Here is a 72,089-nt window from a genome sequence, read left to right as displayed (position 1 = left end):
TGCAAAGAATACTTGTTTGTAGCAAAGAAAACGAAGGTAGAACGAATCGGCGAAAACATTTAATAGGGAATTGCATATGATGAAAACTTTTCAGTCGATATTTGTGGAGGTATCTTTGCATTGAACTCGAGTGCGAATACGGGTAAAATTAATATGTCCTGAATTGCAACAAATATAAATAGTTTATTATTTATATCATTAATATTTGCCAATGTCTTTTAAGCAGTACACAATTATTGTTAGAGTATCATAATTCACGATCATATACATGAAAATATCCCTTCGAACGTGTGTCAATTCAGTTCTTTTTATATACATAAATTCCAGATGCAGAACAATGTAACCACTTTACTCTGCTATTACAAATAATGTCACCGTGCTCTTCATTAATAAAAAGATAATTAAAAAAAGAGAACAAGTCGTAAAGAGAATCGAACCTGGGACCACTTTTAGCCCAATCAAGAACCATAACCACTACACCACGCCCTTTCCTTCCGTTGTAACAACATTTTTTAAATTTTCTGTCCCTCCAATATTGTAACTGTCGTTGGGTATACATGTAGTTGAACTGTTATTTTAGTTTTGAATTGCTTTCTTGTAGTATAACAACTACCTTCGAGAAATAATTTCCGAAGTGAAGAAGAAAAACGAGTATATTGGTAGTTGTGATAATGCGAGTTATTTCTTCTAGCTTATTATTGTGATAGACATTATTAATGAAAAATATCTAGAGGATTGAACATTGCAGGAGGATGTTCTCTTCCTGTGATACTGCAACAGACGAGATGCTTGTTCACTCACAGTCTCGTGTCCAGAACAGCCTGCATCTACATTTCACATTAATCAGCTTCTTCTACCTCTTGACTAACACTGTTAAATGTGATGAGATTTTATGAATACAATTTTACGCCTGTTTACGCATAACGTTTCGCACATTTGGCAGTTCGCAAACGGTGTAATTATTAGTGTTACCTAACGCAAAACCAAATACATTTCATAAGACAGTTCGTACTACGCGTACCTTCGTTTCTTTGTTACAAACAAGCATTCTTTGCACATTACATGTAAGAGGAGAGTTGTATCTACAGTACATTTCACATTGAAAGCTTGTAGGGTAGTGGTTACCATTAAGGATTATTAATCTGACTGTCGTGGGTTCAAACCCCTCCACTGGCAGAAAATTTTGTAAGTTTTAAAAATATCTCATTATGTTCATTGTTCACGCCGTGTGAAATGGAATGATTCAATTTGGAATTAATGATGGGGGAGGGGAAATATTAAATTATAAAATCTCTATTTCAACGAACCGAGAAGTGGAAAAAACTGAATAAATACTAAATTAAATTCCTGTTTTTAGTGATACAATCGCAGGTAAAATCAAAGATCTTACATGGAAGATTTCATCTTGCTCTGTACTCAGCCAAATGGCGTTTCACGCCGATTTAATACATTCTCCAATACATTTCAAAATGTTATTAAATGTTTCGTGTCGATAATTTGATAAATGCATCAATTCTTGACGCCGAGACGATATTTTTTGCAACTACCTCTTCACTCCTCTCGTCTCCAGTCCCTTCCGTTCTTCTCTTCTCCTTCTCCTTCTCCTCTCCAATCCTCCTCCTCTGCTTTTATCTCATAACGCCTTCCCTACTTTTCTCGCATCTTGTCTCCATCCCACTCTTCTCCACACCTCTTATCTCCTCTCCTGTCTTCGATTTACGACTCCACTGCACTCTTCTCCTATACTTTTCGTTCTTCTCTTTTTCTCTCTTTTACTCTACTCTCCACTCCCCTCTTCTCGTCTCCTCCTCTCCTCTTCTCTACAAACTCCTCTTCTCTCATCTTGTTTTCCTCCTCGTATCTCCTCTTGCTCTATTTTCCTCATCTCTCCTCGAATCTTTTCCTTTCTCCTCATTACTTCTCCTACCCATTTCTGTCCTCTATTTTCTTTCCTCCTTTACTTTTCCTCTTTCCCTTTCTCTCTTCTCCTCTCTTTTGTCTCCTTCCGTTTCCTTTCTCCTCTTTTCATTGTGTAGACTCATAAGAAATGAAGTACTACAAAATCGATTTTCTTTCTTTCAGAAAATATTTCTCATTTGCAACAAATGTAATACAGATATTTCTTTCTAGTTTTATATAATAATACTCAGATTTATTTCTTGTGTATTTCATAAATATCTATTGTGCATGTGGCAACCCTGAAATTCAGCCTAACTCTACACGCAACCCACCAACGCCTTATGTAAATTGGGTTGCCTAGTTTAAAATGTTGTTGTCCTAAAACCTTTGAGAGACACTGTACATCAGAAAGCAAGATTCCTGCATCCAAATCCCTAGCCACCAAGAATATGTAAACATTTATCCTAGAAATCGTTGTCGGCAATTAGTTTGTTATAATAGACTGTTTGCTTATTAAAAAAATATAATGTGCTTGTCTCGTACTGAAGGTATTTCTTGCACACTCTCCTCCTGATACGGGGCATGAGCCCCTTAGCAAAAACACAGTAATTCATGCTGTTAACCGCGTTCGCCCTGGCAAGGGGCGAGTTTGTTGTAATAGAGTTAAACAGTAAAATCGATAATATTTTTTAAACATTTTCAGACGAATAACAAATAAATAGATAATCTGATTAAAAAATACACCCCCTCCCTCCAAATGACGGGCTTTGGAGCTAATGCTTTCACACGTCCTATATCTTATTTATTGTTATTAGTAGGGCTCGGAAGTTGAGGAAAAATCCTTTTTTTTTTCCTAATGTCCGAAGACGAGGCTCAACATAATATATGTTCATTTTTGGTCATTGTAGGTTATAAAAAGGTGGGTTTTATTTGTCCTTTTTGCCGTTTTCGGCGATATTTGGCTTATTGGTCCTTTTTTAGCCTTTTGTTTTAGATCTTAAGGGCTTTTTTTTTTTTTGCAACTTCACCTTCATTCGACTACGTTTTTACTGCCCATTTTCAATTCGAATCATCATCAGTTCATCACCTCTTAAACACCCTTTCTGTAGTAAAGAAATAAAAAAAGAAAGAAATATTTGAACCATCCCTGAAACGAGAGAAAAACATTTTTGGACGAATGAAGCAGGTACGGTACAAGGTCCTTTAACCGTAACTTGTCTGGAAGGTCGCGCTGTCAGTGGCAACTTTCTCTTGTTTTGAAGATTTCAGCACGGTGTATACGATCAGACAGCCTGCAAAGATGTCAAGTCAGATAACTGAAGTTATTAATTAATTTGGATCACATTTATACGTTCCTTTTTTCAGTTTTTAGGTCCATTTTTTATATTCTTAGGTTTCCTTATAGGTCTTTCTTTGGCAATTTATAGGTCTTCAACTTCCGAGCGGTATAATCCCAGTAGCATGATTCTGAGATATCAACAGAGAATGTAGAGCCAATAAAATCTCTAATAAATCACAACTGTGCTATCATTTCTGTTATAGTTCCTGTGATGTCGGAAAAGAATGCAGACTCGAATTTTGAGTCCTACAAGGGATAGGTATATATATTATATATACATGTACAGTCGTGGGAAGAAATACTTTCCCCATGAGACTACTGATATTAAGGCTATGTGGGGAAGTATTTTTTACATGACTGTACAATACTTAAGACATATCTGTTGTTACTACGATATTATTACACTGTGTAAAGAAAAAATAGCATCCCTGTATTCTAAAATACGATTGTTGAAATGTTTTGGATTTGCTTTTATTTATTTTTCCTCAACAACATGAAATCGATTCATTGAAGCATTTGTCTGGTATTAGTGTATCGTGGAGTGTTATTCTTTTGTTTGTCTAGTGATTGAAATTTCCGCTAAAGGGCTTTGTAATCAATCAACGCGGTCCTATTGGCGGGAGTTCAAATGCGCTTGTTACTAGTGGAGCTCGTGATGTGTTGTATTTTGCAAACTGTGTTTATAATTGACAGTTTGCTTACGTTATTGTTATTTGGGAGTGTTATGGTAGTTAGTGTTCATTTAGCACAAGTTTTCTAGAAAAAACATGGCTAGAAAGTGTGACATTACCCCACGTAAGCAAGGAACGTTCCTTGCTTACATAGGATGGCCACTGTTAGAGATAGGCCCTAATAAACATCTTCATGGGCATAAATCTACACAGTTAGCCGTTACCTGAAAAGCAAGAACAACACGGAAAATTATCAACGAGAAATCATTGAGGGAGAAAGAAAAAGATATCTCAAGTGGATTTTCAGATAAAGAACATGACACTGAAGAACAGAGGAATGAGTTTACATCAAATTGCAATTAGACTTCAAAACGAGGTAGGGTGTAATGTCCCGACTAAAGAAACAGGGTATTTCTCAAAAAGTTTCATGTAATAATCGCAGACTAACTGAAGCACATAAGAAAGCTACGCATGAATTTGTCAGATGTTACAGTTTATGGAATGGTACAGACTCGGAACACGTGATATATATTTTTCAGACAAAAAAACTATTTAAATTGCTTGGGAATGAGAGCTCCAAGAAATTGTGAATGTGAAAGGGAGAAGAACTTTAAAATTCTTGTATTTCAGAGACTCAAAAGTGTTGTGGCAGTGTTATGATATGGGTGTGTTTTTTCTGGGAAAGGCATTGGCAGCATGCATATCTGTACAAGTACTGTTAACACTGACGAATATCTGCAAATCCTGAACTGGAAAGTTCTACAAATTGTACAAGATCAAGTAATTCTTGAGCTTTCCTAGCAGTGAATATTGAAGAAGTTTTCTCAGGCAATCAGCCAGGTGATTTCCGGATAGGCTTCCGATTGAAGATGAGAGTGACGTTAGCTCTCAACAGCTCAGAAGCGTATCTGGAAATCACCTGGCTGATTGCTCGAGAAAACTTCTTCAATGTACAAGATCATTCTTCTGGGAAGAATTTGCATTATCTTATTTTTTAGATGATAATGCGACCTGTCACCGTGCCCACCTGGTGAATAATGGTTTCGAGATATGAATACTCAAAGACATTGGTAGCCACCCAACTCTCCAAACATGAACCCCACAGGGAGCTTATGGGCTATTATGTGCAAAAGACTAGATAGCCAGACCTACAAGCCAAAACACGAACTCATGGAAGCAATTGTATATGCCTGGTTTTATGAAATTTACTCTTTTGTTATATTGTCAAAATCTCATTCGTACATGCGTCGAAGGTTGGATCCACTTAGGAAGACCAGAAATGGCCACACTTAGTATAGTCTATGGATTTACATACTGTAATCACAAATGGGCATATCGTGATACATGTACAGCCTTTTGTCAGTCTATATAATTGCAAAATTGTTTTTATGTGTGTACGTTACACAAGCATTACTTTAAATTTGTTATTAGTTCTGCAAAGTGTTCCACACGGACGTCCGCAGGATTTTTTCCAGGGTGGGGAAACGAGGTATTTTTTGTTTCCTGGTGGTGGAAGGAAGTATATTTTTTCCCATAATAATGATGTCTCCTCAAAATACACTGCTTCAGTCTGAAATTATCATGTTCCTTCAACACCCTTATAATAATTAATGTAAATTACTGTGACTGAAATTTAATTGTGTGAAACAAACTTTTTAGAAGAACATTCATTTTCCAGGGGTGAGCGTGCCCCACCTTGGCCCGCCTTCCGGACGTCCATAATGCTCCATATACTTAACGGTGGCTTAAATAATAAATATATATTAAAGAGATGTAGTATTTTAATTAAAAGTTAGGAAAAAATCGTCAAGTTGAATGTAATCAATAAAAAACTGAAAACTGCAAGAGCGAAATGACGAAAACTAAAAATAATGAAGTGATGCTATATTTTTTTACAAAGTGTATTTCGAGTTGTACAATGAAATTGATTGATGTACTGTGTTATCCTATCTACTACATTTTACTTGTGTCACTTTTGAATATCTATATCTTATTCACTATTATTATTGACAAGCTATTCTATTTGAGCAAAATTTTTAAACAAAATGTAAGTAACTCTCTTAAAATCTTTGAAACATTATCCTTGCGTGGAAATGAAACCAGCACCATCTGTCTATTCGTTACACATTCATTTCGACGATTTGTCATTATCGAAACTGTATTTCCATGTACCAATATTGGAAATTCAAGGTCACTTAATGTCCAACACATCTACATCAAACGGGAACTGCAATCCTGTCTCCATCATGTTGTGACGTCATCACAATCAATACACGCTATTCAGACTTTCAGAATGAGATTATCATTGTCTCCCTTTGGAATAGGTCGCCCAATCAACTAACAATGGGCCAAATAACAATACTCTATCTCATGAAACAGCTTGTTGTTAATCATGTGGTCGGAAAAAAAAAGATGTTACGTGTAACGGCTTAGGGCTGTTGTAATAACATTTAATAGAACACGTGTGCGTGATAACATGAAGAGGAAAAGTACAGATAATGGTCAAATTTAGCTTTCCTCCTTTACACTTCAAAACACACACACAACTTTATAAATTTCTATACTTCCTGCTTCAAGGATCTTTACATATAAACTCATAAGAATTTTTAACTTAACCTATATCAATAAGTGTGTTGATTTACCCCTGCAAACATACAACATACAATCCGTGGTGGAGTTGTTAGCACAGCGCTCTATGACGTCAGGGGTCCCGGTTTCGAATCCCGACCTGAACTGGGTGGTCTTTGTTACTGTCCTGTCATCAATTTCATCACATCATCACTCATCCTCATCATCGCGATCAGCCGAAAGTGGCAGAAAAACGACGCTAAATAACAAAAATAGAAAATCATAACATGCACCGTTATATTATTGGCCTTTGGTTTCTCGAATGTTCACATTTCTAGTAATATCTGTTTACGATATATATTATAGACCACAATAATATCTACTTGCAAATCAATGCCAGCGGTCTCGAAAGCAAAAAAGCAGCGGCTGTGGGGGGACTCGATGCTGTTACCACGTGTCTTCCTATGAAACGCAGGGCCTCCCGATGGCGCAGTGGTAGCGTCGTCGCCTTGTAATCAAGGGGTCCCGGGTTCGATACCCGGTGGAGGCACAAGTGGTTCGGATCCCACTTTAAACTGTAGGTCCAGTCCCGATTAGCTTTACTGTGCATAAAGTGGACTTAAAACACCAAATCAACCAACCTATGAAACGCGCTTGGCAGGCTCTTGCCCCCAAAGAGTTGTTACGCCACGTAGTTTAGTATTGACAGACAGACGAATCAGGACATTAATTATCTCCATATACTAGGAACTAGTCTTTTAGTACACGACCTTATATCTAATAGTTTCCGAACAATTTTGAATCAAAAATACCGTCACTCTTTGTTTAGTCGCATCCTGCAAGCTCAAGACTGGGTAAAACATTCTGTCGAACATTATGCATGACGTCATAGGTCACGTGAACCAGCAGGTATGAAGTAGGGCTATTACTACTCACCTTTCAATTCCGCATTGCAACAATTACGGTGGTTATGACGACAGAGAGCCAACGCCTTTCTCTTCTCTTCCGTAGTTTCACCCACCTCTGTAGCCACCATAGAACGTTGGTCAAATTGCAATGTTTCCCGTAGACTTTGGGACGGAGGGGGTGTTGAGGAGAGGGGGGGTTAGGGGGCTGCTTCCAAGTCCAGGATCCGACCGCAGGGCTCAGGGCGGCCATTAGTGTCTGCGGCCCGTTCTTTTGGGGTCAGCACGTACACTCCGTTAATTTGTAAACCGCGTTTTCCAGATCGGAAATGAAGCCTTTTATCAGCATCGATTTCGTCCGGTTTCTCCTCGGCCAAGAGAGAGAGAGAGAGAGAGAAAATGTGAGAGATAGAGAAGAGGAGTTGGATTGGTTGTCGTTCTACGAAAGAGTCATATAGTCCACACAGGATACGCAAATGATGACTAAAATTCTGATTTAAAGAACTTGTTTCACGAATAAAATATGGATCACACATCAAATGCATACCGTGTGGAAATTTTTCCATGTCGAACAGTTCATGAATACTGATCCTCGTATGGTTCAAGTCCTGATTCGAAAGACACTTTAAAAGAATCAGTTGCCCACCAATAGCGTCCGTTTTGGGAACTGACATTACTTGTCATCAAGTCCACGTGGAGTATATGAGACGTTGCCAATTCAGTTTCTTTAGAGATTTCGTAACGTGAGGTTACGGTTACCTTTGCCAGGTTGTGTTGTGCTTTTCTTATATACAATGTGGAGACCTTGTGAGTGTAACGTTGTCGCAGTTCGTGTTGGATGTCTTAAACACTGCAGATAAAAGGGACAACAGCGTTTCTAAGAAAAACAGATGCTGTCTCGAAACCAGATACGCATCCGTCAGCTTCCTCTCGAGTTATGTCAAAGATACCGAACTACGTTCGAATCAGGACTTGAACTTTACCTCTTAACATAATTATTCAGAACGGTTAAACAGGTTGAAGACTATTAGTGCGCTGTGCTAACCACTTCACCACGGAGGTCGGCCGTTGTATGTTAAGCCTCGGCTGGATGTTGAAAGAAATCCAAATTTCGCGGGTGTCGTTAGTTCCGTTCTAACAACAGTACCAAGGGAACACGAGGGAGGCGCTGACGTCGCTTTCAAGAAATTCTTCTTTTTCCCAGTCATAAATTTCCCATATTCTTACCATCGTTACCCAGTTTCAGCAACCCGACCTCGCTGCTTTTACGATCTGGCAGGGAGAGGGGGAGAATGAATGGTCGTTCCCACTGGCCATTGACAGATGTGCCGAAACCCTAAAGAATAACGGTTTTCCTTTCCTTAATTGAAAAAACCTTACACATCGTCCTTTGAGATTACCAGCCTATGCACTGTGAAGCTGCATGTTTCTTCTTGTTTCCGTCGGTACATTAATTTCGTTACAGTAAAATGGCCAACTAACATAGATATGTAGTAAAATACCTAAAATATAAATTCTCTGCTTTGGAATCAGGATTCTGTTGTTACTGTTCTCGTGCAAGAAGCTACACTTTGTGTTATCAGGGCCTCTCCGATGGCGTAGTGGTGACGTCATCGCCTTGTAATCAAGGGACCCCGGATTCAATACTCGGTGGAGACGTAGTGGCTCCAGTGGCGTAGCAGCCACCCCCGCAATCCCCGCAACGCGTGGGGGGGGGGTGTAGGAGCCCCACAATGCGCTCTTGAATTTTTTATATAATCGCAGAAATTTCACATATAGTGTCGCTTATAAAAAAAACGATTTACGAAACAGAAATCTGGTTCCCAGTAACATCATATACGACGTCTGCGATAACAAGCAGTGACGTATTATCTCAGCCAGAGGGGCCCCAGTAACTTGTCATATGGGTCCCCCTCCGAAATGCAGAATTAACTTACTTGCTCGCAGATGTCCATCGATAGGAAAATATCCCTCATCTCATACCTTTGTATCTACGCAGTTTGTCGTAAACGTAGTGTAGCGTGTCAATTGTCTACAGTTATGAATCCAGTAGAAATATTCAGTTGCTCAACCAGTCTATCCTTATTTTACAATAAACATCAAAATTGTTAATTCGTAACATTTTTGTTTTACACGTGATATTTAAAATGTAACTTCCCACCTAATATTTTCAAGGCGGGTCCCAATTCTTTTCATATTGAAATAAGAGCTGAAATGAATTTTCCATATTGTCTACACTTGTTACGTTTTACTTCAAAGGGGCCGAAAACCTCAGTTAAAGGTGGGACCCATAGCAAAATTATCCCTTTGCTGTAAAGACCATTATCCCATCCTCTGCCACGCAGGGTATACAACGTATGAGTTAAATGTGACCATTATTTTGTGTAATTTTGTAAGTTCATTTTTCTTACAATTTGGCATTTTGTGGACATTTCTGTCGAACTAGTTCTTATTTTCCAACGTGTTACGATTTTTTGATCTGCAGTGTTCGAAGGGAAAATTCCTCGCTGCAAATTTCCTTGTTCGCGTTGGGGATAGAAAAAAAGGAAAATTCGAGCACTGATGGTCTAGTTATTAATAAAAAGGTTTTTGTTTCATGAAACAGTATTTAAGAAAGTATGATCACTGGTCTATCGAAAAAAGAATGGCAGCATTAAAATTATGAATAATGATGTTGAGGTCTACTAACCTGTGGCAACCTTCTTTTATTTTGTTGGGGGAGGGGGGGGGGAGGTTTCAGTCCATCCAAGCTGCATTTCATGGAGTTACAAATTTTCAGTGAATAGAGTTCCTTCGCAGCTTTATTATCTATCACTCAAGACTGGAGTCCGCAGTTATTTCTTCGTAGCAGATTGAAATTTACCTTGCGATAGGTTACTACCGACAATCTAGATATCCGGTTCAACCCCCTTTACTGAAGGATAAGTTCGTTGCTTGAGTATATTACTCACTCAGTATTAGAAGGCTAATATGAGCGACTCTTACGTTGAATCTTGGCCTGGAGGAACCAGGAGATGGTTTAGGGGCTGAAGGCACATTCACCTCAAAGTCCAAAAGAGGAGTGTTTAGTATCTTTTTACAATTCCACCAAAACAGTATTTTTTTAATATCTGTGTAATATATGTAACATCATTTAAAAAAATATTTCAAGCAAGAATACAAAGCATCAGGAACAAAATATATGGCAGCGGGAAGCTTCCCCCTCCTCCAAAAGTGATTCCTGGCTGTGTCCCTGCGTTGAATTAGAGAAAATATTTCCAGATTCTTCTTCCAGTTATTTTTCAGAGATTCAGACCATCCTGATTTAGTTTCAAGAAGGTACTACAGTGATATAAGTCGATAACAAAAAAATGGGAAGGCATAATATTTGAGGCAAAAGTTGATTTCTTGTACAACGAAGGGGGGAGGACAGATAACTATCTAACTATTGTACCTCCGTCCCACTCTGGCATCATAATTTTTTTTTGACACTAAGGGGGCCCCTCAATATTTTACTTGCGGGGGGGGGGGGCAAAGATCTGCGCTACCCCACTGAGTGGATGGGATCCCACTTTAAACTATACGTCCAGTCCCGATTTGCCTTTCTGTGCATAAATTGGTCTTAAAACAAGTTTAACAAAAAAACGTTTTGCTATCAGTTCACAATCATAATTGGCTGTGCTCTAATAGTTGGAGATATTGATAGATGCACGTAAAGAGTGAGGTATTTGCAAAATTTCCGGCAACTACTCTTGAAGCATCGATATATTATAAATTGTACATATATAGTCTCCCCACAATAACCAAATATTAGCAAGCAGATGGAGCACTTCCCCTTCCCTTTCAAATACCATTCTGTACATAACCGCCGAACTCGCGACCTTTATTACTCAAGATTAGTCTGTCCGATACCCGGTGGAGGAAAATGGCACAGTGGTTCGGATCCCACTTTCAACTGTAGGTCCAGTCCCGATTAGACTTCCTGTGCATAAAGTGGACTTCAAAAAACAAATCAATCAATCAATCAAGATTAGTCAAAAGCAGGCACATATCAAGAAATATATTTCGGGGGGAACCAAGTCTCAGAAATAATAATAATATAAATGATGAAATTAAAGTATTCACACTAGATTAATGACATTAATTAAATATGTAAATTAATTAATAATGTATTATTATTATTATTTGAATAGGCAAAAAGACGGTGTAAGAACAGGGATATAACAACACATATTCTTTATCTAGCTTAGGTGTAGTTAATATCGCAAAAAAATGAAATGAGAAATGAATGTCAAATAGATCAAGGATCGAATATTTATTGAATATGAATATGGTCCTATTAAATACACACACATGGCATTTAGACGATTAAGAACGTGTTATTTATGGAATCATGTCAGCCAAGACACATTTTCACCTCACTCAAGGTCAAGGATTATATGAATTCAATTGAAATTGTACCAATATCTACAATTGAATGTGAATGCGGGTTCCGTGTCATGAATCTAACCTTTACTGAACAGAGGCAGATTAAATATTTGGTTGAATCATAGAATACATTGCCGTAAATCCATTTCAGTGTTGGTGTTTTATTTTCATTTCGTTTGAGCTCAAATTACCATTTTAATCCTTCGTTTTAAAAGTAATTCAAACACAAAAATGGTTATTGGGGGTCATTTTGAGTTTTTTCGACTTTATTTCTACCTTCATTTGAATTTTTTATTTTCTAAAAATTTCGGGGGGGCTGTAGCTCCTTTAGCACCCCCTCTGCGTATGGCAATGCCCTCTGGATCTCCCTCCCCTAAATAGTCCTCGGCTCAAAAGTGACAGAAAAGCCAAGGTGAATTCCTTTTTGTAATCTCTAATTCTCCGAAATTATTCTTTTTGGAATGAAAAATAGAGATTAAAGTTGATTTCCAAAAAAAAGAAGAAGAAGAAGTATTGAAGGACAATAACAGGGAAGTTTTCCCTTTGTAAAGTCGGCTGGGCGTCTCACTGGTCTGCTGGAAACTAAGATTAGGTTCCTGGGCGTGTTTTGTGAGGTCGGATTTTTGCGGCCTTCTCTCTTCATAAAGCGGCTCTGGGGTTCACCCATTCTCAAATAAACAGGTACCATTGAAGGACGACACCCCAAGGGGCGGGGGAGGCTAAAGGAGGCTGGAGCGTGATGCTTAAAACCAAAGGATAGAGAATGAAAGTGAAAATAAAGATTGATTGATTGATTGATTTGTGGTTTTAAGTCCACTTTATGCACAGAAAGGCTAATCGGGAGTGGACCTACAGTTTAAAGTGGCATCCGAACCACTGTGCCATGTGCCTCCAGTGGGAATAAAGAGGCAAAACAGACTAAAAGAGAGGAAAAGGAAGAGGAAAACCAACCAAAACAGACTATAATAACAGAGGAAGGGGTCGATTGAGAGAAATGAAGATAAACATTTCTCACGATGGAGTGAGAAAAGGAACAAAGAAAAGAAACAGTACAGAACGATAAAGAGATAAAGGAAGGAAGAGAAACAGAAAGAGAGGCATACAGAGAAATCTATAGAAAGAGAGAATGAGAAACAGAAGCAAAAGGTAGAAAGCGAAATAGAGAACGAGCAAATGGAGGGAGAGAGAGAAAGAGAAGGGCAAGAAATGAAGGAAGCTCTATATCTGAAGAGACCTAATCATGAAAAAGATACTATGGTTTTACACACACAGAGATAAAAGAGTTATAAATAAAAGTTAGTTTTCTGTATTACAAGTTCTAGACTCTCCCAAGTATCATTCCAGCTCAAATGAGGCGGAAAAAAAGTCGCCCTAGTTTCGAGTGTAAGTGAAATTTTAAAATTTTACTCGCTAAACTGCTGGAAAAGGAACACAATTCAATTGTATTCAAATATTATGCATTACTAAGGAGGGATTCCCAGGTAGCTTAAAAGTAACACCTTGTAATCAGAGGGCCCCGGGTTCAATAGCCGGTGAAGACACGTCTCTTCCGAAGGAGTGGTTTGGATCCCACTTGTAACTAAATATTAAGATTTCACCAGATTTCTGACTGTGATGCACCGCAAGGTCATAAGTCCTATAGGCTCGAATGTCAGTTAATGAATGAATGCTTCCATAGTTAATGTTACCAATGTCAAGTCACTGTTCAAATTAAAGGGGATTCCAGGTAAGTGTCTCCTGTCTCATTTTCCCCAGCCTCTACATCTTCCAACCAGTAACATAAATTTTCCCCTTCGTAAATTTTCTGTTATTTTTGTGTAATTTGTCTTTTAATTTTTAGGTTCACTTAACGCCGACACGTCAGTCAGAATTGTCAATTTTTACATAATCTTACATTAATTTTTGTATTAAGTCCTATGTTATGCACAGATAGGCTAATTGGGATTGGACCTACAGTTTAAAGTGGGACCCTAATCCGGGAACCCTTGATTACAAGGTGATAACGTTACCACTATGCGATCAGGGAGATCATTAATTTCAGATGAAATTCATGGTTTGGAAATAAATTTATTAAAATTTTGTTACTCCACACCAAACTCACACAGAGCATTGTCGTCCTATTAAATTTTGCGCTTTACGTTTTATAATAATAATATGATGATGATGAACGTTAATTTAAATGTTTATTTTATTATTTACTTTGAGCCTCAATAAATTAAAATAAGTCAGTTCTTGGGTCTCAGCGCGGCGCAAAATTTAGTATAAGTATAATTATTGTATTAGGTAAAAACAAAAGTCAAAATGCGAAAATGGGAATCTCTGAACCACCCTCTTCCATCCTACATTTTCTTCAATTCCCATAATGATGCATATAACCTAGATATGTAAAAAAAATCGGAGAGCATCACAGAGTAAGTCAACGAAGTAACTGGCTTTCTTGTTTCGGATCAGACTTGTACGAACTAGTGATGGGTCGTTCGTGAACGAGTCGTTCAAAAGTAACGACTCTCTCTTGTGAGCGGTGAACGACTCGTTCACCAGAATTGAACGACACGTTCAAAGAGTCGCATGTGTGCCACGACTCCTCCGCCCGCCAAGCAACTATTATTCCCTCTCCTTTCCACGAATTTTGCGAGGAAGGCGCATGCGCAAGTGTATACTCGCCTGGCGGCCGGAATTTTTTAAAGAAAGCAAGTCGATTCTGCGGGCAGCAAATGGGGACTGGAGAGGAGAGGGAGGGGGGTCCTCTCTGTTCCTTTTCCCTACCCCTAGTTGAGTAAAGCTGGCTGAAACGTGCCGTGTACGATGAGAGGGGAAGGAGCATGCTCGCGAGTCGACTCTTTCCTTCGTTCAAAGAGTCGTGGCACACTTTAGCGACTCTTTGAACGAAGGAAAGAGTCGACTCGCGAGTGTTGTTTGCAGAGAGAGAGCGCGCAACCCCAGCCCATGACGGGCAGCGAAGAACAGCCAACAAATTTGTCCTGTAGTTTCAAGTTCGGCCAAACCATTAGCGCTAAAATTACAAGAAATTAAATGTTAGTAAAAATATTAGGGGAGTCTTGTAAAAATTTTGGGAAGGTGTTAGGCACAGACCTCTTGATTACAATATTCCGATTAGCCTATTTTGAGTTGTTATTGTTTAAGTCCACTTTATGTGCAGATAGGATAGTCGGGACTGGACCTACAGTTTAAAGTGGGATCCGAACCTCCACTTTGTATTGAACACGGTACCCCTTGATTACCGGCGACGTTATCACTACGCCATCGGAGAGACCCGATTAGCCTATTGGAGCATAAAAGTGTACTTATAACAATTTTTGCCAAGCAGACCATTTTAATACATGACAGCGTTAACCACTATGCTATTAGGGTGAATCAGAAAAGGGGGGCAGTAATTTATAATTTGCAACACAAAATACTTAGTTTGGAAAGCGATTGTTACTTTTAATTATTTTCTAAAGCGCCGGCCTCCATGGTGGAGTGGTTAGTACACCTCATTACTCATCTTGATCTTCGCGATTACCCAAAAAAGTGACAGAAAAGCGAAGTAAAATAAACCAAATCAATCAACCAATCATTATTTTCAAAAGCAAGATCAAAGACAATAAACACCTTTTGTTTTCTGTTACTCCAAATCCAAAAATGACGTAATACAAGCAGCAAGCACAAGTTCAAATGATAAACCTTTAGTGAAAATAACAAACATGTATTAAAACAAAAATTATAACTTACAATTTTTTATATTCAGTTAAGAATTACCTAATAGAACAAACCACATGATAATGAATTAATTATAAGTGAACTCGTGAAATGAAGGTATTTTTATATTTGAATACTACATTATGTTCTGTTTTTCTGATTTTTTTAATAAAGAACCTGAGAGACAAACACACGCTCACACACGCAGTTATACACAATTTCTTATAATCCGATCTATAATGGATATTCAATTTGTTATAACATTAATTTAATATACTTTGTGTAATACAAGGAACAAATTTGAAATTATGCGGGGAACGGTGGGGATTTCCCCTCTAACGATCATATCATGCAATTTCCCAATACAATCGCTCTCTCTTTCTCTCTGTATGTATGTGTACATACATATACTTACATATTATACACGTGAGATTAGAAGATTAAAATTTAAATCACATTGGAATGATAACGTTATTAGAGACGAATCACAAATTTGCACCAATAGAAACACAGCATTATATACAAAATAAAAGTAAAACACAAATGAAAAGCAAAGATAAATATGAAAATTCAGTGCGCAAAATCATTGCAAAACAAAAATGCAATCAATAAAATTAATATTGACAAAATTAACTCAAGTATTCTATAATGTATGCCGGCGTGGTTAGCACATCAAGGGTCTCGAGAAATATAGTTTAAGGGATGTAAGGGATGATCCTTCCACGTAGTACACCCAATTGTCAACCTCACTTCCACATAGTACACCCTGGACTGCATTTTGCAGACTAACGAGGCTCTGGCGTCTATACCTACGGCCCGTATAATTTTCGTAGGAATGTGTGTGTGTGTTGTCCTGTGTTTTGTCCTTATGTGTGCTGAGTGCCTTTACAGCCTTAGCTTTTAACCGGTCAGATTATTTTAATATTTTAGTTACTACAGGACATTACAGTTATGTTATTTTAGTTCTGGTAAGGGGCTGGATCCCGTATAAAGTGAAGGGTGCAAAATAGCCTAAGTGACGCACACAAAATTTTAAATTCATATTCAATCATAGCCTTTAGTATAAAACAGAGATGTGATGGGGAGGGCCGGCCCCCGTGGCGGAGTGGTTAGCACATCGCGGCACGAGGGCAGGGAGTCCTGAGGCCGATATTCGGTGGAAACACATAGCGGCTCGGGATACCACTTTTGCCCAGGCTTTGCTCTTCTGCCACTTTGGCTAATCGCGAACATGAAAATCAGTGATGATATAATGAAATTGATGAAGTGACACTCAATTCCGAGATTCCTCTTAGCGCACTGTTCTAACCACTCCTCCACGGAGGCGACAGAAATTGTTGGAAGTGAATCAGTTTCACAAGTAGCAGGACATTACAAAATCGCAATGAAAACAGGGCCAACCCTTCCAAAGTTGGTGAGATGATGAGAGACACTCTGTGTAAAATGTACTGTCCGAGAATCTCGTCTCATTGGAGTAACGATACCGATTTATGCTTTGAAATCGATAAGCGAACAAGACCAGACAGGTGTTTTTAACTTGAAATCAAATCGCGAACAAGATATGCATTCTCATTCACGAGTTGAAACGATGTGCCAAGTCATCTTGTCTCACCACGATACTCGATCGAGTTGCTCTTCCGCTTCGTGCACATGTAAACCTTTTAAGTTACACATTCAATTTTATTTATCCAAGAAAACAAATCTGTTAACATGAGAATGAACAGAAGAAATAAGCTACTAGTTATTTTCCCATTAAGGAACAAAAAAATTTTAAAATGCTATAATTTCTTATAAATTAGCATGGAGTAATTATATTTTATAATTTATTAATTCAATTTTAATATTTTAACTGCCTAACACGCTTTGTTGTATTTTATGCATCTTTTATACCTAATTACTTAGTATTGACAGCGAGGATGAATGAATTTTATGTACAGATAAGCTAATCGGGACTGGATCTACAGTTTAAAGTGGGATCCACTAGGTATCGTTACAAGGCAACGACGGAGGATGGATGGTGATTAGAGTAATTGACAAGAGGTTAAATACAGATTACCACTCATCTCTGGGCGGGGGTTCGAACCCGGAACTTTCGGTGTCAATAGGCTTACTTTGAGGAGGGCGACACCACTTATCTGTCACTCCAAGATTATTTCAAGCTGGCCAACATAGAAACCAAGAAACAAAGAACATGCATCATGGAGTATGTTTTATTTATGTTATTCAGCCATCCTTTCATTCCTTGTTAAATCCTGGTACGGAAATCGCTTCCTGTCTCGGATTCGATCCTCGGTGGAGGCACCTTGCCCAGTGATTTAGACCCCAGTTTAAAATGTAGCTTCAATCCCGATTAGACTATCTGAGCATAAAGTGAACTTTAAACATTGTCTGACAAAATCGTTTTCATATGACGTGAAATATTTCATTAACATTAAGGTGTAAATATTTTACTAATGAAAACAGCATTAAAGAATAAATATAGAAGTTTAATCATAAATCTCATGGTACATGATACTGCAAAAAAGCTTTTATTGAATGACTGCAGAATTAGGAACAACTACGTAAGATGGACATGGGTCATGTTCATGAGTGATATAAACAGCTGTTGGCCATCTGCGGTGAGCCTACGTGTTAAGGTGTTTTACTAGTAGAAAGCAACATTAAAAAAAGTACATACGTATAATTTGGCCCGCTTTATAGAAATTCGATCATACATTATGATATTGGCAGAAACTTATATTGAATAACTGTAGAACAACAAAAAGCTATGGACATGGACGATGTTCAAGAGCGATATATATTTCTTAAACACAGCTGTTAGCCATCCGCGGAAAGCGAGCGGGTGGATCCTACTTTAAACTGTAGATCCAGTCTGCTGGCGAGACTGCCGCACCCGCGCCTTGTGTAAGAGAGCTCGCGACTCGCGAGCGAACGATGAGTGAAGAGAAGAGTCGCTAAGGCGAGCGAGTCGTTAAGGTGCTTAATGACTCTTCGTGCCGACTCGCGAGTCGTGAACGATGAGGGAGGAGAAGAGTCGCTAAGGCGAGCGAGTCGTTAAGGTGCTTAATGACTCTTCGTGCCGACTCGCGAGTCGTGAACGAATGATGGGGAAAGAGTCGTGGGACTGTGCTGTGACTCTTCGTGCTGTTTCAAGAGTCGTGAACGAGCGATGCTCGTGGAAATGCAAGCATGTGTCGCAGCGCAGATCTGGAGTGCATTTTGTTGCGATATTAAAACCAGTGATCGAATGCAAAAAAGGAAGAATATGTAATGCACGTTATTACTAATAAAAGGTTGATATAATTATATAGCATTTCTGTGTATGCTATCGTACTGCATAATTTGCATTATCCGCAGTATGAAATGTAAACTGAAACAAGATACAAATATAGAAAATCTCACTCATGAGACAGAGTAATGAAAACAAGTATGTGCAATAAATTTTGTTTGTGTGTGTGTGTTTACTGTTTACACATATATGTATATCCACACAATACAGAATCGTATTTGTATTTTTCTTATTTTATGCCGCTTTTCTTCAAATTTCAAGTAATCGCGACGATGAGGATGATGCGTGATGATATAGATGAAGGGACACTCGTAAAGAATATCCTTGCCCAGACCGGGACTAGAACCCGGGAACTTCTGTGGCAAGATCAAATGTCGATTACTTCAGAATCTTGGCCATCTAGTCGGCTACACGCACACACACATGCACAAAAATGCAATACAATTTATTAATCTTGAAGGACGTACGTTGTGTTCGTTTACTTAAATACAATCATCTGCTTCAACACCTCCTACCCCCTTCCCCCTCTTCAGGCATGTGTTTCGAGAAAAAGAAGCTTGGCGACTCTTTTGAACGACTCATTTGAACGACTCTTCTCAGTGACCGAGCGCTCATGAGTCGACTCGCACAAATGAACGGCTTGAACCCATCACTAGTACGAACCGACGTAATTTGTGTAAACTAAGTGAAGGCGATTCACTTCCTCGACTTCCAAGACTGTCTGTCTTGTATTTTGAAAGTAGCCACCCACTGAAGGAATGAATGCACTTCCCTGAGTTTCCAAGGTCTTTGCGCGGACAAAACATAAACCAGATGTCAAAGCAAGATAAGTTTACAAATTGCGGTGTGAAACCATCCCCCTCCCCCTCCTCCGCTCCGAGCGGCACATGACCGGTGCCGCAGATGGGAGAATACACATTCAGAGGGTTGCTTGCCCAGAAGCGACAGCAGCGTCATAAGCGGAAAATCCTCGAACTTTCAGAAGGCGTGGGAACTAAATACTTGTCTTTTTTTTAATAAAATTATGTAATTTCTGTTGAAGATATTGTACAAACGCTTGGAATTATCTATATAAATTCACGACACTAAGATGCACAATATTGAACTTAAATGCTAAAATGGTTTAAAACTCTTCAAACGCCCCATTTGAAGCTGCTTTCAGATACAATTAATGCTGAATTTCCAATTTTTTGTACGCCAAACTAGAATCCCAAATTGATTTTTTTATCATTACATCACTCCGTGTATCCTTATAGAAAAGCCTTGCAGAGTATCATCGAAATTGGAAGCATATTATAGGAGATTTTGTCAATAGAAGGAGAAGCAGTTTTCAGCTGTTGAGAGAAACATCCAGCCGAGGCTTAACAGGGGTGAATCAACACACTTTGATATACGCTAAATTAAAAATTCTTATGAGTTTATAAGTAAAGATCCTGAATCAGGAAGTATAGAAATTTATAAAGTTGTGTGTGTGTTTTGAAGTGTAAAGGAGAAAAGCTAAATTTGACCATTATGTGTACTTTTCCTCTTCATATTATCACGCACACGTGTTCTATTAAATGTTATTACAACAGCCCTAAGCGTAACATCTTGCATTTTGTGAACATACTTAGCTGTGCAGTCTAAAACAAATACGGAGATGGAAACACGAATTAAACTTTCCTTTACGTAATATACCAATATGGCGGTCATCTTAAACTCGAACGCCTTTACTTCTTTAAAATTCAGTCGGAGTAATATGTATGTGTAACTTTAATGAATAAGTTTATTCATTCAGATCAGAAAGTCTAATTGAAATATACGATAAAATGCTTGCAAAGGAAGGTATGTTCCTAACAGAGATAAATAAAATGCCATAAATTGGGATCAATCTAAATTACATTGGTATGTAACAGGTTAAGTTTCTAACTGAGATAAAGGTAAACTATTCTTTAGTTCGACCGTGTTCGTTCTTAAGTGAGATAAACATGTATAATTGCCCCGCAGTTTAAATTAAATCATGCAAAGGAAGTAAATTGTAAAATATTTTTTATGTATAATTGAAATACACTTTAGCTCAACTGTCATAAATTTGAATAATGCAATTTTAGTATTAGTATTATATAATTTGTTTAATTTAGGAAATTCGACAATTTTTTTCCCTACGATTCTCTGAGTTTCTCTAAAAGTTCACTGACACACCCCTTCAAACAGAAATCCACGAGATCTATTTATACAAGGGTCCCATACTCCAGGCTAACTTAGAATCGGGTAAAACTGTTTCACTTGTCCCTACGTTTAAGGGTCATGATGGATACCACTCTGGTGGCAGAGTGACGAAACTATTACCTTTTGTTAGAGTAAAAACATCGTCGATCAGGCCACATGTGAAGAAAACATCATCCTCCTAGCATCATAGTAGTTAACGCTATGTTGAAGTTAATCATTCCAATGTGTTTCTCGTGACATTCTAGCCCATTTAGATTTCACACCCACATTTTCTATTACAGAAAGAAATCTCCCCCAAGATGGCGCCATATTGTTTACACACCCTGACAAGTTTTCCTCTTTCGTATCGCAACGTTTCACACGTGTTTACCTGTGGGTTTGGACCGTTGTTTATATACTCAAGTACCACCTCCATGCTCAAAAGTTATGTTAAAATTATATTCAGATCAGGTTATGCCAATTACGCGCACATAGATGTTTTTGTAGCTTTTGTTGTTCCATTTATACGAAACTCTGTACATTTATCTTATGTTAACTAGCATATTACGGAATTTTCAAGTTGTTCACTGTGCATTGTGTAAGGAAATGACACTCCATATAATTTCACCGCGTAAGCGATTGGCTATTCTTGCAGTTGTCATTCCTTGGAGTTCACAGCGTACGGTGAGCAAGTAATAATATCTTATTTTCCAAATTATATTTTCCAACACCGAACGCACCCTATTTCTCCTCCTGTTGTTCGTTCCTGCAGGAAATATGTTTATCCGTAGATGAGACCCAGAATTCAAAACAACACTTCGACTTTTACTAAATAATGTTCATAAGCCAAATCTAAAGCATTGGCTTAAAGTAAAAGCACAAATCAACCATATGTGTCTGCTCTTTCTAGGAATATACAAGAAAGGATAATGTAACGTATGGTGAAAAATTGCACAAAAAGAAAACGCTGTGGTCAAGGGCAAAAATGCACAGATGTATTTCGGGTGCTGGTTGGTATACAAGGGTGGTATCTGAACATCAATGAACAAACACATTCACACCGAGTCTGCTGGCCTTGCGACAATTTTGGGGCACTTTCTGCATAGATGGAGCAAATGTTGATGGATCAACATCGCGCAAGCACCTGCGGATCCGTTGGATGAGGGTTGCAACGATTCGTGGTTGATAATTATTGGCATACACCATCCGCTTTAAATTTGCCCAGAAATCTTCAATGGACCGCAGTTGGGGAACATTAGGGGAATTCTGTTCTTTGGATATGTAAGGGATACCTAAGTGCTCCATGGCCGCAAGACTTTGTGCAGCGTAATGGCAGCTGGCTAAATCTGGCCAAAAAACAACATTGTCCCCACGATGGTATTCATTGATAAACTGCTTCACTTTAGGCAAACAGAACTTTACATACCAATCGGCGTTGAGTGCAAGGCCAGCCTTGAAAAACTGAGGTTTCGACGGTCCTTTCTCACTCATGGCAAGCCATAGCAACACCTTCTGTGGGAATTTGGTTTTGGCAGCAAAACGCACTGGATCGGGCACGGCAGCAGTTCCAGGATCATAGTAGGTTTTCGGCTGCCACTCATTGCCATCTAGGTTGAAATAAGTCTCATCGTCCATGATACAAATCACGTCATTTGTTGCAGTGAACGTTTTTGTCACAAGGGTTCGTAAACGCTGTTTCTGGACAACAACTTGTTGCTCCGTCACTTTTGGCAAGTTTTTCATTTATTTCTCCGTATCCCCATCTTCTGTAATGCTTTCTTCACTGTGTTTTTATCACACTGAAACCTCCTACCAAGCTCACGGTAGGATTTTGCCACCTTACCTGCAGTAACACGTCGCAGTTGTTGCAACACACTGGGTTCATTTAATTTCGACTTCCGTCCACTGCCCGGCTTTCTTTCCACCTTGATTCCCTTCTCCAATTGTGACACAATATTATAAACCGTACGACGGGAAAATCCTACACGTTGAAAATGTTTCACAAGCTCGGACTTTCGAACATCACGATTCTCTGTCCAATATTGCACGATCAATTTCCGACGGTCGTCTTCTTTCAGCTCCATACTGACTTGTTTTTACAACAACCTTCTCTTGCTCTTCACACTACATAACTGGTAGACGTACAATCCAACACAGCTCAAATGGTGTGTCAGTGTTCAATATTGCCAGTTCCTCAGGGTTGCAAACTTTGTGCAATTTTTTTTCACCATACGTTACTTGATGTGTTATGAATTTCCGTTAAAAAATACTCCTTCGCTTTCCGTCTTGAAAGATGAAATATATTGGTCAAATTTGAGAGCTGATTATTAGGGAACGGATATTAAGGTGCAGCACCTTTACAAATATATAGCTGTTTCCATACCGGTCGTTTGAAATATATATTCTAGGACATGAAATCAAGTAAAATAAACACACTTTGTTGCAACCTTTGCACCTTTTCATGAGATTAGCACATTTGTCCCCTTTTACCCCCTCTTCGATGCTTCAGCACCTTCTTCCTTCCTTTTCTTTCATGTTTTGTTAAAAGATTGGACAGAAAAATAAATGATTTTCACTTTTCTTGAGCAACTACATAATATACTATGGTCTCGTATTGTAGAGCAGAACGAGATGGTATAATACATATAATAATTGCAGCCCCAATAGTTCCCAACATAATGTAGCAAAACCCGCGAGAGAAAATACAAACTTCAACAAAACCTATTCGGCAGATACTCAGTTCTCTATGCGGTTCGCGATCATTATATACAAAAGGCGCAGAAAAAGAGTATTGAATAAAGGCATTTTATCACCACCTTTTTTGCACCTATTTGAAAGCATTTTCAAAACCTTTTTTTTCCCTTTCCTGAACCCAATTTTGCACCTTTCTCTATTGATTATGATTGGGAGTAAGGAGTCCCCGGTTGGAATCCATGATAAGGAATTATTTTTGACTGTCCTCCTGCAATTGTTACTACAGTTAAAATAAGCAGAAAGGGGATACATAATACTAAAATACATTCGAGTGCAATAGCCAACGGCAAAGGTTATAACAGTATGTAAATTGTTCGGTTTGTTTGAGTTGGTGTTTCAAGTTAACTGTATGCACAGATAGGCTAATCGGGATTGGGCCTACAGTTTAAAGTGAGTACCTTCACCGGGTATCGAACTACAACCTTAGTGACAATGAAGTTCGACCACTCACAAATATACGAGTGCGTTGAGAAAGAAGGAGAACACATGCATATGCTGAACATATTTTATTCAGCAGGCTACATGGAACAAAGGAAAATATAAATTTCCGCTGTAATGCGCAATGTATGGTGTCCACACAAAATAAAACATTCTCGTCCATCTACACGTGACATTGAAGTTCGACCACTGTTAGAGGGGATCCTGTTTACCATGGTGTGACGCCGCCCCGTCGGCGAATAACTGTGGCAATGCGTCGGGGCATGCTGTGGACGAGTCGTTCAAGGTATTCCACATCGATGCGGTGCCATTCCCCCTGCAGGCAGGCGATAAGAGCAGCCACTGTCGTGGGTCCCCTCTGTTGCACACGTCGCTTAAGAACACGCCACACATTCTTAATGGGCGAGAGGTCGAGACTCGATGGTGGCCATGGCAGAGTTCGCACGTGATGGCGAGTCAACCATTCTCTTGTCAGCCGCGCTGTATGAGGCCTGGCATTGTCGTGTTGAAAGATGAGACGCCGCCTGTGGAACAGGTGCCTTCGCACTGTGGGAAGATGCCGCTCCAGTATGCGTGTATAGGCGTGTGCATTCACAATGCCCTCACAGACGTGTAGTGGGCCAAACCCAAATGCCGTCATGCATCCCCATACCATCACTGACGCAGGTTTCTGTACCCGACGTGCATGACATTTTGCTTCATTCTGTTCCTCCTTCCGACAAATGACTGTTTTCCGTATTTTCCCGTACACAACATTGAAAATGGATTCGTCCGTCCACAAAACCCTGTTCCACTGCCGAAATGTCCATCCCCGGTACATTCGTGCCCACCGTAGTCGATTGCCTTTGTTCAACATGGAAAGGAAGGGTTTACGTTTCGCCTTGTACACTCGGTAACCGCATCGCTGTAGGTAACGGCGAATGGTTCTGGTTGACACTTCAATGTGAAAGCGTTCTCGAGTCCACAGTCGTAATTCGGCCACAGAAACATGATTGTTGGTCTGGATATAGCGCCTAAATGTCCGTAGGTCACGCACGCTCAGCAGGCGTTTTCGACCGGGGGCCTTACCTGGCTCTGTAGTACCCGTATTTTGGTGGTGTTTGATGATGCAGTGGACGGTTGACTTGGGGTAAGTTCGGTTGGCGCCCTCTTTCCCGTTCACTGAGTCCATACCGTTGCAACTCCACCACTCTTCTCCTCACGGCGTTGTCAATAGGTTTGCCCCTGGCCATGGTGATCATGCACTGCGGTTCCTCGGTGCGCAGCACGCGCTTATATACGGCGGACTCCCTTATCGTGTCCGTGACGTCATGCTTCCGTCGAATGCACCACTAATCTGGAATTTTTCCGTATGGGTCTGGTGCCTGGTCGAAGTTCAATGTCACGCGTATTGTTCCCCGTTTTCGTTCTTTACGTGACCTTGGGTGCAACATGCTGGGATCACGATTCTTGCCTGCTCACACGCCTCCTCTTACACACATGCGTCACTTCTGCGGGTCACCCATTCCACCGCCTATGCCTCTGTGCATTTAATCACGTATTCCTTTCTGGTCGAACTTCATTGTCACCAAGGTTGTAGTAGGCAATGAGCCCATCACAATGTTCATTCATTCTGTTTTTCACAGCGTGGGATTCAAGCATTGAAACGAAAAGTAGGACTAAGCAGAACACAAGTACAATTCCATTTCACATGAAATGAAGAAGAGAAGAAGGAAACGAGCATAGCGATGTACAGTCACCGGCAATAAAAACGGGGTACCTAGATGCTGAAATACTCGCTTCCCTGCGTGGCGTTATGTATGTTGCCCAACTCTACGGTGAAGATGGAACTTGCCATTGCACATTTACTATTGCTGTTCGATCATCACCATTAAGTTAGACAACACACACACGCCATGCAGGGAAGCGCGTAGGGTCAAGTCCTGTAAATCGGCCAGTCTTGTAAAATGGCCAGAAATTCTATTTCGTACTGCTGTGCTTCGACGACGGAAGAGACATCTGTTCAGGTACTACCGAACTGTTATTGAGATTTATGGCGACCATCCTGTGGCAGTGAATGTTGAGCCCCGTGCTTTGTTCAGCCGTACGCGTGTTTTAATGAAACAACTGTGTCTGAAGGTGAGTAAAGAACAGCTATATTTTGTTTTTGGTGATTTGTATCCTTACGTAGCATTAGTGTTAGATGGGTGTTGCAAACGGGAGCGTCCTGTGTCGGTAACATGTGCTCATTGTACTATACAAAGACACTGTGTGAAGGCAACAGGTGATGCCATCTATGAGCCACAAACTGAACTGTGTATTGTTACACAGTCTTCTTGCATAATGGCCACGCTTCTGGTACTGACGCTTACAGACCACATAAGGAAGATGTCAGAGAAGAAAGTGGATAAATTAAAGAAAAAGAGTAACAGAAAGCAGAGACTGATCGAAAAAGTTACCCAACAAAAATAAGAAGATGGAGATAACGATTCACAGTGCATTGTAACAGGTTTTACAGCGATGATCATGGAGGTGAAATATGGGTTTCTTGTACTCACTGTGAGAACTGCTGTCACGAGGAATGTGGACATTTTCGTGTGTAAAGACTGTAGTACTCATTGAGGACATCACATGTAACACCTTGGCCATATTGAAGGACTGTTTTGTAAAATGGCCAATTTACTGTTTTTGTGAAAACGTTAATATTAGTGTGTGTAGAAAAAGTTCAACATAAACAATTTTTCCTGATTTATTATTTACTTACGATTATAGTTCACCATTGTATTGTTGTAAGAAAATTTACGTGGTCGTATTACAGGACTTGACCCTATTTCAGTATCTAGGTACCCCGTTTTTATTGCCGGTGACTGTACAATTTACCTACTGCGGATGATTGCGCGAATTGCGTGGCCAGAACAAATGTTACTGAAACCTACTCCAAGAATCTCTGTCAGATTTTTGCGTTTATCTTGAGTAGATTCCGTCCGATGAGCTCAGCAACATTAATGTTTAAGCCTAAGCTGTTACGAGCTATTGGAGGAAAATTGGAAATTTTCTCATCGTCATCAAAGAGATGTAGTAATACTAGCAGAAATAAAAGCAAGTAGGTTAGGTCCATCCCGACGATATACATGTCCTTGCCCATCTACCTCTCCACAACATTTGGGAGGTTCTTATCTTAAAGATGAGCTATTTCATCTTACTCAGCATTTTTTCCGTCAAAGCATCCTTAATTTCCCCTTCTCCCCATCCCATCTGCGACGAAAGAGATGTCGCAGAATACTGAAGAGTGTCCCCTCAGCCGGAGGGACAGAGGACGGAATGTTAGTAAAGATCCGACAAAGAGAGAAGTCCACACGTCCCTTGGGGCCACTCTGATGGTCGTAACATTTTAATTCCCCCGATCTGGTCACATTCTCTGCCGATTTATGATCACGATCAATCAGGATCCCTACCCTTAGGAGCTAAGACGCTGTTTCGCCCCCCAAAAAGGGCTGCAATTTTCAAAGGCGGGCATCCCCCTCAGCTTGAATAAGCCAATAAAAGATCGAAGGGGGGATGAACGAAGGATCGTTCCCGTCACGCACAGCGCCCCCTTCGGTTGCGAGCATTTGCTTTAATTTACTGTGACCAGAAAGCGAATCTGGAATTCAATTACCCTGCAAGGGGTGGAATGGGGCAAATAAAATTAGCCCATAAAATGATACGGGAGCGATAAAACCTGGCGGCAGCGTTTGACAACTTACTTAGGAAAATGGTGCAATAAGAAGAAGGGGGAGAAGTGCTTTTATACATTGAAATCTGAGTCTCTCAATATGCAATTTCCAAAGTACCAGTGTCATAGTGACAGAAAGAGGGATGGAAACTACAAAACTTTCTCTTTTAAAGAAACGGCAAGTAAAAGTAAATGGTTACAAATTGGAGAAATACAATATGATAATGCTTTCATCAGGATTATCTGTGAAACCATTACAGCTGGACAAGCCCAGGGACCTGGCAACCCGTTTGGAATTTACCCGTTAAAAATAGGCAATAGTTAGGCTGCATACTCCCATAAACTAACTGTATCTCTTACTATACCGTGGTATTCTTGTAGCTTAGGAGCTGTGGGTAAAAATACAAGTACACTATCGTCTGCTCTATTCGCTTTCCCTGACGTGGTGAGCTCGTTGGTGAGGAGTGTCAAGTGAACTCTTGCCTCCTACGGTTATTATGCTGATGTAGCGGAAACTGATCATTCTTGGGCAGAAAAGTGGTGACTCCTCCTGGCTACTGTCGCGTGAATACGGTATGATTCTAAGATATATATTTTTGGTAAGGAAATTTAAAAATTAATCCTTACTGGAGTATTACATGGGACCACTTGCGTGACAATAATCGTAGACACATGTATGTAAAATATCCGTCTTGGTAGTTTCAGACCACAATAATTGGTATTGTTAAGAAACACTAAACTACATTTGAACATGGAGATGATGAATATCTTTTCCTAGGTTTCAATTTCACTGCGTCTTTAACCTCACGAGCTATATTTGAGGGCTCACTATCACAGACAAATTACGTTTGTATGTGTACTACTGGGCTTCAAGAGTATACCGATCGTTTTGCCTGTTCGAGCGTTATTCGCTCGAACGAATTCCGTACGCTATCTAGCGTTGTCCGTGTGAACTATTTGGCGCTCGAGCGAAATGTTCTCCTTGAAGCACTGTAATCCTTACGGACGCTGCAGTTGAATTCTTGCTCATATCTGAACGTGTTTGAATTTATCATAGATAGATTAGTCGTGAACCGATCCTACAGTTTAAAGTTGGGTCCGAACCACTGTGCGATGTGCCTCCACCAGGTATCGAACCCGGGACCCCTCGATTACAAGGCGACGACGTTACCACTACACCATCGGGGAGGCCTCATATCTTAACGACCCTCACACAAATAATCCCTAATTTCTAAATGTGTGTGCAATATTAGTTATGACAAACCTCCTCAATTCTGTATTAATATTTTTTGTAGTTAGAGTCGCATTCATTGCCCTTTGTGATAATCGTGACGTTGAAGCTTAGAATGATCAAATGATATTGATGGAGGGAGACGAACAAAGAGCATATTCAGACCGAGACTCAACCAGTTAACGCGCTCAGTCATTGGGATGGCTTCATAATTATTTTACTCTGTTACGCAATATACATTTTTACAAAAGTTCACCTATCCCCCTCTCCCCTAAATAATAAACACAATACTTACTCTAAATATGCATGTGTTCAGTGTGAATCTGCATGCAATCCATTCCCTTCTCACTCGTTCATTGTTCGAGTCCTCTAGAGTCACCATTTGCTCAGAGGACTTCGTTCGCTTGCTTCACACACTCCTGGGACAGAGTATACAATTCCAGTTTCAAGGAAGACATTACGTACAAAATAATTTCTTATTACGTCATGAGGACGTAAGACAAACCTTAACGGATATACAATAGAAATTTGTGACTATGCATACCATACATGCATAAGGACACAGCAATGAAAACTATTATAGGTTTTATTTGTGTTTTTGTTATTTGCTTCGCCTTTCTGCGACTATCTGCAAATTGCGACTATGAGGATTTTGCGATTTGCTGAAACTTACGAAGGGGCATCAAGAAACGAACAGCCAGTGCAGAATCGAACTCAGAACCTTCAGTGGCACAATTATGCGCTCAGTCAGCAAGGATAGATTGCAGATATAGATGTCTTAATGTTGCTGAGAGTAGCAGAAGGGACTTGGTAGAGTTCAGGAGCGATGAGACGCGTTTCGCTAATGACGCCTCGCTGCTGGCCTTTAATCATACGGCGCTACGTGGTGAGAACCTTGAACAGGGAAGCTCCGTTCCATTTTGGCTCCAGATTGTGGGTGGAAATGCATCTGGTCGACGTGACGCGCAGGTGGAAGCGATCCGGGTAGAGATTTGGATTCATAAAGGGAGGCACGGTTAGTTTCTGGCTTGATTCACGAGTCAGAAGAAACCTGATATGTCTGAGAAGTTCTATGCGTGTTTGGGCAGACAGTGCCGAGGATGTGTTTGGAGCTGAGAACTGAACCATGTTGTCCGATGTCATATTACTACGTAGTAGGCAGAATGCTATGTCACAGGATTTGATTTCCGAAGGAGTAAAAGCAAGCGAGGCAGCAAAAAAAAAAACAAGTCATATAGCGTGGAATACACTACTTTTTGCCCCTAAATCTATTGTCCAGGTTGGGTACACGACAATGAAATACTTTAGACTACAAATTCCAAGATGGTTAAGTACACACTTATGGAAAATGTGACTACTACTTTCCAAAAGGTCAATCACGCGACTATGAACTACCTGACACTCAATATTTTCACAAGTTCAAATTATGTCCATAGACAATTTGACTGGTACTTCCCGTAAGTACGTAGAAAACTGGACCACTACTTCAGACAAGGTCAGATACATAATTATGCTCTACTTGACAATTATTATTCCCCACAATGTTATATACACGACTACGAACTACATGGCAACCATTCTTACAAGGTCAATTTATGTCTATAGACTATTTGGCTAGTACTTCCAATAAGGTCATATTCACAATTATGGACAACTGGGCTACTTATTTCTACAAGGTCAAATACATAGTTATATACCACTATTATTCCCCACAAGGTCAAATGCACGACTGCGAACTACATAGCAATCATTATTCTCATAAGGTTATTTTATGTAAATAGACTGACTAGTATTTCCCGTAAAGTCATGTATATAATTATCGAAAACTAGACTACCATAACCCAAAAGATCAGGTACATGGTTATGGACTACTTGACAAGTATTATTCCCCCACAAGGTTAAATACACAATTATGGACTGCTTGGCAATCACTATTCTCTCAAGATCAAATTATGTCCGCGGGATACTTGATTGTTAGTTCTCATAAGGCCACGTATACAATTATGGAAAACCTGACTTCTATTTTCCATTATTTGAGAAGTAGTATTCCCCACAAGGTTAATTACACGAATATGGGCTAATTTTTTACCAATTTCCACAAAGTCCGGTACAAAATCATGAGTATCTGATTTGTCCTTAACATCAAGAACGTGACTACACACTACCTGACTAGTTTTTTCCAAAAAGTCACGTATAAGACAATCGATTACTTTGACACTAATTCTAGTAAAAATCAAGCAGACGGTTGATACTGTTGTGAACTTTGAAAGTAGTTGAAGATAAGCCTGAATTTCATTGGAGAATTACTAAGCAGATATTTTTCTTCAGAATTTGAAGAATCAGTGTATTTCTTCTAACAAATATATATTTTCAAAGGAAGTATCTTCCGAGAAAATTCTAAGGGCCCAATGGAACTTACGATATGATATTAATCATAAATAATACGTGGCAATGTTCCAGATACTTCAGTGGTTGTTCCATTCGAAATGTACCTCTTCTTCTCCTCTCCTAGGGAAAGGAATTCCCTGGGGATCCAGAGAATCCCAAGAAACAGAAGTTCCTTATTGATCTCCCATGGGATTGGTTCGCGCAGTACAGAAGTTTCCTTCGTCCTCTGGCATCGAACCAAACGAGTGAATGTCGCGGAAAAACAAACACCCAGCCCTTGCGGTATAGAGGGTGGGCGGCTGCTGGGAAAATGGAACGAATCTTTGGTCTGAAGAGGTGGAGGAGGATTAAGGAATGGGGTGGGGGGAATTGTGGAGTGGCTTTCCTCACCAGAGCATTCTCTAGAAACATAGGCAATTCTCATCCCCCACTCTTGCTGGTGAGGAATGTGTGCTTTTAGCGCCAGTGTTGGCTGGAGGAATCTCTGCACTTTTACAGATCTTGTGGCATTCGTGCCAACACATTTCTGTCTCTGAGCTGATCCCTTTCTACAGTAATGTTACGAGAAATTGCGCACAGTTCGAGATTGCATTACTAGACCTGGAAGATATGTTTACAAACATATCTGGTGCTTCTACTGAAAAGTATCCAACTCCTTAGCTTTGTTTCTTCGAGTACATTCAGTACGAGACAACCACCTACCACTGTAGAGAAGACCCTTTCCACGTGTGAATGGTTTCTGCGCCTGCTCAGTAGGCTACTGCACATCATCATCATCATAATCATTGTATCTATCAGTTTTGTGTATATAGAGTTTCAGTATTTTGGACTATGTCTCTGTATTGTATTTTTGTCATTTCTTCTTGTCGGTATTTCAAGTGTGGATTGTCATACCATACAACTGTCGTTGGGATTTAGGTGTGGGCTATTGGTAGGAGGACCTCAGGTCTAAATTTTGAAAGTTTTTAAAAATTTTAAACTTTTTTTAAAGTTTGAAATGAGTGGTTTGAGAATGAAAGAAGTGATGGTTTGGATAGTGTAGTCTTGGCATTTTGTGTACGTGCCTTGCAGGTTGGACTTGTCCAATAAGGTGGATAGGATAGTTGGATTGAAGAGGTGCGGCAACAATGCCCAAACATTGGTCCTCGTGCGTTGCATGAACTCGTATAGCGTTTCTAAATCTATGTCTTCATGCAGTTGGATATAGTTCTGCGCATGTAGTTATAGCGCATGTTTCTAAGCATCCTTCCCCATTAGAGTGTGACTTAACAGTTTCAGAGTGTTTCGTTTCTCTATCGTGAGAGGCCTCCACCACTCACATAATGAAATCATACCTGGTTCTCACATAAAGAGAGTAGTTTGCACACTACATTTTTTTAAAATACAGGTGATGGACAAAATAATATGAACACCAATGCAATTGCAGAAAACGTGTATTAGTAGGGGGTTGGGCCCCCCTTGCCTGAATGACAGCTTGTATCGTACGTGGGATAGACAAATAAAGGTCCTGTATAGTGTGAACTGGAATACGTAGCCACTCCTCGCACAAAACAGTCTCAAGTTCCGAAAGTGTCATTGGAGGTGGAAACCGATTACGCACTTTGGCCTCCAAAATGCCCCACAAAGGCTCAATGATGTTAAGATCGGGGGACTGTGGACACCAGATGAGATGTTCTACCTCATCACTGTGCTCATCAAACCATGCATCAACGCACCTAGCAGTGTGAATAGGGGCGTTATCATCTTGGAAGATGGGGCATGCATCAGGAAACAAAGTCTGAACCATGGGATGGAGGTGGTCACCCAGGATGGTGCAGTACTTCTCTGCGTTGATTCTCCCACGCAGGACGACAAGTGGGCCAACACCATTCCAAGATAGAGCCCCCCAAACCATCACAGACCCCCCACCATGTTTCACGGTAGGCACTAAGCAGTCAATATCAAATGCTTCAGCAGGAGTTCTCCACACATAAACACGTCCTGTGGTGTGAAATAATGTGAAAGACGATTCGTCTGACCATATCACATGTTCCCATTGCTGCTGTGTCCAATTCTTGTGCTCTTGGCACCACCTCCTTCGTGTCACTGCATTACATGGAGTCACCAACGGTTTGGGGATGGAAACTTTGCCATGAATGTTCACAGAATGCAGCTCTCTTTGAATGGTTTTCGTTGATACAGAGTCCTGGAGGTGATTGTTCATCTCTGCGGTTATCTGGGACAGTGTTGTCTTGTGCTTTCGAGTCACTATTCGCTTCAACACACGTCGATCCCTGTTGGATAACTTTGTTTTTCACCCACTATTCTCCTTTGCAGACGTTGTCTTTCCATGTTGTCTGTAGGCTGTCAGAACAGTTGACACTGTGCTCCGTGCTACACCAACAAGTGTAGTTGTTTTTGTCACAGATGCTCCAGCCAGGCGGGCTCCTATGATCATGCCTCTTTTGAAGTCTGAAAGGTCGGACATACCTGCATTTGACGGATAGCTGACTGCTCGCATGCAACTCTCACACCAGCTTCTGATAGACTGATATGTTTGCTTTTATCGCCAATAGATGGTTGAAATCTCTGCTGAGTGTTGATCCTTTTCTACGACGGCGTATATTGGCCTTTGCAAACCAAGGTGTTCATATTATTTTGTCCATTACCTGTATATGTATATATTAGGTCAGTCAAAAAGTAAATGCAATCATTTTTTAAAATTTTTCACAGCAACAATAGAAAACTTACAATGATATCATTTTCCAACATAGTCCCCCTGAACTTCAATACACTTGGTCAAACGTTCCACAAGCTTTCAGATACCCTGAGAAAAAAAGGTTTTCGGTTGAGCAGCAAGCCACGTATGCACCGCTTCCTTCACCTGTTGAATCGCCGGCCTCTTAAAGCATCTTTAAGTGGACCGAACAGATGGTAATCCGACGGAGCTAGATCGGGACTGTGTGCAGGATGCTCTAACACCTCGAAGCCCAGATTCCGAAGAGTTTGAGCGGTGTTGGCGGCGGTATGAGGACGCTCGTTGTCATGCAACAAAAGAATGCCTTCCAACAATCGACCTCGTCGTTTGCTTCGAATTGCAGGCTTCAACTTGTTCGAAAGCATATCATTGTATCGTTCACTGTTTATTGTTGTCTCCCTTTTCACAAAATGTTCCATAATAACCCCTTCTGAGTCCCAAAAAAGTGTGAGCATTACCTTTCCTGCAGAATGTTGATGCTTGACTTTTTTTTTCCGAACTTGTTCGACCGCTTTTGAACATTTCAATCCACTGGTAAACACTTCGCAGCGGTAAAACATTGTCACCGTATTGTGCTGAAAGTCTTCTATGGATTTCAGCTCCTGGTACACCTTCAGACCACAAAACAGACGCTGTTCTTCTGTGGTGTACACGGGCAGTGGCGCAGCCATGTTTACTTGGCAACACTGCAGGGCGAACTGAAGTGATAACGCTGTAACCTGCCACAGGCGAAGACAACGATACTATCTATCGGCTTGCGAGCGCAGAAAGCTGTACAGCCAACATACGGAAGAAAAGAGAAACATTGCATTTACTTTTTGACTAACCTAATATATATATATATATATATATATATATATATATATATATAAAAATTACGTGAATACTCATCTTCTGGCCAGTTTCTGTGGCGGACTGATCAGCGTAACGTGCGACAGAAACTGACGTCCCAGGTTGGAACCTTGGTAAGAAGTAGATATGGATTGATTGGATTAATTTAAAATTTATGGGTGCGTCGGCACTTAATGCCATTTTGCACCATTCTATGTATACGGGGAAATAACACCTTATCTAAAATTCTGACTGAAAACTAAAAAAGGGGGTAAAAAGCCCCTTGGGAAAAACTAAAAGTGCAGGTTGTAAAAAGACCTGCACGAGACAAACACAACACATTAAAAAGTCAGAACAAACAAACTAAAAACCTCCTTACAGACGGTGGAAGAGTCCAGCTCTTCGCAGAAAACTAAAAACATTTGATAAAATACTGCTGTCATCACCCAACAGGGATGACAAACAGCTGGAAAGGTTAAAAGTCTGGGTAAGAAGTAGATATATTTGTAAGGTTACATAAATGTGAAGTTGAAGTTCTGTTCTGGACTGACGCAAAAAAAACAGTGGATTTTTATATTTAAATTTATAATAATCTATAGAACTGTGTATTTTAGGAGAAATTTTAACATACAATATTTATACACTAAAGACTATATTAGTAAATAATCAAGCCCCAGGTACCTAGCATTACCATAACATTTTACAATAACTATTTGTACCCTACACAGGTTTAATTCGCTGAACACTAAACACACTAATCAATGAACACACTGAAGCACTAAACACATGGATGGGGTTGGTGGAAGGAGTATAAACCTTGATGGTGACTAAAATCCAGTTGTGTGTACTCCATCTTATTTTAGTTCCGACGATCCTGTCTCTCTTCCATAGAGATATTTAAATATTCTAACATGTATCTTGTACTGATCTTTAGTACTTACACAGCTCGCGAACACGACTTTCAAACGAACACGACTTCGCTTCTTAACAGTTAGCAATAAATTAGATTCCTTTCCAATAAAACTTCTAATCACATAACAGTAACGATACTAAACTTGACGATAGTAGTCTCAACAGTTTCATTTAGATTTATTTCAAATGGTTTACAAATTTGCACACCCGAGTGCAAAATCTGAGTTCATGTATCGACGCGGATCTTACTCGTATCGAGGCGCGGCTTGCACTGTCTTATGAGCAACGCAACTTAACCGTCCCCGGAAACGTCAACCACTTTTACCGCCTTTTTCCCCCCAGCGAGGGCGGGTCAACTTTTGTAGGGGTTCGTCAAGATCGGTTACATATTATTGTGTTAATACCATGACGTTCATTCCATTTCTTAATCAAACTTACTTCATTTTCTACATACTATAGGATCACGCCAGTCTATCTTTTATGCATTGATTCGAACTAACAATACGAAGTTAATGAACACACAGTTCACGTAAGAACTCAGACTTCCAATATCCTAACTACTATGGAGCGTCTCTCAGACAGCGCTAAATTTATATTTTACTTTATTTCTCGCACCCCTGCAACCATAAGTGGGCCTTTCTCCATACCTTTCACTTGAGGTGCTGGCCACACTCTGTCAAGGTCACGAGGTCTTACCTTTGTTTTTTCAAATATTATTGAACTCCATTTTCGGCGAGTGGTCTGATAGATTTACCATAGTAGTTACGTGTCTTTTATGTTACCCTATGTTTCAAATGGCTCACAATCATTTTCAATTTCAACAAAATATTACTTTGAACTAACTGCCTCTCTTCTGACAACATAAAAATGTAGAAGAAGAAATTCTTAAGAATTTGGAATTTTTTTAAAAAATTCTTCCTCTTTGAGTTTATTACGTTACGTTTCTGTATCCATGTTAAGTCACGTAAAACGCGTCAGAAATTGAAAATAGCAAAACAGTTAGCTCACAGTTCAAAATCAAAACAGAGGTGTGACAGACCCCTCCATAGTAGTTGTGTGATTATCAACGTCCATAGTACTTAATGGGTGGATGATCTTATGAAGAATCCACGACCAGGATGTGGACAAGAATTCTTCTCAGACTGAACGAGCTATACGCTACATCGATCAGGAAGACCCACGTCGAGATCGTCATCGCCTGCCCCGGCTAGCAGCTTCGCTTCAAAGCAGCCGAACTCGCAGCTTGCTTACACCCAAGAGCACCCTGTGAATTGCCCAATTCATTATACCGAGATAAGTTAATGCAGTTCTTTCGTTCTGCATTAGCCACTTCTGTGATCTATCTTGCACCTTTCCTTTATCTTTCTCGCGACAGCAGCAACATTTATTTATCCGAGAACTGCCAGATTTCGCCTCATCATCAAAACCTGCAAATTTTCTGATCAAACTATTAATGATTACAATCATGAAAATGTAAGAGAGAGATTTGCAACTTACAATGCTGTACGTGTATCGACGTTTAGACAAACGGTTGCATAGAACTGGAAAATCATCTGGATTCATACCTACAAAAACAAAATCAGATTTACATTTGTATCCAAATTTCAGACAAGTATTGAGGGTGTAAATACAAATAGGCTTAAGTAACTACAATAAATTGTCCAATAACCTTATGCATTACTAGAGTTGACGAGCTGTATCTTTGCGAATGAAGCCTGGCTAAGGCCGGCTGCACAGTAGCAAAGAAAAGGAGCTACAGGCTGCCTTAGGGAGAATTCACACCGAAGCGAAAAAGCAACTGTGCCGCTTGAGGATTTCATCAATCGAAAGCAGGCTTGTGAGGCCTGGGTCCTGCTGACTGGCTCGTTTCCAAGCGGCATGCGTCGCGTGTCGCTTTACGCTTCGGTCTGAAATCTCCCAATGAGAGTCAATCTCCTCTTACTTTGGTAGAACTGTCGGCCACCCAAACGGCGAGAGGATGGCAACTACGGATATGTACTCTCTCGCGCATAGCCAAGGTCGTCAACCCTTAACATTTGCCGCCAATAGGAGTATAATCAAATGTGTTCAAATATATCATAATATTTTCCTATATTATAGTTATGATCGCGATTAACATCAGAACATGCAGAAATACATTTATTTTTGTTACCTTTTGAAGTCAAAGTCTGCCTCTACGAAGTCAAGGATAAGTGTCATCTAATCATCATAGCATGAATTTATTCAAACAGCGATTGTCTGCCCAGTCTTTGACAAACAAACTTTAATGATACTGAATTTGATTTAATTTTTGTTATTTATCGTCGCTTTTCTGCAACTTTTCGTTAATTGCGACGATGAGGATGAGCGATGATATGAAGAAAGTGGTGGAGGGACACTCACAAACAACGCCCATATCCAGGCCGGGATTCGAACACGGAATCCTAGGTGTCGTAGAGAGCTGTGATAACCACTCTTCCACGCAGGCTGGCTTAATGATACTTAAAAATTAATATAATGTTGTAATGAAACCAATTCTCTACTCAATGAAACACATTTTTTAAAAAAATCTTGAAAGTTACAACCGTTTTGTGTTTCAGTTTGAGCACTATATGATAAATCTTCCACAATTGCCGTTCCTGACTGCAAAGTTGAAATTATAGTGGAGATGCCAACCTCTCTTGTAATTCTGAGGTCTGTCACGAATACCTATGCACAAGGGTTATTGCCCTAATCGGACACTAAACCACCCTCCCGTAAAGCCAACCATTACAAAGGTGCTCCTACCTGCTTTATAGTCAGCAAGGTGTGACTATAAGCTACAGATAAAGCCTACAGGTACGAGATGGACTTTTTATGATCCCGAACAAGCAGGGTACGTTGTGCAAAGTGCGGGGTCTGCGACTCGAAGAAACGGGATGTAGGTACAAGGGAAGAAACATGGGTCGGGCCATTCGTAGTTCTTGGAGGGAACGACTCCCCAGGGAGCAAGTGGGATCAATTTTCCCCTGTCCCCTAACATCCCAGTCCTCCAAACACTGCAAAGCACATTAACAAGAAACAGTGGGAGGCAGAAGCATGTATCTGCAACGGAAACCAAAGGAATGGGGTTGTTGGTGAAGGATGCTGTAAAGAAGTTGAAAGAATTTCTGCTGTAGAGCCTACTTGGAAGGGAAGAATTTGTCAGAGCTGTAGCTATACAGATATTGAATCAGATATTGAATATGCACTAGGTGCATCATGATTTTATAAATGTTGTTAATATATCATATTACTTGACACAATATAGATGTCATATATTTTATAAACTCATACAATCAAAGCTAAATATTTTTTAGTAGTCCCTCCTGACGTTTATAAATAAATGTGTCGTTTTTGGAATGTAGTAATTAATATTATTTATTGATTTGATTGACACAAAAATACAAGGAAAGTAAATAATTCTACATGAACTAATGATACAATGAAACACAACCAAATCGAAAAGCATTAAATTTTTATTCATGTACAAAAATGCATGTATAACTGGATCAATATTAACAATTCAGTTCTCTTGGATTTGAATATTCCAATTCAACGATAAACCAAGAAACCAACATACAGTTATAAAATATGCTCTTTTCTGTGTCTAGATATTTATGTGCCAGTGACCGTGACCAGTGACGAATTAAGGTGGGTGCTATTGATGCTGCAGCATTAGGCCCATTCCTGAAATAGGCCCAGATGAAAACAGACGACAATTTTCCGAAAGCTGAACAGTTTTCTTTTGCTATATCAACCTGAAAATAAATCTTAGAATGAAATTTGGAGCCCCAATTTCGGACGCCTAGACACAGCGTTACTTATTATGAGTTACTATTATTCTTTGCGCTGTGACGTAACTACGTATAACGTCGTTATGTTTATTGATCACCAAAGATTTCAAGTTAATGCTATCAATTTTACGTTAAACAGTTTACTTAGTAAAGCATCAGGCCCAATTTCGTCTTAATCCGGCCCTGACCGTGACGAGAATAGATTTTGGCTCCCTCACTTATCGCATTCAACACTTTCCGTGTTTGGGTCCAATGTTCATATCCTAACTTTCACTTTTTAATGTTCGCGCTCAAACATAAAGGCCTGCTCATTTACAACAAAAATACTTTGGTTTCTTACATATAGGAAACCTCGCTAAGACAAATGGTTCGAAATTCATATTTGGCTTTATTCATTTATATTATTCTCGGAACATCTGTAGGTGGGTGCAGTAGTCCGGCCAGGGAGCCTATCAACAATGTAAAAGTTGAGAAAGAAGGTAATCTGTTGATTGGAGGCTTCGTGAGTTATGACTCGCTCCCGAGCTACAGATGTATAACAGCCAGAGAAGTTACGAAATAAACCTCACTCTACTGGGGATTGTATTCAGTACAGTTGTCAGTGACAATCACGAATACAACACTATTTCTAATAGAACAACTTTGAAAACTGCATGTGCTTTAAATATAATGGAATATCACGACGAAGCACATTTAAAAAAATAACCGATAAATTAATTCATTACCAAAAATATTTTGTTCTTTAATTTGCCTCTTGTATACCTTTATGATCATTTCATCAAAACATCAAACTCATATTTACCCATTTTGACCGCTTTAGATTTTAAAAACGGCCCTTCACATAATTAAAGGCCTCGGGTGTAAAACATGGCAAGTGACATTTTGGTCATTTTTGAGTGAAGCCGTCTGGAATTGGTGAACACAATACGAAAACAATTTATCTACAGTATAGTTTCTAATAACTTTTTTCTTAATGAACCCATAAATTACCAAAATGTCACTTACCATCTTTTACACCCGAGTCCTTCAATTGTAGTCATCACTCGTATCTTGTATGTATAGGTATCACATCACCATTAGCAAATCGTATGCGATATGTATTTAAACAAAATTTATAAGTTTCATGTCACTCGCATAAAAATTGTTACATTTCAAGAGTTGCGAACAATTAAATTTGAGCTCTTTTTCTTTGCAAAATAATATTATTTTAATACGGCGTCAAATTTCTCACGAGATGCTCCCACGTTTATTCTTATCCACACTTTTCAGTTTATGCTCGTTGTCGCCCCAAGGGGGTAGAACGCTCCACTTCTCCTTCCCGCCTAGCTACGACTCTGGATTTTAATTCAGTATATAACGAGGTCGATATGTCAAAGACTAAAAATAAATAAATAAATAATTTCATAAAATAGGAAAAGATACTATATCATATCAGAAAGAACAAAACAAAGGGAAAAATGAAGAAATAGAAGATAAGATGAAGGAAGGAAAGAAGTAGATGGAAGAAGGAGGGGAAGGACATAAGGTAAGGTAAGAAAAGAACAAGAACAGAAGCTACTGTATGCAGATACATCTCGCTCATCATTCGTAAGAAGAAAGAAGAAGAGGGAGGAGAAGTGAAGATGAGAAGAGGAAGACAAAGAAGAATAACATCAAGTACATTCCAACTCCTTTCTCTCTACACTACTGTTAGCTTCAAAATATCTATCCAATAACAAGTATATTAAACCAGGCTGAAAGAAACCTTCTTCACAATAGAATTCATGACCTAGGAATCTAAGATATACCAAAACTATGCACAACAAAGGCACTCTAAGATACCTAAGTACCTATACAAATAGCCACACAAATATTTTATACGAGGGGCGTTCAGTATGCTCTAATACTCGCCCCCTTCCCCCTCATGTAGAATTATAATTTTAACATGTATAGAAAGTAGACATCTTGTGATGATGACTTTATGCCGAAATGTAAGATGTTTTACCATGTATTTTTTTCTAGGCAGGTGTTGGCAGTAGAGCATCTGTATGAACGTGGTGAAAATGAAAAATAGTGAGGTTCGTGCTGTCATCAAGTACTTGAAATTGAAAAACCTACAGCCAAAGGAAATTCACGAGGATTTGGTGCAAACATTAGAGCAATCTGCTCCATCATATCCCACCGTTGCGAGATGGTGCCGAGAGTTCAGCTGTGGCAGACAGTCATGCGAAGATGCCCATGCAGGTGGGCCACCAGTAACAGTGACCACCGAGGAAAACATTGAGAAGATCCTTGACATGGTTATGGCAGACAAACGAGTCACCATCAGGTATATAGCAGAGAGTACAGGGTTGTCAACCGGCACAGTTCATAGCATCTTAATTTTTGCGTGAATTCAATATGGCGGTCAACAATATGCCGGACCTGCGCTTGACACACACAGCTAGGGATCTCCCTGTGCCTAACCCACGTATTTCTTTCATGACCAGGATAACTCCTTCACATTTTGTAGGGGATGTTACGGGACTTTTGACTCGTCATAGTTCATGTAATGGGCCTTTTAACAGTCACATAGTTTCACATATTATTTTGTATCTTCTGATTCCATTGCAGTCTCAAAATGATTTTTGATATGTTTTAGAGTATGGCATGAGGAACCAAATATTTTTTTTCACGATTTTTGGTGATGAGGTGTTTTAAGATATTCCAGGTCAAGGTCACGTGACAAAATTATATTTTTATCCAAAGGTAAACTTGTTATATATCACTGCAAGGCTTGTTCAATTCTCTGTACAATAAGCTTTATTTGAGCTTCCTAGGCGAAATACGGGCGGAGTTACAGTACATTAGTATAGCTAAGTGGGCTGAAAACGGACAATTTATGCGAACTTTGACCTTGAATAATTTCACAATTACAAGACAAACGAAACTAAAAAAATTCATAGTTACTAAGTTCCATGCATAGTTTCAACTCTCCAAATTTTATGAAAATCGGAGACGGTCAGGTTGGAAATTGCACATATTTGGTGTTGATTTGCCATGGAATGACTCAAAAGCAGGTTATACCCTCTCTCATCTCTTTCTCATCCGCTCCGTGTGTCTGCTTTCTACCTCTGACCCTCTCCTTCTGACTATTTCTCTATTCCCCCTCTTCTCTGTCTCTCTATTCTTTCACAAACCACTATATATCTCTTTCTCTCTATAATCCCCCCGTTCTTTATCTCCCAGCGCCTCTTCTTTCCTTCTCTCTAATAGTCCTTACTTCAGATCCAAAAATCTTCCCCTAACAAGCATTTAGTGACTACTGTCTTGAGGCAACGTGAACGGGTATACCGTTATATTACACATTATCTTATCAATTCTATAGATATTTACAGCATCTTGATTACGATTAAATAATGTCTTGCTGGCCATCAGGTGTTTCATATAGTTGAGATGGTAATATGACAAAGTGATATTGAGCATCCCGAATACAGAAATTAATGTATAAAAGCGAGAACCCGTTTGGGAAATATCGGATATTGTCCACGTCACACTCATACGTTGACAGACTTATTGTATTATTGGAGCAATTATATTGATTAAATAATCCTTAATTAGAAATACCATTAACTTTATTAATATACTTTTTGTAAATCCGAACATTTGTGAAATATCTGTCTCTTTTTTGCACAGATAAATTTGAAAAAAAAAGTTTTGTCCACGAACAGCATAGAGGAATTATGTTTGCTAGTATTATAGGTTGCCTTTGACATAAATTTAATCTCGATCCAGGAGAACAAAAGGTGGTAGTTATCGAGGCGTGCCTGGGAGTGATGCCAGTGGCGATTTTCCTTTGATGATTTCTCTTTTACCGCAGGTGTTATTAGAATATACAAATGCCTGTTTTCCAAAGGTCATTCACAGATGGCACAACAGTCAAAATGTTTTAATATTATACCAAGTGAATGGAGAGATGCAAGTACCCTACTCATGTTCATGTCATGTTCTTAAAGAGAACATAGAAAAGAGGGAGAAGGTAGTATTATAAAATGAATAACAGTAACATTGTCTATTTTAGACAACAACCGTGCACCTTGTCAAGAAATTATTATTTCCTTCCTATCATCTTCCTTTAACATCATTTTTTGTGCCAGGAAAAGAATTCGAAGATCTAGTTGAATTCTATGCATATTCCAAACATGATATACAATTTAGCTTTACTGGAAATTGAACCTTGTTATAGTCTTGTTTCATTGAAATGTTCTGAAATGTAGTAGGCCTATATCTAGTTTTAAGTTTCACAACTAATGTTAGAATTTACGGTTAGAAAACAATAATGTGCATGTTTTAAGGCGATGTCTCATAAAACTCTAACAATCTACATATTACACATTTTTCATAAATCATAATCTATTATGTTCTAGTTATGTATTGCATGAATAACTGTGACCTGTTTTCACATAAAATGCATACAGTGCTTAGAAGTCCAATTTATCCTTGTTAGTTACTTAGGTTGCTTACTCCTTGATGAAATAAAGTTCATGATCATTAACCACTCAAGTTGTACGTGTGCAAGTCAACAATGGTGTATTTATGGTTTTACTTCGGAGAAGGCTAAGAATTTATTTTAGCTGTGTTAATTTTTGTTTTCAGTCCGTGCACTCCTCAATATTTGTGAATGGTGTTATTTTAAAAATAAGATTAAAATGAAGACTTTGTTGTCCTGCCCTCTAGTTCTTGTTGTAGCCTTATCTCCACATCTTGCAATTCTTCATTTCTTCTTTTCACGCAGCTGTCGAGCTACGTAGGTAAGGAAATCTTGATTTGTTGCTCATCTATTGATATATTTCGCCTTAGGATTAGGTAAAATAACAATAGACCTGATTTGTATCAGTCAACTAGTAAAAACTAGTGGTCGTATTATTGCATAAATGTCCATTTTTTAAGCTTCATGAAGTTCATATACTTGAATCATATAAATCTATTTCTGTGTATCAGGATTACCTTAGCAATGTGAGAGCAGCTACATAAATTCTACTTGACGCACATAATCACATTTTACATGATCATAAGAAATAAGATGACTTTCGCGCTTGCAACCAGTATTTGTGAGGATATTAAACATCGACAAGATTTTCTCGACAAAGTTTCAAATCACTGGTGCCTTACAGACCGGGATTGATCTTTCATTTTGAATCAAGTGTTTGCGAATATTCTGAAAAAGAAAGCAATTTTTACTCAAGTCGCAGTTCCCTCCTCCTACAAGTATCTCCACCTTTCCCAGGATCTCAAATCAAACCTTCCATGAAAAAATACGTAGAGTACGGTAAGGGTCTCAAATGCGGATAGCAACGACATGCATCACTTCATATACGTTCAAGTAAAAAAAATGTATACTCTGACCCCGGAATCCGTGGAGCAAGGTCGCGCATGGCGGCAGAGAAGGGGGGAAATCGAGTGGGCAGAGCGAAGCAGTGCACGCTGCTGCGAAGGCTGGTAACTACAGTCGCGTTCTCCCCCTTCACGCAATCACATTCCTTCTCACTTGTTCATTGGTAGAGCGAGCTGTCTCGTGTCAGTACTTACGCAGAGACTTGTTTTCGTTCGCTTCCTCCAGAGATTCCTGGGATAGAGTGTAAGAGTACAAAAAAAATTGTTGCAAAATATTTTTCAACTTTGCACCATGGCAGTGTGGTTAGCACAGCGCGCTACGACGCCAGGGGTTCAGGGTTGGAATCCATGCCTGTGCATGAGTGTTCTTCGTGAGTGCTCCCTCATCAATGTCACCAAGTCATTACTCATCCTCATTGTCGCGATTAGTCAAAGAAGCAGAAAGTGACGCTAAATAATAAAAATTACGGGTAATCATACACACACACAAATGTGATTTTTTTCAAGTACGGTAATATCTCTTGTACTTTGCCTGCTGTAATGATAGACTCTAAAAAATATATTCTTGTAAAAGAACCATAAATCTTATACTGTGTATTTCTCTCCAAAATAACACAAATAAACTTGCGGACAATTGTCATATATTCTTTTGCGTTAAGTTGTTATATATTATACTTTCAACTCTAGTTAATTAAAAAAAATAGTTTTATTAGTGTGATACTGAGACGTCAACAAGAATACTGAATTTAAGTTTCGTTTCCTGGGTATGGTAGTCACCAAATTCTGTTCCTACGTCCTTTCTTAGACAAAGGTGCAATGGGGTTAATATCTGAAGATTTACTTTGTTCCTTAAAATACGCGGATATTTTTCCTGACGATTGGAGGTCTCCATACGCCGACGGAAAGTCTCCGAGAGGCTGGTGAATCGAACCCGCTACAAGGGAGTTAATTAGCGAGAGGCCCTTGTTAGAGGTTCGTCTGAAGACGAGCACTTGTACCGAATGGTTATCGACCCGCCTCGAAGCCAGTTAGTGTGTTGGGCCAACAAGAAGGTAATTGGGATCTTTTCGTATTGTGTTTGTCCGGCTTACCGCTGTGCTCGCACAATTGAAGAAAAGACTTCTTAGAAAATGTCGTGAAGACACATTTCTCTCTCCCCCCCCCCCTCTGGTGTGTGGGTGTGCTCATGCGTGTGGTAACATGGGTTACCCTGGCCTTTAAATCATTCATAGAAGTTTAATACGCTTGCTTTTTTACATGATTCTACAATGGACCGTTTTAGTGTGACGCCATGAGTCCAAACAAAGCTACCATGTGTTTTTCTCCTATCTCAAGTTATTGAATTTCCCATCGGAAGGGGTAGCTTTAATTATTGTGAAAGCAGTTGTGAAACAAAATTGTGATGCGTGTCGTACATCAATGTAAGGATGAGATTTCGAAAAATACCTCATATATAACACATTCCTTACAGATTAGAATGTATAGAATAAATGGAGTAGGAAATCGAGTAAAGCGAATGGTCCTAACGACATCCGATTCGGAATCGCAGCCAATCGGCGACACCGCTTCAGTCACGTGAGGCTGCTGGTTTCCCATGATCCATAGCGGCAGCGTGACCGACTTGAGATCGGGTGAGGTTCGGGCCTGCTTCGGCTGTGCTCGGAAATGAAATGTCTACATTTTGTATAAAAAATGCATGATCTTCTTACTCCAGTTATTCTCTACCTTATTCTCTGTAAGGTAGGAGTTATATATAGACGTATTCTCAAAAATCTCATCTTTACATTGATGTACGATACACATCACAATTTTGTTTCATAACTACTGTCACGATAATTAAAGCTACTCCTTCCGATGGAAAATTCAATGGATTTGAATAAGTGAACAAAACGTTTCCACTTTGTTTAGACTCAACAGGTGATCCGTCGTCTGCTGTGACGTCACCACTAATATGGTCCATAAAGTTTGTCTATTTTTGTGGGAGTAGGAGAAGGTTAATTATCCATTTGCCTTCACTTATCTTATCCAACAGGTTAACAGGTAGGTGCCGGGGCTTGCCCCGAGTTGATATTTTCTTGGAGATGAGTCCTGTTCGAAAAGGTTTGTTATCCACGTGTTTTGGGAGGCCCATCTCCAATTCAATATGTTAGAAAAGAAAACATTTTCCATTTTCGCAACTCCCGTCACGTGGAATAGACGAGACAGGTTATGAAATACTCGTCGAAGATAGTTTTGAGTTGGTGTATCATTTGGGCGAAAGTAGACTGATATAAGTCAATGAATTCATGTTGTTACATTGTAAATTTATAGACACCCTATGCTACCACTTAGATTTCACAATAATACGCAATATGTTGGCTTTAGTAATGATATATTCTCTTCGTTGAAATATTATAAGATTACTTGTCAGTTCTTCTGGTTTCGTTATACATTTCAAGGTTCGAAAAGCAGTTAGGAATATTTAGAAATTTAAGTGTATTATTGGTCATTTTAGTGCATATTTTAACATTTATGCTGCACATGTCGAAGTCATAAGCGGGAGGGGAACTCACGCATCCGATAAATCTCTAAATACACAAATGTGGATTCATGCTTAGTTTGCGGGCCTCCCCGATGGCGCAGTGGTAGCGTCCTCGCCTTGTAATCAAGGTGTCCCGGGTTCGATACCAGGTTGATGCACATGCACAGTGGTTCGGATTCCACTTTAAACTGCAGGTCGAGTCCCGATTAGCCTATTTGTGCATAAAGTGGACTTATAACGAAAACTCAAAACTTGAATCCTTCGTTAATAACAATCGCCATCGGTGGTGGAAACAGCTGGTCAATATTTCAAAGAGCAATGACAACAATAATTCTTCATTATACTAGAACTAGTCTCTACCTCACGTGTAATTAGGGGTATAATTTCATTTACATCCTCTGCATGTATTTGTTCATATAATGCAATATACCAATTTGCCTGGTACGTATTGCTGTCTCGTGTGTTCAAATTTACATTCAGGGCAATGCTTTTAGTGAATTTAAGGTAAAGGTAAAGCTACTCGTCGCACACTACAACATACCGCGATGGGTGGCTCTCTGTTATTATGTGTAGATGATGTGATTACCATAACGCTCTGATCGCTTATAAGTCCATGAATTTTCATCGTTGCAGCTCTATAGTAACTAAGATAGGTTAGTTACATAATATGGATTTCTAAAATCAAAAAGACAGATGGGGCTAATAACTTATATCGTAACCAGCTACCATTTGGTACGTCTGTGGGTAGACAGATGGGTCGGTCAAGATAACTAATCTCGCATTGGGATACTATTTTACCGGAATATTAGACCATTAAATCGTTAAGTTTAGAGCGCTGACAGTTTCCGACATAAAGACATTTGACACATAAGAGTTCTAAGACAAACAAGTGATAACAAATCATATCTCAACAGGAAAAACAGTTGACCCGTGATCTGCTGTAGACGGCATAATACGTCGCAGAGGACTCTCAAGCTCTCAACCACAGTAACTGCGCTAAATACCTCGGATTTTATTTCTACCACCGTCTGCATTTCAATACTCAGATCACTAACGCGATGCATAGGGCATCTGAACGTGTGGCTGGAATATATTCGCTTGTCAAATTCCCGAGACTCGCAGACCAAATTGCACGTGCACACCGCTATGGCTTGATCCATCCTATTACATGCGAGTTCTTTTTGATGCACTGTGCCTCACTGTAATTAACGAACAACTTACAGATTGTCCAGAACCGGGCTTTAAGAACCAAAAGTGATCACGAACACACGGTTTGCATGAATTACACGAAGATTCCGACTTCCCATATCTGAAGGTCTGCAGGAATCCTTACTTAGGAGAAGTGGTGCCCACACCGACCCAGTTATCCACATTATTGGACAGGAAGACCCACGTTGCAATGTTCATTGGCTACCCCGACTAGCATCTAAACTTCACATCCGCCGATATCCACGTCTGCTTCCGTTCAGTAAGCAGTGACCTTGTTCCATTCATCATACAGATATATCTTAATTCATTCGTCTTTTCTTTGCACCCATCGCGCGACAAACGTAAGAAGAGCTACCACCTATAACCAAAAATAATGCACCATAACCAACTTCAGCAACTTTAGGAAGCAAGTGTTCCATTCAACACTCCGAACCTGCGTGCTCACCGCGCCAGGGGAAGAGAACAGAGTAATTAGCAAAGCTGAAAAAAGTAGAACCAAAAGGACAAAATCTGAAGGACTGTCACAGCAATTAAATATCAGCTCAGTGCAGCATACGTTATCTCGATTGGTTCTCCCGTCCCTCCGTCTACGGATAATTATACTGTCTACAATCGACATCACTTTGTAGGTATCTCCGAAACTACATGGTAACAAGCATGAATTCTTGGTGAGTGCACAGAGTTATAAAAGTCGCCATGTGAAGTTCTCAAGGGAGAATTCCTGGAGCAGCAGTAGACGGCGCTTCAACTCTTCTTCAGCTTTCCTTAAAAGTAATTTCTTTCTTGGTATGCAATCAAAACGTGAGATTTTCCTTTCCAACTTTCCTAAGGGAAAACTATACGAAAAGTGGGTAAATTGAAACCATTGCAGGGATTTTGCCCTCCACGCAGCAGACCCCTCACTCTCTAATCGATTGCCGATACGGAAAAAGGAAACAAATGCAAATGAACTGACCGCAGGGTCTCCGGCTCCCAGATAATCCTCTTATATCGAGCCAGACTTTCTCCTCTCCCTGGCTTAAGTTCGGTTCTGGCCCCGAAGCCAGAGAAAACTTCTTTACTGAAAAAGGTGGGAGATGGGAGGGAGAAATCGTTTCCCCACACTCCTCCAGAGGAAAGAAAACTGTCTTGGGGATATTCCGATGCCATCACGGTGGACTTATTGTCAACTTCAGGTTTGAAAGTATTGAGAAGATTCTATATATACGAGGGGCGTTCAAATATGAACGAGAATCTAATTCCCAAGAAAGCAGGACGGGTACTGTGCAATGCTAAAAACATGCTCCGCCTTGCGTTCAGTTGGATCCCTCTCCGTTCCAACCGTCATAAATTGGATCTTTGTGAGAGGTCTAGTGTTGCAAATAATCATCATATTGTTGGGTCGATCATCACGTTTCTTCCCTACATTGTTTCTTCCTTCTCCAAAGGCTTTCGCCCAACTTAACACCCTTCTTATATGTTTAGGGCATCTTGCGAGGCTAGGAAAAACACATATCCACGAAATGTGCTAGAAATTTCAGGAGGGACATTTTTCTTCTTCGATATAAGATTACGGTTGTGCTCTTCATGCTACAACGGTAGGCGTCTTTACAGATTGTGTCTACATACACAAACCAGGTCGGCGAATCGGCCAACACAGTTAGTGTGAAATTGTTTTCGGAAATGACCTTGCAAGTCTAGCTAGCGAGCCTACCAACAGTGTAGAGCGTGAGCAAGAGGATTAGCGATAGGTGCTGGGTTGAGATGACGTCAGCGTCTCGCATGTTGATTAGTTGCTTCGGAAATTTTGACTCCCTTCCAAGCTGTAACAGCCAGAGATGTTATGATAATATGATGTAATAATATACAGGGTGCCATTTTAATGGCACCCACGGACCACAGATTCGTATAGAGGACATCAAAACAAACAACTTTTCTCAGTAAAATTTCTCTCGTTGGCGCGTCGATTCGACGCTTCAGCCGTTCAAAAATGACGGGTTTTGCGGCAAGGATGCTGGCTACCCAACATAACATTTGATCGTATCTGTGACGTCATTTCCTCCTGCGAAACAGCGAACGGCAGTGTTGCAAGGGACACACATATTTTGTGAAAAAGAACAAACTACCAACCACATTATTAGCTGTAAAACGAAGCGAGAAACGCGTCCAGTAGACTGAACATAATAGCCTACCAGCCAGAAGATCAGCAGTAATCTCAGGGGAAGGGGGGAAGTGAACCAACGATATGAGAGATGGTAAAAAACGTATTCAAAATGAAGTGTCAATATCGGATTTTGTCTCAGCCTACATGTCAAATATCAACAACAATAAATTTTATTGGACTTACAACTTACATGTGGCTGTTTACGCCCAGCTACATGTCAATTATATTTGCAGATCTCGTTGCAAGGTTGATATCTACAGGTTTGTGTCCAGATGCCTTGTGGTACTTTTGTGCTGATCAGGGGTGCCCATAAAGGGGGATTATGGCGCAGGTTGCACCATAGAGATTTTTGGGGCGATTTTCCCTTCAAATAATATAAAATTTAACATTTATATCTTTTTCCAATATATATGTAAAAATTTTACACCTTACGTAAATGCACAATATTTAGTCCATTAGATGAAGAAAAGAAAGTGTTTAAGGGTATAATCAAAGAGGCGGGTGGAGAAATATCCAACTCTTACATATTAGGCCTTAATTGACAAGTGGGTTCTGGAGGGGATTCTGAATTAAAGTTGGGGGGGCAGTATAGAACTCTAGGTTTGAGATTATGGTGGGTATTTTAGTTAGAGGAGGATTGAGCATTAAAATGAAGGAGGTATCCAATTCTTGTGTATTACTGTTGTCTTAAAATGTTGTGGAAATTCTGGTGTGGAGACTGAGAATTATTTTTTTGGGGAGGCAATATCCAGTCTTCACTATCAACAGTAAGTCTAAAATTGCCATGGAAATTTTGGTGGTAGGATTGAGTATTAAATTTAAAGGGGGAGATAAGAAGCTCTTGATAAAGTGTTAAATCTTAGATTGTTAAGGGATTTCTGTAGTGGGGAGAGAGCTCGCACATTAAATTTTGGAGACTGTATTTAGCGATATGGTATGCACACGTTTTTGGCGCCGAAAGTGCGAAAAGAGAAGCTGGGAAGGAGTAAATATCACGGTATCCTAAGAAAGAATTGACACCCCATTAAATTAACATTCTTGAAAGCCTGCAAAGAAATGGATGTAAAAAATGCTCTGTTGCTAGGATGAGTGTTTGGCGCTTTAATGAGGTGAATGTCAAGCTTTTATACTATAGCTGCATTACAAGACAAGCGATATTCTCGATTATGATGAACGATTTTAGGGGATGGTCTTGAGTGATGGGCACTTCTGTTTAGGAAGGAAGGGCAGATCAAATATAGTGTTCAATAAAGCTAAGAAAAAGTTACTTTTGGTAGACACGTTGTCGTAATTAAATACTTTGTGGGGATTACGATATGGTTTGAGGGCGCGAATGATATGATTTGAGGGGGACACATGACATAATTTTTTGAACGACTGTAGCGCCGAAACGATGCACCAACGAGAAAAATGTTATTGAGAAAAGTTGCTTGTCTTGAGGTCCTCTATACGTTTCCGTGGTCCGTGGGCGCCATTAAAATGACACCCTGTATATCTTCCATAGTTTGACGAGCCATTCAAGGAGTGGCGAATAGGGCTTAGTGCGGCGAAAACTGGAAAAATATTGTCTTTTGTTAAGGCAATTGAATGTGGAATCCTGTTCGAAGACGACGGAGCGCATGCGCCATCTGCAACGAGCTGCATCTTGCGCCTAGCCGTCGAAATGTTACTAACCCCAGAGGCACTCATGTGACTTATCTATGTCACTGTAATATTAAAAATCCTATTTAGGTATTATAAAACATCACAAGTATAACCTTTTGATGCCCAGCGCTCTTATGGGGGTTCGGCTCTTTTGTTAATTTATGTCTGCTGGACGGAAGTTGAACTTGTTTCACGTGGGAAACAACTTCTGTGTCATCTATAGTCTTGGGAACCAATCTCTGAAAGGGTCGCCGACTTTTGTACCGAATACATACATGGTTGTTGTTCTCTGAGACATGTTCTTTCTGAAAACAGAATGTGTAGACGCTTACGAAGATGAAAGTGCTGTTCTTGTTACTTTGGTGTTTGTAGAGATTGCAGCAAGCCACGTTCGAGAAAGGTAGTGCAGCAAATATTCAAAGATTGCAGATAGCATACTAAATCCCATGGAAATAACTTTGAACTAACCTCTTCAGATGAGACGAGTAAGCTACCACAACGTTCAAGTGACGTCACGCTATGAAGGGCGGGAACAGCGCAGAGTTCATAGAAAACGCCGGAATATATACACTCTGTCTCTGGAATCTGTGGAGCAAGAACGCGCATGAAGGCAGAGAAGGGGAAGAAAAGATTGGGCGGAGCAAAGCAGAGCGCGCTGCTGCAAACAGCTATCCTGGTCGCATTTCCCGGAAACAGCGAATCAGCGATCAGTTGAATTTTCTTCGACTGATACCGGGTATTTTCGAGACATAAGGCACTGAATACTGTTACCGCGACGAAACAAATGAGCGAAGGATACACCGCGTGTGTGCAAACGTACTATACAACGAGACTGTTCTCCGACAACGTCAGCACCAGAAATCAACGGTGGTTAATGGTAAACTGAACACGTGGTCCTGCACAATTAAGTTTTCGGCAAACTGGCAAAAGTAGAAGGATGCTTGGCAACTTCGGGAGAGCGATGTTACGCCTACAGCTTTTAGTTCGCAACTAAGTTCCTTGACACCCATCGAGCCACACACCCCCGAATTCGATTGGAGGACAGAAATAGGCATGAAGGTCAGCCACCATCTGGAAATGCGACCAGTATAACACAGCTGCTGCACTCACGTCCCCCTCACACGTTCTGGTCGAGCCCTCTTGCGTAGAGACTTGTATTCGTTCCCTTGCTCCAGAAGAACATATAATAACTTTGATCTAGCTGAGACTCTGCATGTGCAATGTAGAAATGTAAAAGTAATTCTTACAGCTGTGTAAAATTTTCCTTTTAGTAGAATGGACAAACACTAAGGTCTAAAATAGCGCACATCTATAACACAGTCGCAGTGGCGGCGATTAGAGGGGGCGAGGGGAGGGACAGTTCCCCCCCTACTTTTTGCCACTTTTGCCCCCACAGTATGCTAAATTCTTTCTGCAAAGGGAAATATACTGCCCCCCCCGTTTTTGGACCTTGCCCCCCTCCGGTTTTGGAACCCAATCGCCGCCACTGCACAGTCGCCTAGTTTCTGCAAGCCAGTCACTGTCGGTGGTGCACGGTCGAAATTTGCGCATTGGAGAGGGAGGAAAATGGAGCTGAACGTCAATTCAGTCTTCGGGATTAGAACATGTCGTTTCACGAACGCTCTTTTGCACCACCCGCGCCGTGCACCCGCTCAAAGCACCTTTTCCAACACACGAGATAGATTTCCCCCAGTAATTGTAGTCTTGCGACAGCTGCGCCCCGCTGCCTTGTCATTAGTCCGCATTTAGGTTCGGATCTGAAAGATGGGATTCTGGGAATATCCCTCTTCCCGTCCCCCTCCACTCCCCCCTTTTCCCGTTTCTGACGCAAAAGGAATGATTTTTTGCTCCAACTTATTCGGCGCTGAAAGCTGAAAGGGGGACAGAGTTTCATCAATTTACTTGCAGATTCGGAGATTTTGCTGAAAATGCACGCATACAGAATACTTGTACGGAAAATTTCGGTGAGTAATGAATGTAATATCTGAAAGGTTACGGATTTGTAAATGTGGATCAAGCAAGTCTGCTGCATCTCATTTCATGAAGCAGTCTGCCCTCCTCACATGATTTCACTGCCGATTTTCCAATTTCGTCGCTTAACGTACTCACTGTATCTGTTCACCAACCAGTTCAACTGATACTGAAGTTAAAGTTGGTTACTTTCTATACCTTGTTCCAGGAATCTGTGAAGCAAGGCCGAGCATAACGGTAGAGATTGGGAGAAAGCGAGTGGGCGGCTAACAGCTGGTAGCTGCAGCCGCATTTTTCTCTTCATGCGCCCACTTTTCCCTCACGCGATCATTGGAATAGCCCATTGGAGTCACTACTTGCGGAGAGGGCTGTATACCAGACTCGCTACTCCTCACTACTATAGAGCAACCAGAAGGAAAAGAACCTTCGGGTGAAACTCTCCGCGATTCAACTCCATCGGTTCAAATAGGGCCATAAGGAAGCCTGCTCCGTTCTACCCCTCCCCTCCACGTGGGAATACGATGCACAGGAGTCGCGAGTCTGTGTAAGCTCCTTTTCCTGTGGTTCCACTCTAGCATAGTATGCATTACCTTCATAATTTTCTATGGCCACACCGCGTGTATTATAGTAGGTAGTATGATATTTGATACAACGTATATCTTTATGCTATGTTTTATTTATTGATATGTACATATTGTGATTAATCATTGACAAGTGGGTTTAATATTGTATACTAGTCGTTATTTTATAAACAATATTGTTCCTTACAGATGGTAAGCGTCGAGTATACTCGAATGGCTATGTGATCTCATCCACCAATCACAAACGAGATTTAAGAAAACCAAAGCCACACTACAGCGCCTTGAATAACGTAGTGTGGAAAACGGCACAGTTCTGCGCGCTCTGGCTGGTTCCACTCGAAAATGATCCGCTAGAGGCGCTGGTGTTGAACCCGTTGCTTGAAGTATTTTGTGGTAGTACTCGATCATCAGGCCGGTAGCCAGAATTTTATTTCGAGGGGGGGGGGGGCTGATCCATAGCCAGGACGGGTGTCATATTTTCGTTAATAATACAGGAGAAAAAATACGCGTGGAATGCTCTTGGCAACTACATTGTATTTTTGATATTTACTCTCCTTTCTTCCGCTTTAAACTAATCGCGGTGATGATGATAATGATTCCATGAAACGACAAGGGGAACCCCACAAAACTTTCTTAGTGCCATCGACATGAGTATAAGGAAACTTTCAAACCAATGGGACAAGCGACACGGGATGTTCACACTGTCACACTAGTGACACACACTTCCAGACTGTAAAATAACATTCATTGCACATGAAGGTCCAAACAGCAAACGACACGTTCATATGGCGTATTCCCGTGCTACTTGTTACTTCGATCCGAAAGCTCCTTAAAGGAAGGGTGCTCAGACCGAAGCGACGCGCTACAGGGGGAGTTCCCAACTAAGTGACAAGCGACATGGTGCCTTCAGTCTATTGGCAAGCGTTCGCTGCTAATTGTGCGAACAACAAATAGGCGACACGAAAAACCGCACATTACAACAACAGATCTAGGCGACACGATAAGTCACACGTCTCGCTTTGTCGCTTGTGCGTCGCTCAAACTGGGCCATATCCTCAATAGCTTGCAACATGTTGCCGTGGTTTGTTGTTCGCGCATGCGCGATGCAATGAGTGTCTTGGTTTAGGGAGACTGCGCACCAAAGCGACAAGGGGCACGCGACACTTGTCGCTTGAGGATATCACCAACCGAACGCTGGCCTGTGCTTCCCGTCATGCCGCTACGATGTGAAATGTTGCTCTTAATTGGCTCGTTTCCAAGCAACATGTGTCGCTTCGGTGTGAAAGTTGCCTTGAACCGAAGGACCCGTGTCGCTTTGGTGTAAAATTTCCTTGAGGAAACGGTGCAGTCAGAGCTTGTGTCCCTACGGTTCGAAAGGCTGCATTGATTACGGACTACTCGCTTCCAAGCGACACTTGTGGTTTGTCGCCTCGGTGTGGAATATCTCTCAGGATACTATTTATATTCTAATAACATGGAAAAAAAAAACTCTAGTACACAATCCAACACCTGACGTCCGGAATCACTTTGCGATGTATCTTCTTGTGTTACGCATGCTATTTATTTATTAATTTTACTTTACTTTTCTTTCCAAATTAATGTCATTTCGTGACTGCAAATCACTCCACAAATATAACTGTTTCCATCAATTCACGTACCGCCTTTCAAGACAAACAAATCTACATAATATATTCCAAAAACGAACAAAACCGCATTACTTTCATAAGAAAATTAGCACCGACATTGATCGCACTGCCATCTATGTTTCTCATCCGTCTGGGGAACCAGCTTCTTGGGTCGTTTTCCACACTACGTTATTCAAGGCGCTGTAGCCACGCTAAGTAACCAAGGTCGACCAGCGTTACGCCTGGTCAGTACTTGGATGGGTGACCGTTCATTCTACCAATTCAAAATATAACATGTGTTTGTAACTAAAAGCTATGACATAGTACTTACCATGTTGATAATATATACAAATTGTTATTTTACATAGTCTTAAGGCAAATATATACCAATAGAAAAGCAATTACATAATAAATCAAGATTTCCATACCTAAGTAGATGGCAGCTGTGTGATAAGGATATAACAAACAAAAGAAGAATCGTAAGCAAGACTGAAACAAGGCTACAACAAGAACTAGAAGGCCGAAGAACAAAGGTTGCAGACATTTCAAAACATGATCAGACCACCATGATAAGTATTGATCTTTATCATATATGCTACCAGAGAGTTTGCGAATTGTTGCGCATTCAACAAACGTTCCCAGGGCGTCGGCAACAATACGCGATTCAAAAGACACAATTGAACGTTAATAATTTCGAGGCCTCGGCGGTCTAATCGGTTGGGTGGACATTCCTGTGGCTGCTCTCGGGCTAGTTTGCTTGGCCCGCGTGATAGCTCTGTGCTTGATGGCTCCTTGCTTACGCCCGGACCCACGGGCGACCCCACCCACGGTTGAAGGCTGCCACTGAGGGGCCTCACCACTTTTGGTATTGCCTTTGGATTAAGGATAACTTCTTCATCTGACGACAACAAGACACGCGGCAATGGCGTTTCGCTGGCGTCATTTTCTTCTTTTTTTTACAGATTCACTTTTTTGAATGTGTCTATTCGCGAGGGTGTTTATTAAGTTTATTACAATTGCACACACACGCGGGCGATAGTTTATATGCAAGGTACCTATAAAATACTCCGTCATTTGACATTTTGAGTTGCATGGTTAATTCAACAGATGATGTTAGTATGTCATTTAGACTGTCCGAATGACGTGATTGAACCTGTTGGCTGTTCCTATAGTTCAGTAACTTGAAGACAAGGAAGTGAAATGGCTGGACCTCGTGATTGTCTTCTACGCTATCTAATATTGTACGTGTAAGTTATTACTTAATACATCTTCCAACTGATGTGTGTTTATATCTCTTAATACATATTATGTTTGCTAGTATTATAGGTTGCCTTTGACATAAATTTAATCTCGATCCAGGAGAACAAAAGGTGGTAGTTATCGAGGCGTGCCTGGGAGTAATGCCAGTGGCGATTTTCCTTTGATGATTTCTCTTTTACCGCAGGTGTTATTAGAATATACAAATGCCTGTTTTCCAAAGGTCATTCACAGATGGCACAACAGTCAAAATGTTTTAATATTATACCAAGTGAATGGAGAGATGCAAGTACGCCTACTCATGTTCATGATAGTTCATAATTTGTACTTTGCAACAATTTACTTAGTTTAGACTTTAATCTAAAGTAGTTTATAACGGAAAAAAAATAATACTATAAAAGGTAGACTCAATATGGCCTATACAGGAATATATATTGTGAAGGACATGCGCAAATGTGACGTTTGTTACTCTTATGTTCACTTAGTGTGTGCGGGGCTTACTTAGGATCATAAAGAACTTTCATTTGCCAAGTTGTGATGTGCAATCCATGGTCTTCTGAGCGTATTATTCCCTTGTTTATTGGTTTGTAAAGAATGTTATTTCTTTGTGCAAATCTCATGTGTGATTATATAAATAAAATGTAAGTTTATCAATATACTTTTCTACAAAAAGAATATTATGGTATTTTCTTTACAATTCATGTTGCAATTTTTTACGTGAAGAAAGAAAATATATGACTAGGTCATATTGGGTACATATCTACCAGTGGCGTAGCGTTATAGTACGCCCGTACGCCCGGCGTTCCCAGATTTAAAATTTCAAAAATGCTAAAATGCTCTGATTATAAAGTAAAACGTGACTAATTTCAAATATGTTTGACCTTCATGGCATTATAATAGCTATTTTTCACGATCCGCTTGCAACGCTCCACTCTCAACACTCGTTCTAGCATCTCTTTTCAATGCCTTTCCCGGCCGGACGCCGAGCAGGTTCGGCGTACAGGACTCCTATATTCCTTGCTGCCTTTATGGAGGGAAAGCTTCCATTTCTACAGCACGCGCGTAAATGGGCTCTCTTACGCCGGCGTACGAGAGGTCTACCATGATTGGTTCATGTGACCCTTCCTGCCTTCTGAAGCAGACGACAGCGGTAGAATTCCTACCCGGTTCTTCGCTCTTCGCGCTCATGCAACTCGTGGTATGTGATGCTACAATACGCAATATTGACTAACGTAACTTTACCAATCTCAAATATACTGCTTCTTAATGGCCACTGCATTGTATGATTTATCGCACGAACAGCGATGTGCATTAGAAACTAAAAGATCAACACAGTTTTTGTGAAGTAAGTTGGTGAAGTCCTCGTGGTAGAAATTCAGCCTGTTGCTGCTCTACCACGTAACCCGCTAAACTATAAATTTTTTTTATTGTATTTTTTCGTTATTATCTAACTGCTTAATATTGTGTCAATGGAAATGTTTAGCATTCATTTGAAAACTCTTAACATCGAATGGTCTCTGGACAAAATTATTTTAAAATGTTTATCAGCATTCTCAAGATGTAATAAACAGTGGTCTGAATTACTAATCGGCACTGTTACGTCAGTAGAGTGTACGATATTTGGATCATCCACTCTGCTTTGCACAGTGCGACAAGACGACAGAGGTCCCTGGTTCGAATCCCAGCGTGAGCACGGGTGTTCTTTGTCAGTGTCCCTTCATCAATATCATCACTCATATTCATATTCGCGATTAACCAAAAGTGGTAGAAAAGCGAAGTAAAATAAACCAAATCAATGAGTAGTTGGATCAACCACAACAATGACGTCTGCTGTTGTTCAAAGGCGCTTGTGATTCAGGTAGGTTTTCTAATGACTTGCGTCATGCAGAAAGGTATACAACACCAGAGTTCAAAACATCTGTGGCATAGTGAGGCATCTAATTGTCTACATAAAACATGCATGGATGATGTTTTATTGAAAACCCATCTGACTTCAGGCAAATAAACAATACCTGTGGCGACTAATACCATAACTACGTTATTAAGCAAGAAAGGGCCGACCCTTCCTTCGGACTTGGCGTTCCCACCCGAAATGTCCATGCTACGCCACTGATATCTACCCAATATTGCCTAAACGTAACTTTTCAATAAAATCTTTCCTGCACCCATGTTAATATTTCGAATTGGATCCAATTTTCTATAAACTTTCAGAAATGTTCTCTCCTTTGAATCTTGCAATTAGTTTTACCTTTCTGACTTTGTGTACGGTTAGAAACAATCGCAAACTTTAGGTAGACCATATTGGGTTCAGGTGCCTTAAGGTAAAATAACGGATATTGAGAAACTTAAAGACATGTAACAGCGTGCACATAAAATCTAGAAACACTATTTCATTTATTGCAGAAAAACTACAAATAAGAGAAGTTTCCTATTCATCTCTCGTGTGATAGAAACACTAGTTTTTATTTCAACCAGAACTCGTAGTTCTATCATTCGCCGCATTTGGCGTTAGTTTTAAAGATGGCGACCACCGTTGCGGAGAGGGCTCTCTGCGTGTTCCAATACAAGATAGCAAGTGTGGTACAGATATTCAATGGAAATTCTAGACTACCTGTCCCAAAGCATACCTAGTAGGTTAGTGTGACAAATTTGTAAACACTGGTTGCTGGGAAAGTTATCTTAAGAACTTGATTACTATGGACATTTCACATTTGCCACATAGAATCTTTGTGGCGTATAGTTATCTGAATATAACCAACTTGGCTTTCGTCTCAGAATGATATACACATGAAAGTTACATAATTTGTAGTCTTAATACAGTTCACGTTGGAGAAGGGACAATGCTGGTCTCAGAAATATATGTCAGGAGGTTTTAGCTATTGACTATAAAATACTAAGACAAGTAAAAGAAAAGTAAAGTGATCCCCTGTGCTTTGCAGCAAGCCATGAAGGCATATAGGGGGTGTGGAGTTAGGGCTCCACACTTTCTTGATCACGGTCGAAAGAGGGGGTGGTGGCTTATACGACGTTGGGTGGATATCGGAGCCGCTTGAACAGGTGGGAAAAAATTCAATTCTCACCCGGCGGGGATCGAACCCGGGTCTCTAGCAGGGTAGTCAGATGCCTTAACGACTGAACTACAGCGGCTGGGACAAGTATCGTGCTACAATATAGGCTTCTCCGATAGCATAGTGGTAACGTCTTTGCCTTGATGTCGACCAGTTCACCCCTCCTTCCAGCAAACAAACAAAAACAGGTAAATGAATATTCTCTTAGTTCAGATATGAATTTCTTCATATTTGTTTCTGCCAATACGAATATCCATTATCGAAAGTTCCCGAATTGTTGCGCTTTAATGAACGTTCCCAGGGCGTCGGCAACAATATGCGATTCAAAAGACACAATTCAATGTTGATAATATCGAGGCCTCGGCGGTCTAATCGGTTGGGTGGACATTCCTGTGGCAGCTCTCGGGCTAGTTTGCTTGGCCCGCGTGATAGCTCTGTGCTTGATGGCTCCTTGCTTACGCCCGGACCCACGGGCGACCCCACCCCCGGTTGAAGGCTGCCACTGAGGGGCCTCACCACTTTTAGTATTTGTCATTGTTTTTGGATTAAAGGTCGCTTTTGGATCTCACGACAACATGGCACGCGACAATGACCTTTCGCTGGGTCCTTTTTTTTTTTTTCAACAGATTCAATTTTCTTGTGTGTGTCTGATCGTGAGGATGTTTGTTAGGTTTTTTACAACTACACGTACGTACATCGTCGATAGTTTATATACATTGTGTCTTGTAGTAACTTCTCTTTAACATAAATAAAATAAAACATTTAGCCCTATTGGAAACTGAAAGATACGTAACACTTGCACATAAAGTCTAGAAATACAAAGCGATCCGTTTGATATGCCAGAGAAGTAAACCGTTATACACAAGAGGTTAATCTACTTATCCCTGAACAGTTTGTTGAAATATAAGAAGAAAGGATGCAAGTTTCGATTGAGTGAAAGTTTATAGACTTCAGCCGCGTGGCGCGCACAGTGTGTCGTGTGGTATGAGAAATTTTCAAGTGTTACGCAACTTACAAAAAAAAATGCCAAAACATTTCCCCGATTAATGAAAAATTTACGTTCAAGGGAGAGTGATTTTTTTCTCCATAAGAGATGTAAGGGTAAAAAAAAAACATTCGTTAACGACATTTTCAACAAGCTTTAACTAGCTACATCAGTCTACTGAGACTGAAGAGAACAACTTATTTGACATGAGATATTTTCTATCTGTGCTCACTAACTTGACTTGTCTTACGTTCGTGGAAGAATGACGATAACAAAAGATTTTCCGATAATATGACAGAACCATACGTGAAGTAATAATGCTTAAAAACAAGTAATTTCAGTATGGAGTAAAAAATTGAGTTTGGAAAATTGCTTTCCAACGCATTAAACATGATTTCCTCCAATGTCCTCAGGATTTCATTCTAAGCTCTAAATCCCTCAAAAAAATTAATAGCATTTATGGAAAATTTTAACAATATTAAGTAAGCATAGGTTTGTTAACAATTTTAAAATTTAATAACATGACCTTTATTGACGTAGCAACCTGCTGTGGTTAATATAATAAAAACATTGTGCTTCGGGTTCATAGTAACACGAGTTTTCTGATCCCGTTTGCAGGAGTAACAGGTTTTGAAAATTGATCGAACTTTTTCCAGCATGTTGATTATCCAATTGCCTGAAATCCTAACAAATTACATCTCTTGGCTTTTTGTGGAGGCACGTCAAAGAACTAAACTCGTGTGAAAGATATTGATGACTTGAAAACCACAATAACCATTGCCACATTGAACAGACACATGCTGAGTCAAGTATGGACTGAGTTGAAAACTGATTAGATGCACGTGCCACCAAAGATGCACATGTTCCAATAGGTTGGACGCAATAAAAGAAAAAAATAATTTGGGTATTTCACGTTAACCATGTTGCTCTATGTCAATCAAATTTATCTTATTAAATTGTAAACTTAGAAAAAACCTTTATGTACGAGGGTTGTTCAATAAAGAATGATTATAAATTTCTTATGCTCATGATGTATTGTATAGAAATTTAATTTTATGTTGCATTGTTAGCTTAATGTGTAATGAATATGTGGTAAGAGTTTCAATTATTTCTTGCCAGTAGTACGTCAGTGGCAGCCGTGCAAGTTCAGACACCTTCAGTATCGCCTACGCATCATACCCGAACGACAGGACGTTCGCGTGCAAGTTTGTTTGCAGTTGAAGGCGCTATACAGGAAGATGAGGTGTTCCTTTCGAAGGTTAACACAGTAGATAAAACTTGGCTACACTATTACGATGCAGAGAGCAAACAGCAAAGCTGTGTGTGGAAATCTCCGTCATCACCGACAGCAATGAAAGCAAAAAAGTGGTGGCTTCTGCTGGGAACGTTATGGTCATATCATTTTTCGATATTCAGAGAATGGTGTATCAGCATGTCGTACCAGAACATACAACTGTAACTGGAGCATATCAATCGCAAAAGGCCACATTTGAAAGAATCAGGTTGGATGCTGCACCACGATAATGCTCGCCCGCACATCGCAGATGTTGTTACTGCATATCTCGCCACACAAAATGTGACATGTGTTCCTCATCTCCCTTACAGTCCAGATCGAGCCCCTTCTCACTTTTTTTTTTATTCCTACTGTGAAGAAACGCCTTCGTGGAAAGCGTTTTCCATCATCAGAAGCAGTGGTGAAGGCAGCGGAGGCGATGTTGAAGGACCTATCAAAATATGGCTTTCAGCATGTCTTTGAAGAATGGAAAAAAAGGTGGGACAAGTGCATTGCATCGCATTAGGAGTACAATGAAAAGGACCATCAAAATTTTGACGATGAGTGAGAGTATGTTGTTATCACAAAATTATGATCATTCTTTATTGAACAGCCTTCGTACATAAATTAATTTTGGGTTCTCTCAAGGTTAATTCTGCCAGAGATTATCCGACTAGAACAGAAAAGTTGATAAAATGGAGTAATATCTCAAAATCGTTGCTGAATTCGTCTCACGCCTTTCTAGCTAAATAATTTAATCTATAAGCACTTGTGCACATACATATTTTTCAGGAAATGTATTCTAGACTTAGAAAAGAATAACTCTGGAGAAATTATTTGACAAATGCAGCATTGAAGATCCTTAGGTTATGGATTTTCGCCATGGTTTATTGTCAATATGTATAAGTAAACAATGCAGAGCCATCTATCCGAGAATGACTGTATTAATTGTTGCATCATACTCGGACTTCATACAGCAATACGTTACTGCCGATATGCTACGCACATGTAAGAGCAGTGGCGGCGATTGGGTTCCAAAACTGGATGGGTGGGGGGTTTGCCAAAACTGGGTTGGGCAAGGACAGTTTACTTTCCATTGGTAGATAAGATTTAGCATAGTGTGGGGGCAAAAGTGGCAAAAAGTTGGACGGCAACGCCCCCCTAATCTTTGGAAGACAAAATTTACTTCAATGAACAACTTGAGAAGAGATTGTACTATTTTCAATGAGCAAAAGCGCCAAATTTTGAGAACATTAGATGGACTAAACTCTGAGATTTTTTTATAATCTTATACAATGTGTCATAAGTAGGTAAATTGAGGATTTGTCCTAAAATGCCTTTTGTGTTCCTTGGCAAGAAAATGTAGGATTTTACGTTAAAAATCCTTTAAGGCCATTCCTGAGAGGAACACATGTGCTTTATAATGACTGTTTCTGCCTATTTAAGTCGTAACTGCCTATCTCGAATATAATTGCTTGTTGAGTGGCTAATACGGGAAAATGATGAGAAATCTCTTGATGTTCACCACTTTCGCAGTGCCTATTTTGTATTTTTCGGTAGTTTTTTTTTTTTTACCTGCCTGTTTTGAGAGTTTCTAATGCCTATCAGTGGCGGCGATTGGGTTCCAAAACTGGGGGGCATATACAGTCTACTTTCCCTTGTTAGCTAAGATTTAGGATAGTGCGAGGGCAAAAGTGGCAAAAAGTGAGGAGGGGGCAACTGCCCACTACGTCCCCCAATCGCCGCCACTGGTGCCTATAGATCCTCAGGTCGTAAGACTTTTTGCCCCCTTACGTTCCTAATAACATGTGATCAGGGATAGTGTAATATATGACAATATATTACAAATTATGATGAAATATTTTGATAACACTCAATATAAGTTGTGAAAATTATGTAATGATGAAACTTATTTTTTCTTAAGCGCAGGGGCTTCATTTCTAAAATAAAATATAAGAACAGGCAAATTATTATTGAACGGGCTCGAGCCCAACTGGCCCATATACGTTGGCGCCACTGTCAATGAGTGTAATCCATGTTTTCAGAATCTACCATATGGTTTTCACAGGTAATTATGTCCTTGTAAACATGCAATCTATTTCGCACTGTCGGCTGTCCTCACACAGAGGTCGCCAGGTGAGGTAGAATGAAAGGGGATAATATCTCTTGCATTGACAGTATGGTGCAGGTGATACGCAACATGCTACCGAGAATTAACACAGCACTACACCCTGTCCCAGTTAACTGTGAAGCAACGCCGCGCATAGCGTCTGAGAAGCGAGGGAAATCTATTGGCCAGGGTGAAGCTGATGGGAAGGCTGGTAACTTCAGTCGCTTTCCCCTTCTCCACGCAATTCCGTTCCTCGCACGCGTTCATTGGTGGAGCAGTCTCGCGTCACTACTTGCGCAGAGACTTGTTTTCGTTTACCTGCTCCACACTTAGCTGGGAAGGAGTATAGATCTATTTGCGGCATTCGTTGATACAACAGTGGTCTTTTACTCTGGTTAGCCTGCTGTGATTGTGCAAGAATGCATGCGTGGACTGCTCAGCGAATGGCGGTACTAACACTCTGCCTCGGGAGAATGTAGAGAAAGGCCGCGCATAACGGCAGAGAAGGAGAGAAAACAAGTGGACGGAGCAAACCAGTGCACTCTGCTGCAAACGGCTGGTAGGTGCAGCACCCTTTTCCTCTCCATGCACTCACTTCCTCTCTACCGCGGTCATTGGTCGAGCCCTCTCGAGTCACTACTTGCTTAGAGATTTGTTTTCTTTCGCTTGCTCCAGAGATTCCCGAGACAGAGTGTAGAGCATTACAGAACGTTGAAAATTACACTCTGCACAGAAAACACAAGGTATTCAGTGTGTAGGACTGCTGGTAAATTCTTTCTGGATATCTTTGGCATGGATTGTACTCACTGTTTTACTTGTTTAAAGATAAGAACATAAAATATGTTTTGAATTGAAAATTTATTAATTGAAATTTCCGGTTTTAATAAAGGCGCGCGACAACAAAGGTGAGAGAGAGTGGTGGAAAGGAAATAGGGGACTATTAAAAGAAAACGAACAGTCTGGGTACATACTCCTGGGACTTTCACGTGTCCAAGATGGGAAGCTTTTACAGTTCAAATTGTGTGTGAGGAAGTTTTTGGTAATAAAAGCTTTACGCTGAGGGTTTCTTTTACCAGAAATGGCACCGGTCCTTCAATTCCTCTCGTTTATCCGAGACAAGCAAAGCCCTTTTCTTTTATTCGTCATTTTAAGAAGTTTTATAAGGCTGAGTTTTAGTTTTCTCTCATCAATATTCATCCTACGTAAATTTACTTTATTTTTCAATTTATCACAATAGCAGATATCTGTGATATCTGAGGGAGTTCAATTGAAATAAATTAAATTAATTCCATTTTACAATTTACCTTAACGAGATTAATTTGAACATTTCATTGCTACGAATGATTTTAATCTAACACTTAGTGATTGGGCTGTGTTGTCCTACATTCCAAGATTATTATCAACATCTAAGCAACAGTTTTACAAGAAGACATCTTCTGCATGGTCTTTGGTAGTTACTGTGAAGTTTCAGAATAAATTATATACGCACATTCTCACAGTTCAAGAAAGAACCACAACTCTATAATTTCTGAAAAGTGTAAAATCCAACGTCAAACTTAATATCTTCATATGTAAAGCTCGCTGTTAACCAATATAATGTATCACCTACATTATAGAATAGAAAAGAATAGAAAAGTATTTTTATTTACTACAGAGCGAGATTCAGCCTTGGGCTGCTCTACCACCTAACTCTGGTGGCATCCAGGACGTACACCATAGGCGTGCGCACGGGGGGCAAGGGAGGGCAATTGCCCCCCTCCCCGTAATCATGGACGTCGCATTTTTTTCCGCGGAGGGAAAGCAAGGTATTTTTCCATGGGGTATATTACCCCGATAATAGTGTTGCCCCCTCAAAAGCACCACTTGAATTTGAAATTATCGCATAAATCAAATTATACGTGTGAAATATATACTTTTAGGTTGACATTCGATTTCTAAGGGGGAGGTATGGCCATCCTTGCCCCCCTTCCAGAGGTCCATGTCCCTACATTAGTATACTTTCACCTAGAAATTGAGTGTAGAGGAATCTTATCGCCGTTATTAAAAGATATTATACTCTTAAAGAGAATCAAGTATTTTCAAGCGGATTAAAGTTCAAAGCAACTACGGGGGAAGGGGTGCAGTGGCGCAACCACAGGGGGGCTATAGGCATTTTCCCTCCCCAACCTTGGACGGAAATCAATTCTAGGGGGGCAAGGGGGTTAAACATTGAGGTAAAAGAAAGCAAAACTAGTAGATTCTAAGAGTAGCAGGACAAAAGGATACTGAAGATGGAATTAGTTTTCACGTCTTTCATGCATTATTTCTTCCAGACGGCCAAGAGCACCTGCAGGGGGCACAAAGAGGAAATTGCCACCCTCGATATCAAACTTTATACAAATAAAAATACAATTTGTAAAATTTTCTTGCTGGCTTCGCTCGCAATTTCTTCTTTCCTTGCAGTTCTGTCAAGTACAGAGCCGTAGCTAGGGGGTGGCGGGAGTTGGCCCTGGACGCCGAACCATCTAAATTAAATATAATTGTAAAAGAGAATGTGTCCCATGAATTTTTTGTGCCATATTAAATTAATATTATTTTCAGTTTGCAAAAATTCGGATCTAAAAATTTTCTTGCTCGCGATTTTATTGTTTCCTGTAATGCGTTGTAAATTACCAGAGAGAGAAGTTGTAGCTACTAAGTACTTCAGACTCTTGCTGATAAGCTGTTTTGTCTTAAATGCATGAACACAATTGTTTGGAGAGAAAGGAGCACGGTACATTTCAGAGACAATTTATTAATTCGTTATGGTGCCTCTATGTTGCCGCATTATATAGGCCTATATAATATATACCCATCAATGCAATGAAACTAAAAACAGTGAGATAAAATTAGGTTTTTCTTTCCCGAATGAACTTTCATCAAGGCTTTTGCAGACCTAATCAGAGGGTCTGCGCACGCCTATGACGTACACAATTACCATATCTTACAGCATAGTATGAAAAGCCTTTAAAACAGAGTTTAGCCCAGTTTCTTACAGGGATGGGAAGTTCGATTTTAAGGTTGACGCGAACTTTTGAAATACACGAAATGATATATTCAATCGTAGTACTATACAAAGAGTATACAGTGCCATCTATCCGAGAATCTTGGATTCATTGTTGCAAAGGGGCTTTGTTTTGAGCACTTGTACACTGATTTTTAATACAGATATCTCAAGGATAGTAATTAAAATTTCAATGCTTACGATGTAACATAAGAAAATTATCCCAGTAGTACCTTGCCCCTTCTGAAAGATGGCGGCGTCTAAGGCAATGTGTTATCATTAATTTCTTATTTGATTTCGTTGTCCATTGCTGTCACATATTCTTCATCAAATTATATTCTGCATCATGTATATGCGGCTAAGAGATATTTTCGGATTATTTCTGTACGTGAACTCCTTTTATTATCAACCAACATTAAATACTCGCTGTATATTTTCCACCTGATAAATACCATGAAACTTCAAGTACCAAATGTGTCGTGCTTTCGTACATCAATATGTATCACCCTATTTTTTGTATGAAGTTTGTGCAGCTCTTTGCTGCAGTCACGAGATCAAAATCTGTCGAAATGAGGTCACATAACATGCATCCACGTCGTAGGAGGCAAATTCCAATGCAGCATTTTTTTTAAGCTGAAACTGCAGTGTGACACGAATATGCATTTTGCGAGGTCGAGAAGAAAGTTCAAAATCGATCGAAGAACTAGTGCCGGTTAGCGGGTGGTTTGGGGTTTTTCTGCGTAAAGAGGCAAATATGGACGGAACTGTGTGGAAACTTATTACAATGGAGGTTAGATGTGTTCAACTTCAATATTCAATTTATAATTGAATAAACCGAACATCAAATTGCGAAAGAGTAGATATACGGGATAATTATTACATGATTTTATTTTTTATCTTTTTAAAAGGCTGAAATATTGCTAGAATATAAAAAATGTACGTACATCATAAAATAATTGGTTAAACAAAGGAAATATGTTTGTGCATTTTTCACCATTTTTTTTAGGTATGGGTAAATTTTTTTGGTCATCTTTATGTCATATTGAACATTTTGATTAGTTTTCTGTAAGGCTATGACATATTTGGTTATATTTTGACTTCTTTTATGGCTTGTTAACGCTTGTCCACACATAAGCAAACCAAAAGCTCCTATCCTTATTTTTTGAAGTTCTTAGGTGAGGGTTCTTCTCTTACTGACTGTGAATTGAATTACTTGCTCCAATTGTTTCAATGGAAGTCGCGATGAACTTCTCCACCTACAAGGTTTCACAAGCAGACATCTACATTCAAATTTAAATTTCTTTTGAAAAGCCACTGCAATTTGTGTTTTCAAAAACAATACAGAATATTTTTTTCTTGATTTTAAATTGCATATTTTTGCCAGTTCTGCAGTTATCAGTGCAGTATCAGTGCCAGTGGCGAAGCGTGCTGTCTCTGGAAGGGTAGGCACAGGTCGGAGAAGGGATTGGGGGAGGGGATGTGATTTTTTTTTCAAAAGTAGTATGTTAAAATATAGCCCGTAGAAAATAAAATATAACATATTGCCTGAATCTCATCGGGATAGGGATTGTAAAGGATAATGTAGTGATTAACGCTCTCGCCAAGAAGGAGAAGGTTAGATTCCCCCTGGAGGCATTGGTTCAGATTCTACATTAATCTAGTCTCGATCAGATATCTCAGAATATAGGCGATTCTGTCTCGAAGGTCAGAAAACAGTGACGATGGGACTGGATGTTCTGACCACGCGTCACCCAATGAAAAAGCCGTTCTGACAGGCCCTAGCCCTCTTACATTTGTTATATTAAAGCTGCTTGTAAAAAATATTTGCTACTTCAATAACAGTATCGTAAATGTTTCTCGCATTAAAGAAATAGACCACTTGATCGTCACTTAGTACTTATTTCTTTTTAATGCTGACCTCCGCGGCGGATTGTTTATAACAACGTGCTACGACAAGGGCCTCAGGTTCGAATCCCCGCTTTGGCATAGGTGTTATTTGTGAGTGTCCCTTCGTCAATGTCATCATATCATCGCTCATCCTCATCATCCCAATTAGCCAAAAATGGCAGAAAACAAGTAAAGTAAACTAAATCTATCAATCAATTTATTTTTAACTCTTTTATGCATTAATTCTTATTTTTTAAATTATAATATGATTTAGAAAATGATGAAATGCTAAGAACACGGACACCTTTCTGTGTAACACACCGGCCAAAAAATTTCAGAACCAAGTAGCGAGTTTTCAGTTATATCACTAATCATGAAAGGAAATTTCGCCTCAATATCTCTTTCCTCAAAGAAATAAAATACTGTCCCTCTCTGAATCGAGATTGGTGTGGGGTACATCCAGCAGATAACACTTCGCGGAAAAAAGCTGATGCACGAAACTTAACACTGGTAACCAACTTACATGCATTATTTGCAGTTAGAATTCTAATAATACCTGCGTTGATAGGTTAGGAGGCCAGGTTAAGAGGTGTTAGCAACACATTTTCGCGACGTGTTATCAGCTGGGTGTGCCCCGCTCCCGGCACGCTCTGAATGTTCTATGGAAACGCTGCTTCAACAAGGTCTGTGCGTCCACTGCCTGCTTCGTCACGCGCTCGTACACGATCGGCACTCTTCGGAAGTCGGAGGCCGGCCTCACCGTTTACATTACAGGCGAACGCGCCCCTGAAATTATGTTTTCCCGCACGAATCACGAAGGTTGTTATGGGACCAGCTGAGACACTCTCAGGCGGGCCTCGCTGAACGCGCAGGTAGAGTTCCAGGCAGGGTTGGAAACTTGCGGTAATTATCGGAAGACCTAGTTTTCAGTTTTCTTTTATTAAGCGTCGTTTAATGAAATTATAAGTAATGAAATAAACCGTAATAGACAAATATATTAGGGTAGGCCCGGCCTCTTAGGACGTTTCGCCACTGATCAGTGCCAGGTGGTATCCGCATCCTTGGACGAATTATAGTAAATTTGCACTGTTATCCAGGAAATTACTCTCTAATATTAAGTCATTACCTGTTAAGGAACTAATAATAGGCAAATGTTTGCAATAACGTGTTAGTAATATGTTTCTCAATTTTGAGAGAACTGATTAATTTTGCAGGAATCTTAAGATAAAGTCAGATCACTCAGCGTAGCTACTATATTGAAGTTGTACTTCATTCTTACAGTTAACAGAGAATAGTTCGCACTGCTTTTCATCTTAAGAGTTAAATCCACTTGAGTGGATATACATTTGAAGAAAGTTTTCGTGACAGACATGGTGCAGTCTGCTCTATACGCAACATTTGTACTCTATACTCTGTCCCGGGAATTTCTGGAGTGAGCGAACGAAAACAAAGTCTCTACGCAAGTAGTGACTCCAGATGATTCGACTAATGAACGCGTGCGAGGGAACGGGATTGCGTGGAGGGGGAAGACGACTGCAGTTATCTACCAACCTTTCCAGCAGCGTGTGCTGCTTCGCTTGCTTTCTCTCCATCTCTACCTTTATGCACGGCCTTTGCACCGCAGGTTCCAGTGATAGAGTATATATGTAGAGAAGAAATGGAGACTGCCGAGATTAAAACAATCATAAAAGCTACATT

The 72,089-nt window shown here is 40.0% G+C and overlaps 1 protein-coding gene across 1 annotated transcript; it reads left to right on the top strand.

Annotated features, from left to right (window-relative positions):
* Positions 1–41,785: 41,785 nt before the first annotated feature.
* LOC145988034 (protein GVQW3-like) lies at positions 41,786–42,115 on the top strand. Its single transcript, XM_083122872.1, has one exon. It carries the CDS (start codon positions 41,786–41,788, stop codon positions 42,113–42,115), a length of 330 nt encoding a protein of 109 aa, XP_082978998.1.
* Positions 42,116–72,089: the final 29,974 nt, after the last annotated feature.

This window comes from Lepisma saccharinum, chromosome 5 (genome assembly GCF_977018435.1).
Source record: "Lepisma saccharinum chromosome 5, izLepSacc3.1, whole genome shotgun sequence".
Taxonomy (NCBI): Eukaryota; Metazoa; Arthropoda; class Insecta; order Zygentoma; family Lepismatidae; genus Lepisma; species Lepisma saccharinum.
This window is presented reverse-complemented; position numbering and strand designations above follow the sequence as displayed.

Coding starts and splice junctions, on each gene's coding strand:
- LOC145988034 (XM_083122872.1), top strand. CDS start 41,786: ATGAAAAATAGTGAGGTTCGTGCTGTCATCAAGTACTTGAAATTGAAA.